General features: G+C 35.0%; 6 protein-coding genes across 8 annotated transcripts; 3 read left to right on the forward strand and 3 right to left on the reverse strand.

Moving 5' to 3' along the window:
* The first annotated feature begins 9,602 nt into the window (after positions 1 to 9,602).
* Positions 9,603 to 14,046, forward strand: LOC110716856 (pollen-specific protein SF21-like). Of its 2 annotated transcripts, none has more exons than XM_021895503.1 (11): positions 9,603 to 11,191; positions 11,495 to 11,594; positions 11,775 to 11,872; positions 12,017 to 12,105; positions 12,218 to 12,278; positions 12,364 to 12,450; positions 12,542 to 12,619; positions 12,695 to 12,751; positions 12,837 to 12,892; positions 13,001 to 13,136; positions 13,548 to 14,046. In XM_021895503.1, exons 1-11 carry the CDS (start codon positions 11,189 to 11,191, stop codon positions 13,767 to 13,769), a joined length of 987 nt encoding a protein of 328 aa, XP_021751195.1. In that variant the 5' UTR covers positions 9,603 to 11,188; the 3' UTR covers positions 13,770 to 14,046. The 2 variants fall into 2 exon arrangements, with proteins under 2 accessions (XP_021751195.1, XP_021751194.1); XM_021895502.1 differs by having other exon boundaries at positions 9,603 to 10,083.
* Positions 14,047 to 16,729: 2,683 nt separating this feature from the next.
* Positions 16,730 to 23,276, reverse strand: LOC110716923 (thiamine phosphate phosphatase-like protein). Its single transcript, XM_021895576.1, has 4 exons — positions 22,857 to 23,276; positions 22,449 to 22,570; positions 22,106 to 22,307; positions 16,730 to 17,260 (listed from the first exon to the last, which is right to left on the reverse strand). The coding sequence occupies exons 1-4, from the start codon at positions 22,992 to 22,994 to the stop codon at positions 16,910 to 16,912; spliced, it is 813 nt and encodes a 270-aa protein (XP_021751268.1). The 5' UTR covers positions 22,995 to 23,276; the 3' UTR covers positions 16,730 to 16,909.
* A 2,993-nt stretch (positions 23,277 to 26,269) lies between these two features.
* Positions 26,270 to 29,733, forward strand: LOC110716872. Its single transcript, XM_021895525.1, has 7 exons — positions 26,270 to 26,749; positions 26,879 to 26,989; positions 28,064 to 28,132; positions 28,388 to 28,519; positions 28,894 to 28,971; positions 29,056 to 29,190; positions 29,292 to 29,733. Exons 1-7 carry the CDS (start codon positions 26,540 to 26,542, stop codon positions 29,481 to 29,483), a joined length of 927 nt encoding a protein of 308 aa, XP_021751217.1. The 5' UTR covers positions 26,270 to 26,539; the 3' UTR covers positions 29,484 to 29,733.
* A 669-nt stretch (positions 29,734 to 30,402) lies between these two features.
* LOC110716945 (sister chromatid cohesion protein DCC1-like) lies at positions 30,403 to 34,716 on the reverse strand. The gene is made up of 4 exons (XM_021895594.1): positions 34,107 to 34,716; positions 31,985 to 32,329; positions 30,959 to 31,882; positions 30,403 to 30,878 (listed from the first exon to the last, which is right to left on the reverse strand). The coding sequence occupies exons 2-4, from the start codon at positions 32,131 to 32,133 to the stop codon at positions 30,776 to 30,778; spliced, it is 1,176 nt and encodes a 391-aa protein (XP_021751286.1). The 5' UTR covers positions 32,134 to 32,329; positions 34,107 to 34,716; the 3' UTR covers positions 30,403 to 30,775.
* A 558-nt stretch (positions 34,717 to 35,274) lies between these two features.
* Positions 35,275 to 39,698, reverse strand: LOC110716831 (probable protein arginine N-methyltransferase 1). Its single transcript, XM_021895476.1, has 9 exons — positions 39,418 to 39,698; positions 38,611 to 38,621; positions 38,217 to 38,372; positions 37,860 to 37,923; positions 37,620 to 37,759; positions 36,606 to 36,693; positions 36,302 to 36,417; positions 36,017 to 36,167; positions 35,275 to 35,871 (listed from the first exon to the last, which is right to left on the reverse strand). Exons 1-9 carry the CDS (start codon positions 39,590 to 39,592, stop codon positions 35,666 to 35,668), a joined length of 1,107 nt encoding a protein of 368 aa, XP_021751168.1. The 5' UTR covers positions 39,593 to 39,698; the 3' UTR covers positions 35,275 to 35,665.
* Positions 39,699 to 44,177: 4,479 nt separating this feature from the next.
* LOC110716828 (signal recognition particle receptor subunit beta-like) lies at positions 44,178 to 49,268 on the forward strand. 2 transcript variants are annotated; one of them, XM_021895472.1, is made up of 8 exons: positions 44,189 to 44,311; positions 44,708 to 44,725; positions 44,856 to 45,115; positions 46,774 to 46,856; positions 47,044 to 47,130; positions 47,915 to 48,063; positions 48,157 to 48,288; positions 48,772 to 49,268. In XM_021895472.1, exons 3-8 carry the CDS (start codon positions 44,872 to 44,874, stop codon positions 48,959 to 48,961), a joined length of 885 nt encoding a protein of 294 aa, XP_021751164.1. In that variant the 5' UTR covers positions 44,189 to 44,311; positions 44,708 to 44,725; positions 44,856 to 44,871; the 3' UTR covers positions 48,962 to 49,268. The 2 variants fall into 2 exon arrangements, with proteins under 2 accessions (XP_021751163.1, XP_021751164.1); XM_021895471.1 differs by lacking the exon at positions 44,708 to 44,725 and having other exon boundaries at positions 44,178 to 44,311.
* The last annotated feature ends 11,142 nt before the right edge of the window (positions 49,269 to 60,410 follow it).

Consider the following 60,410-nt stretch of genomic DNA (forward strand, 5'->3'; position numbering starts at 1 on the left):
TAGAGTTCTGCCACCTATATGTGATGCACAAAAACCTGAGCGCATATCCTCTAGAACTTTTTTCCCCCTTTCTGGGGTAACACACTAAGCATTTGAACTGTTGAACAAACCTCATCGATTTTACTACTAATTTTAGGATATATAGTTGACAACCTATGTTATACCCAAAGACTTTTTCGTTCAAACACACTACATATACTCCCTCCACCTCATAATAATAACAATACTTTTCTTTTTCATCCATTTTGTAATTAGTGAAACATTTCCTTTCATGGTAAGTACCTACTAATATTTTATTATTGCTCTCTTTAACCAATACCATCATCCCTCTCAAATTTGATCAGCATGAGGGATGGGATGATGACTGCCTTGGACTCGTTGAGGGTTGGATGACCCAAAATCAGATTAAAGGCGGCCAATTCCTCGACCACCAAGAACTTGACGACCATGTGCCATCCCTCCCCCTTTTCTCCTAGCCGGATGGGTAAGTCAATCTTCCCCACCGGATACACTACCCCCCCCCCCCCCCAAAGCCAACTAAGGGGTAAGAGGCCTTGTGCATGCTGCTAGGCTTGTACATGAGCTTTGCCAAGCACTGATAGCTTATAAGGTCAGACGAGCTCCCGGTATCAATAAGGATCCGGCCCACTCGTTGGTTAGCAACCTTGCATTCGATGACTATGTTAGGTTTTCAGCAATTCTACACAATAAAAATTACTTAAAGATGGTGGAATAAAACCTAAGCAGTGTATAAATAATGTTTAATTATACAACAATCAATACTAATCAAAGTATTACAAACCAAACACCAATGTCAAAGTAATTCATAAATTACAAAGAAAACACTAATATGAAAGATACTAAAACTTGCCTCTAATCCAAGCCAATGAAACCACCAAGAATATGAGAATACCAAGGACCACGTGAGTCTTCAATACCGGATACTTGTCTAAGGCGTGTAAACACTTTCCTAAAGTGATTATTTCCCCCACCACGATGCTTGGGTTGAAACTGGAAAATCACTTTGAGATACAATAGACAACACTACAATCTTTGCACTAAGATTGTAGCAAGATGATCAAATTCTCAAAGATTAACTTAATTGATAGAGTTTTCTATAAGAGATTGCAAGTTTCTTAGAGAAAATTGTGAAGAAGAGTGAAAACTTAGAGAGGAAAACAGAGAGAGCAAAAACCCAGAGAACATCAAAAATGCAATTCAACCACATTGAATCTAAGACTTGATGTTTCTTCAAGTGTTAGATTGGGTTTCACAAATTTGTGTTTTTGGACATAAACCCATTCCATTCAAAGCAAATATGATGGAATGCCTTGGCATTGCTTTAGTATAGCAATCCGCCAAATTCAATTTTGTAGGAACATAGTCAAGACTTATGACCCCATCATTGATAAGCTCTTTCACTAGGCTATGCCTAAGTGAAATATGCCGACACTTACCATTATACACTTGACTATATGCCTTTATTAAAGCCGAATTCGAATCATAATGGATTTCCCGGTGACATTGGCTTAGGCAATAAAGGCAACTCTAACATGAGATTCCTCAACCACTCAGCTTCCTTACTAGCTGAGGCAAGAGCAATAAACTCTGCTACCATAGTGGAATCGGCAATGCAAGTTTGTTTCTTGGAAGACCATGATATGACACCTCCCCAAACATGAACACCCAACCACTTACAAAAGAGTCATCCTCTTTGTAAGTGATCCAACTTGCATCTGAATATCCTTCTAAAACCGAAGGAAATCCACTATACGACAAACCATAATCCAACGTACCCTTAAGGTACCTCAAGACCTTCCAAACTGCAAACCAATGTTGTGCACCCGGGTTACTAGTAAATCTACTAAGTTTTCCCACAGCCAATGCAATATCTGGTCTTGTACTTGTCATGGCATACATCAAGGATCCAATTATCCTTGAATATTCGAATTGGGAAACCGTTTTCCCCGAATTCTTAACTAATTTAACATGAGGTTCCATGGGGGTATTTACAGGACACTTATCAAACATATTAAACTGTTTGATCATCTTCTCAATGTAATGAGATTGACTTAGAATAAGTCTTCCATTGTCCCTAATGATCTTGATACCCAAAATGACATCCGCCTCCCCCAAATCCTTCATCTGAAAAGATGAGGTTAAGAATTCCTTGGTCAATTCTACTTGTTGTAGACTTGTACCAAAGATAAGCATATCATCAACATATAGGCAAATGATGACACCATGACCTTTGTCATCAAATTTTCTATATAGACACTTATTAGCTTGATTCACTTTGAATCCAAAGGACAAAATCGTGTCATCAAATTTCTGATGCCACTACTTTGGTGCTTGTTTAAGTCCACACAATGACTTAACTAATTTACACGCCTTATTTTCTTGTCCTTCCAAAACAAACCCTTCGGGTTGTTTCATGTACACTTCTTCCTCTAGATCTCCATAAAGGAATGTCGTTTTGACATCCATTTGATGAATCACTAGTTTATATACCGAAGCCATTGCAATCAATAACCTTATGGAGGTAATTCTTGCAACCATTGCATAGGTATCAAAATAATCAACACAATGCTTTTGCCTAAAGCCTTGGATAACCAATCTGGCTTTAAATTTCACTATGGAGCCATCCGGCCTCCTTTTCCTAGTGAAAATCTACTTGCAACCAAGAGGTTTGCAACCGGGAGGTAAATCCTCTATGACCCAAGTATTATTTCCCATGATGGAATCCATCTCATCATTTATAGCTTCCTTTCAAAATGCACTATATTGGGAAGATATGGCCTCGCTATAAGTCTTTGGGTCACTATCCATATTGTAACAATATAGAGTAGTGGAACTAAGGACATCCCTAGACCCTTCAACTAAATAAATTATTAAGTCATCAAGAGGGTTCCTAGGTTTCCATTGTCTCTTACTTCTTCTAACATGAGGAGTCTAATCCTCCTTATTAGGAGAACATTCATTAGATTCAAGTTGATCATCAAAATCAACAATCTCCTTTCCTTTGGCACTAACCTGTAGATCCTTATGTCTACTCATTGATGAAAAACGGTTTTCATCAAAAATTGCATCTCTTGACTCAATAACCGAATGAATCGATATAAAGTCATTTTGTTCTATTACATAGAACCTATAGGTTTTTCTATGCTCAGCATAACCTATAAAAATGCAATCCAAGCCCTTTTCACCGAGCTTTCTTTTCTTGTTGCCAGGCACTCTTATGATTGCCCTACAACCCCAAACCTTGAGATACTTCAAGTTTGGCTTTATTTTGTACCAAATTTCATAAGGAGTAGATTCTTTTCCCTTAGTGGGAACCCAGTTAAGAATGTGACAAGCTGTCAACATTGCTTCACCCCAGAACCCTTCACTCAAACCAGAGTAAGATAACATGGAATTAACCATTTCTTCAAGAGTTCTGTTTTTCCTTTCAGCTACACCATTTGATTGTGGTGCATAACCAGTTGTGGTCTCATGAATTATACCCAAAGATTGGAAATAAGCAGAATCATAATATTCCCCTCCCTTATTAATTCTAATCTTCTAAATAAATGATTCTACTTGTAGTTCTACTTCTCTTTTATAAATATCAAACTTTGTCAAAGCTTCATCTTTGGAATGCAAAAGATACACATAACAAAACCTAGAAAAATCATCTATAAAAGTAATCATGTATCTTTTGTTCCCCAAAGAAGGAGTACTATGAAAATCACACAATTCACTATGGATCAGTTCTAAAATATTAGAACTTCTCTCAACTCTATTAAAAGGAGTTCTAGTGATCTTGTTCAACATATAAGTAGAACATTTATTAGAAGAAATATCACAAGGTGGAATTAATTCTAGTTTAGACATGAAATTCAACTTATTGAAATTGACATGACCTAATCTAGAATGCCATAAATAAAACAAATTCACACCATTGTCATTATCAACATTAAAACAAACATCATCCATCATTACAAACTTCTCTCTTAACGAGAGTTTAAACAATCCATAAGTTAAATAACAAAGTCCAACAAAAGTGCTACCTCTAGTAATAATACATTTATCTGCTTCAAACACTAGTTTATATCCAAGTCGATTCAGGGTAGGGCCTGATACAAGATTTCTAGAGATATCCGGAGCATATAATACATCTCTAAGAATGATACCATTGCCCGAACTGAACATTAGCTCAACTTGTCCTTTTCCTTGGACCATGATGGAAGAGTTGTTCCCCATATAGAGCTCTTCACCATCAACAACCTTGTGAAAGGTTTTGAACCAATGCTTCACCTTGCATACATGCCTTGAAGCCCCTGAATCCATCCACCATGAGTCATCATCCTGTACCATAAAAATGTTAGGATCCGTTGCATTTAAATCCATATCGGAATTAAATTCAACCTCATGTAAAGGATTACCATTGACAGTAGGGTCCTTGCTACTAGAAGCATGGCCATACTTGGATTTCTCCATTTTCTTCTTGAAAATGTAACAGTCCTTCTTAAGGTGTCCAGTTTTACCGCATTCCCAACAAGCAAACTTGTTGTTGTCCTTTTTCTTCTTGGACTTTCCTTTGGAAGAATTAACATTCTTCCTCTTTCCACTAGTTGAAGCACTAGATTTACCTTCTTCCACCACATTAATGGTGGAAGTTCTAGGATTCCCATCCTTAGCATTTTCCATGTCCCTAATCCCTTCTTCAACTTGAAGATGGGTAGCCAAATCAGACAATGATATGTCCTCGTTTTTGTGTTTCAGTTCATGTTTCACATCTTTCCAACTAGTAGGTAGCTTATCAATGATACTTGAAACAACAAATAGTTCATCAACACTAATTCCATGTTGTTTCAAATTACCATAAATACGTTGTATCTCATGAAATTGATCCACGATGGACCTACTATCAACAAATTTGAAATTATTAAAATTACTTGCAAGGAACTTCTTGCTAGAAGCATCCTCCGCCATATATTTGCTCTCCAAAGACTCCCATAATTCTTTAGCATCTCAACATGTTGATACACATAAAACAAATCATCCTCCATCCCATTGAGAATATGACCCCGACAAATAAAGTCATCATTATCCCACTTTGATTTCCCACGAACATCTTCCATGGTCTTATTCTCATGTTCTACAGGCCTAGGAGTACTAATGACATAGGCAACTTTCAACGAAGTAAGAAGAAATACATTTTCTTCTTCCAACGTCGAAATTCCACACCATCAAACTTCTTAAGTTTGACAATATTAGTGGTAAGTTCTTTCACACTAGACATGATTAAATAATCACTTTAGATTGTTAGGTTTTCAACAATTCTACACAATAAGAATTACTTAAAGATGGTGGAACAAAACCTAAGCAGTGTATAAATAATGTTTAATTATACAACTATCAATACTAATCAAAGTATTACAAACCAAACAACAATGTCAAAGTAATTCAGAAATTACAAAGAAAACACTAATATGAAAGATACTAAAACTTGTCTCTAATCCAAGCCAATGAAACCACCAAGAACATGAGAATACCAAGGACCACGTGATTCTTCAATACCGGATACTTGTCTAAGGCGTGTAAACACTTTCCTAAAGTGATTATTCCCCCACCACGGTGTTTGGGTTAAAACTGGAAAATCACTTTGAGATACAATAGACAACACTACAATCTTTGCACTAAGATTGTAACAAGATGATCAAATGCTCAAAGATTAACTTAATTGATAGAGTTTTCTATAAGAGATTGCAAGTTTCTTAGAGAAAATTGTGAAAAAGAGTGAAAACTTAGAGAGGAAAAACAGAGAGAGCAAAAAACCAGAGTAAGTTATTCTTTTAATTTCTCAATTAAAAGAACAAACGAAACCGCAACTGCCAGGCTCGCGGGCGCAACATCCAGGGCCGCAGGCGCGGCATCTAGTAGGAGCGGGCGCTCCTCATGAACCCGCGGGCGCGACACTTCAGCCTGCGGGCGCGGACAGGGAAATCGCAGATTTCACCCAACTTTCTGGAGATGCCTGGCCGCGCCCATGCCGCGGGCGCGGCTCAAAAGGCCGCGGGAGCGGCTTTCCGTGGCTTCCCAGTTGCGGCCTCTCCATTAAAGGAGAAGGCTTTCTTCTACCACACTCTAAATTCCTAACAGACTATAGGGTCATCGTGAGGCCGCCTGACCTTGCCCCGATCCTTCTTAGAGATGAGGACCTCTGGGAAGGTGTCTTTCGACACATGGCCCTCATCCACTGAGTTAACCAACTTTCTAATGTTGTTCTTAGTACCTCGGATGGTAGGACCCCCCCCCCCCCCGCGAAGCTGCCTGCTATGGTAAAGATCTGCTCTTCATCAGTGTCAGAGCTTATAACTGGCTTCTTGGACGGTTGTCCATTGTTTGTTTTGGGGTTACCCTTGGACTTCAGAATATAGGACTTCAAAGCCCCCTCATCAGCCAGACAGTCCAGTAGCTGCCTGAGGCTATAGCATCCATTGGTGTCATGCCCTATATCCTCATGGAAATGACAGTACTTGCTCTTGTCCCGGCTTTTGATGGGACTTTTCATGGCAGCTGGTTTTTCAATGGTCAACCGGTCTTTGATCTCCATGAGGATGGAGGAGCATTCCTTGTTGAACTCGTACTTGGGGACGTACGGCTTCAACTCTCTCTTTTTCTTCTAGGACGGCTGACCGGAATGGTCCGCCACCCAGACTTCTTTTCTTTTCTTGCTCTCTTCTTTTTTAGCCGGTTGAGCAGACCGACTGTCCTTTTTGTCAGACTTTTTAGGGTCCGACGGGTGCTTGATGTCACAGAGCTCCGTTGCTTGTATGTAGGCTTCAGCTTCCATCAATGCCTCTTGGAGGGTAGCAACCCTCTTTCTAACCAGGTTGAACTTAAAAGTCGACCCATCTTTCAGACCCTTGAAGAAGTTTGTGTAGGCAACTTCGTCAGATAACCCTTGAATCTGAATTCTCATTAGATTAAACCGCCTGACATAGGACCTTACCGCTTCTCTATATCCCTCCTGAATAGCTCCCAAGTCGAGACTTGTCTTTTTGGCAGGGATATTCATGAAGAAGTTGGACGCGAACAGATACGCAAGCGTCTTGAAGTTGTTGATGCATCCGGCTGGCAGATTGCCAAACCATCGTTGGGATATGCCCTTCAATGTTGCCGGGAAGCATCGACACCAGGCGGCATCATCTAACCCCTGTAAGTATATGAGGTTGGTGTTAGCCATTAGATGATATTCCGGGTTGGTGGTACCATCATAGGTACCAACCAACACGTTCTTAACTTTGGCCGGCTAAGCCGCCTCGATTATCTCCTTGGAGAACGCCGACGGCTGTTCCCCAAGGTTTAGCAGCCAGAGCTGTCAATCCATGGGCTGGACATTTTGTGCCGCCTGACCCCCAAAGAGTGAAGGCTGCATATATGGTGATCCATACGGCATGTATGGCTGTTGGGGCACATACGGAGCCAACAGGATAATCTGAGGGTCAGTGTGTGCGGACATGCCGCATGGCTGACTCTCTCAGTTTGTTTCTGAATACTTCATTGAAGTATTCCGGAAACTGTCTGGGTAAGTCCCCGTTGAGGCCGACTCAGACAATTGTTAACTTCTCTTCTCCTGGATAAACATTCGGGCATCTGAGTAAGTCTTTTTTTACCCATCCGGCTGAACTTGCCGGATGGCCTTCCTCTGCTCTGATTCAGGCAAACGAAGTTTGGACAGGTTGATCATGGGTCCGTCCGCCCCTTTTGGTTTAGGGTGAGGAGTAGGCACACGATCTTTCACATGCTTCTTCCCAGAGGGAGAAGGCTTCTTGGCCAACTGACCCTTATTGGTGCCAGTTGACTTATTTATTAGGTCCTTCATTTCCCCTTTGAAACTCGTCATGAATTTCATGAGTTTGTCTCTAGTTACGGGGGCAGCACCCTCCCCTGCCTGGGGTCGCCCAGCCGGCCTGACGGTTGGGCTATTAGGACCAGCTTTGTCTTCGCCCCGTTCCCTTGTTTCCTTGGAACGGGTGCGTCTCGTTCTGAATGACCCGTCTGGAGCCACATAAGTGTCGACCTCAAAGTCGTCACCACTATCTTGGTCCGTGTGGACCTCGGTTTCGTCCATAGGCCGTTTTCCCTCAACATGCGGTACAAACTCTGATGCCATCTAGGAAGTACTCTCCCCACAGACGGCGCCAAATGTTTCGGGGTTTTTGGAGTCCCTCGGGAGAGTTACAATTCCAAGAATGCGCGTCAACTGTCTGTACCTACAAAACCACGGAAACTCCAGTTAGGTGGAGTTTCGCCTTCGACGATCAAGTTAGAACGTTTCCGGATGTATAAAAGTGCGGAATGTAAAAGTTTTTCTCTCAGATTCCGAGAGAATTCTGCAATTAATATTGCTCGGGTTTTATGTGTACATTTATGAAAGTGTAATAAATGAAGATTTTCCTCTATTTATAGTGGAAGGGGATCAGTTCCCTTTTTAGGGTTAAAGTGCCACGTGTTAGTAGAGGATTGGATCCCCCAGGACCTCTCTAAGGCTAACACGTGTCAGCATGCTATAGGGCCACGTGGACAGGGTATTTTACCCTAAACAGGTTCTTATTAGATTTTGTATTAATATGTTTTTTTTACTCTCTCTGTTTTTTATCACCTTTGAGTTTTTTATTTCGTGTTTTCTTTTCTTTCTTTTTTTTTTATTTATAACTGTAGAAGAAATAAATGTTATTATGTAATATATTGTTGGAATAGTTACAATGTCTATTTTTATTTAATTTTTTTAAAAAATAATTTTTTACTAAATCTAATAAAAAATATCAATGATTAAAGTTGAACCTCATCAAATGTGCAAAACCAAATGATGCATTAAAAAAATGAAGGAGTAAGGCCATGTTCACTTTATTTTAAAAAATACTTCGTAACATTCAGTAAATATAATTTCAATTCAGTAAAAATAATTTCAGTTTCGTAAAAATAATTTCATTTCAATAAAAAACAGTAATTTTAAAGAAGAAATATAATAGAGAATCACTAAAATAATTTCAGTTTAGTAAAATTATTTTCAATTCAGTGAAAATAATTTAAGTTCGGCAAAAATAATTTCAGCTTGGTAAATAATTTCAATTGAGCAAAAATAAGGTAAAGTCAAGTTAGTAAACAGGGTTTAATATGCAATTTCTTAATTTTTTATTATGAAATTAAAGCTATATATGGCAACGAAAAATCGCACATAAATTGATAAAATAAACTTATTTTTCATGATGTGATATGAAATAAGTAATATGGTCCTTAAATAAGGTGAATTAAAACATGGCCAAAGTTAGATACTTATAGTATAAATATAATAAATTTGTAATAAAATAAACAAGGTATTACAGTTACAACAAACATTTAAAAAAATCGGATGTACAATAAAATTGTACATCTGCTATAAAGTTACCTTAAAATAATCAAAAGTTACCTGTAATGAGTGAAAGCTATCCCATTAACATAAGTTACTCTGATATAAATAAAAGTTATTTATGCTTGATAAAAAGTTACCTCAAATAAGTCTAAAATTACCCAAAATACAATAAAAGTTACAATACTACAGTATATGGGATGTATACAAATTTTTTTGTTACAATTACCGAAAAAAACACATTAAAAAAAATAATAAAAATAAAAAAGAGGTCTAGTATAAAAGGTTGGATGAAATAAGAGAAAATCACTTGTTATAACGAGGGAGAACTATTGAGAGAAAAATTACAAAAAGGCGTCGGTGGGAGATTAATCCGCAGGGATCTCCGGAGTTTTAAGAGAGAGAAAGTTGAACACTTAGAGAGAGAAAGTTGAACACTTTGTACATAATATAATCAATCTAAAAGCTTTTGAGGTCTGAATTTCTTCAAGGTCCTCAACAAATACAGGAGAGAGAAACTGGGCAAAGTTTTGGGGTGTCACCATTAGAAGCGGCTTTCAGAGCCCCCTAAAAAAAACAAATATATATATATATATAATATTGATTCAATTGGAATTAAAATGGGGGAATTTTGTGGCAGTGATTCAGTTTCTGTTGATATGGAAACTATTTATCTTGGTGGAAAGGTTTTAATTCTTTCTTAAATTTATTGATTTTTTTAGTACATATGTAATCTTGATTGTTTGTTTTTGTGGGGTTTATTTTTAAGTGGTATTGTTCTTGCATTTCTGGATTTATGTCTTTTCTGGGTTTTTAATTTTGTTTTAGGAATTGGGTTTTTTTGGATCTTGTGGAATTTTTTCTGGGTTTATTGAATTTCCCATTGCTAGGTTGTTTTTTATCCCCAAAATGCATTGAATTGGTTGATTGAAAAACCCTTAATTTGGAATTGTACAAACGATTGGCAATATGCTAGTTTAGGAGTTGCAATTTTGTGATTCTTCCCACCATTTTTGGAATTTTAATGTCTGATAATTGCTTTTTTTTTATTTATTTGAAATTCTTAATTTAGTCACGTATTTGTAATTGAATACCATTTGTGTTGTTTAACTAACTAGACTAGACTTCTACTTGATTTTTGCTAGGATAGCTCTTTTCCCTGAATTGCTGACTTTTCTTGTTTTATGTTATGTTGGGACAATTAATGAGGTTGGTAATTATTGAAATATATTACTATTAGTTTTGTTGCTGTAATTGTCACTCTAATTACATTTGGGAATCTCATTTTCGGGTTTCGATTTTCGGGTTTTGATTATCATTTGTCATATATAATTTGCACGCTTAAGCCTAACAGGACGTTTAATTGAGGACTAGGGAGTGATTGTATTGCGTGATGATACTCCGAGTACATAAGACAATAAACAGCTAATGCTCTTGAATTTACATTATTCTTTAATCTATACTATATGCTTTTGACTTTATAAACAACTATTCATATCAGTAAAAGTTTTTTTCCCTTAAAATTTAATGTCAGCTTTTATAGAATCTGTCATCATCACTTTTATTCTCTTCTTTTACTTTTAATTTCCCCAGCAAAGTAGCAACTTTATAATGTAATAGTTTGGTTAAAATTTGAAGTAAAGCATAATGTTTCTGAGTTTGATTCTTAGCCTCTTATAGAAGTGACTGAAAGAGTAGGGTGACATTATTCTATAGTATAAGACTGAAGTTGTATGTATAGATCTAGTTTTGTTTTTGGAAGTAGTCAGAGAATTAGTTGCATTGTTGCACATGGTAAGCCACTTTTGAGTGAAATTCCATCTGTTATTCCTGCTTTTGTTTTCTATCACATAACAAGAAGTTATGGATATTGCTTTAATTTAATTTTTTAATGAAAGTAATAACATGACAAATTATTTCTTTTGACTTTATCTAAGTGTCCATTTTTTGCTTTAATTTAGGTTGTGCATTATCTTATAGTGATTTTCTGGCAATTAGCTCTAATTTTCAAACTGAGATACCCATCTCATAGTTCATCCCTGTTTTGTGAGGCCTCTGTTGCTTTTAATGATGCAGTATGGTAATTTTCGATTGCAGGAATACCACGTACAAACAGGATGTGGCCCTGTGTCTGTCATTGTGTATGGAGACAGAGATAAGCCAGCATTGGTTACATATCCTGATTTGGCTTTGAATCGTAAGTATCGTAATGTGTTATTTATTTCTTACTTGCAAATCTTTGTAATGGAAGGATCATTGTCATGACGTGATTTGTGCTCCCTTTCTTCATCTTCTCCTCATCTTAATTTTTTAATATTGGTCTGTAACCTTACTGTCTTTGTTCTTATATGTGTAACGTCTTGTGACTATTGAACAGACATGTCTTGTTTCCAAGGATTATTCTTTTTTCCTGAGGCCGCTTCTTTGCTGCTCCACAACTTTTGCATTTACCATATCAGCCCTCCTGGACACGAGGTCTGTAAATCTTCATATATACTGTCTTCTGCTTTTTATCTGTCTTTTTTCTTCCTGTAATTGTGAGATGTTTTTCTTTAGACGACTTTGGTTATTCTATTATTCACATTTACCTTATGAAACTCTTGTCAAGAGTTCTTGCAGTTGGGAGCTGCTGCTTTATGTCCAGATAAACCTGTGCCATCAGCTGAAGATTTAGCTGATCAAATTCTTGAGGTTCTCAACTTTTTTGGGTAAGCTAGGGCTATGTGTGTGTCAACTGATTTTTGTTCTCTGGTGCTGTTGCTTGTAATTGTTCACTTTGCTCTATGTAAGTTAATTCTGACAACAGTTGTTCTTGTCCAGGCTTGGTGCAGTGATGTGCATGGGCGTAACAGCAGGAGCTTACATACTTACCCTATTTGCTGTATGTTGTTTGCATATACTATTAAGGTTTTTGAATAATTTCTTAAGTTAATCTGTCTGGTTAACAAAGGTTATTGGTGTTGCAGCTGAAGTACAAAGATCGTGTTCTTGGTTTGATACTTGTTTCACCTTTGTGCAAAGGACCTTCATGGACTGAATGGTTGTATAATAAGGTTCTTTTTCTCCTCTTGTCATACATTATATCTTTCACAAAGTAATTAATGTTCTATACTGTATAAACTGATTCAATTTATCAATTTACAGGTTTTGTCGAATTTGCTTTACTTCTATGGGATATGTGGCTTGGTGAAGGAATGTCTGCTAAAGCGCTACTTCAGTAAGGTAGTACTTGATTGTTTCTAGTCCACGCTAGCAGTTACCTTTGTGGTAGTTTGTTTTGAACTTTTCCATATGCAGGAAGTTCGTGGAAATGCAGAACTCCCCGAATCAGACATAGTTCAAGCATGTCGAAGGGTCAGTGCTCTTTCTCTGGTGCTTTTGTTCTTTCTTTTTTTTTTTTTTAGGCCATGACATGTGTACTGGCTCCTTGTCTTTTCAGTTGCTAGATGAGAGGCAGAGCATTAATGTTTTACGGTTTCTTGAAACAATGAATGGGTAAGTTCTATTGCAAATGTTGCTTGTCAAGCTTCTCTCGTATTATGAATTACTCTTCTTTCGACATTTCTTATTTTTTGTTTTTTCCGTTTTTGTATAAACAAGCAGGAGACCTGACATTAGTGAAGGATTGAAAAAACTAAAATGTCGGACGCTGATTTTTGTTGGGGATGAATCATCTTTTCATGCGGAGGCTCTTCACATGATTTCAAAACTAGACAAAAGATGCAGTGCATTGGTTGAGGTATGTACATGGAACTAGCTCACTTGAAACTCATTTGCCTTGTGGTTTTTTTTCAAGATTATCTCATTTTGGTAGATTGTATATAGAACGCCCAAACTTTTTCAATTCAGAAACCATTTAGGCCAATTTAAATCAGACATTTGTGACAATAATGAAACTAAAAGTTATAAGTTCGCAAGGGAGAAGGGGGGAGAGGGTGCTACACATGCAGTTCTAGGAATCTAAGTTGGGGTATGGTGAAACTTGTGTCGCTTTTAGAGGACATGGGTGCTTTCTAATCAAGAACTTGATGCAAAGGGATGACTTTTGACCGTCTTATCATGTGAACAAATCATATAGGAATGATTTTATCCTGTTAGTCAAACGAAGTACACAATGGTAGAGTTGCTTACACAGGGTTGATTTTTGAAGGTACAAGCTTGTGGATCAATGGTAACAGAGGAGCAGCCTCATGCAATGCTGATACCATTGGAGTACTTCCTCATGGGATACGGATTCTACCGGCCATCTCAGCTAAGTGGAAGCCCGAGAAGTCCTCTCAGCCCATCATGCATCTCTCCAGAGTTGCTTTCTCCAGAAAGCATGGGATTGAAGCTGAAACCAATAAAGACTCGCATTTCCTTGCAGTCATAGCAATGGGTGATATTCGGGGTGTATGTCCCTGCATTTCCCACTCTTTCTGTTGTAATTTTTTCATTATTTTTTGAATCACGAATGAGGGTCGTAGTTGGAAGATTGTAGATATGTAGGATTGTTTTGATAGAAAGGAACATATGTATAGGGAGGGATTATTCATTCATTTGTAGTCATTCATAAACGAACGGACAATGGTTATTTGCTTGTAAATCTTTAGAACTCCTTTTATGATGGCGAGAAATTAATAATGAAAGAGCATATTTATGAGTTTTTACTGCCTCTGGTGGGAGTGTTTATACTTTCTTCATCCACAAAACCCTTGTATTTCTTTCCAAACACTTTCAATTTTGTTTTTCCTTTCAATTTTAATCTGCATAAATAGTTTGTTACTTCCCGGTTGACAAAAAAAAAAACTCAGGAAGAATACCTTGGGAAGTAGAGTACAGAGTATTGCATATATCAGAAAGTTGTTCATCCAATCTCCTTATGTAGTGTTGAGGAAATCAACTTGCACCACCAATAAGAAAAATTTTCGACATATTTTCGACATACTTTTTATGTTCAATCAAACGATAACAAGCAGACAATTCGGCAAACAAAAATCTGAAGCTTATCTGGAATTGTAGATGAAGTGTAATGAAAGTAAAACTAAGGTATGCGTGAATATTTTGGGCAACAGTTCACATGAAAGGCAATGAGCAGTGTATATGTGCGGTGGCACTGTTGTCTGTTTTTGGGAAAGCCGTGATTGGTGCTTAAGCAAATTTTCTTTTGTGGCCGAATTATATTTGGTGGGCACCAATCATTGTTGTCTTTTGGTGGGTCCATTTTTTTGGCTGAGCTGGCATCATGTTTGTATTTGCTGTTCTTTTCTTCCTTATCTTTAAATTTATGCATTTCCCTACCCTTTTTTTATCTTCTAATTTGAAAAAATTAATTTATGATAACAATGTCCAAATAAATTGTTACTTGTTAGGTTGTTTGAATTGAGTAGGGATATAATTTGCAACTCTGTCAAAGTTTATTTTAAGTTATTAACATTTGCAATTCTGAAATGCGTAAGAGGTCATATTGTCATATGCACTTCTTTTTTGAAAAAAAAAAAGTTTGGTGTTTTAATTTTAAATTTATTAAGATGGGAAGCTAATTTATTTCAATGCGTCGTGTGACTTGCTTAACAATTTATTGGAGGGTGTTTATGTTGCATAAGAACGGGTATTGATACGGATACGGATACGGATACGGATATGGGTACGAAATGGATGCGGGAAAACGTCTATCTTAAAATAAGGGACACGGGTACGGAATGTGAAAATTCATAAAATATATTTAAAAAAGAGAATCTGGTTAGATATTTGTCATTTTGCCCTCTCATTAGATCATATTGTATCATATTAACAATGAGCTATATATGAAGGCACCCATATTATTTAACAATTACCTTATTTATCTTACTTTACTTAAAAATTCTCATTAAAAAATTAGTTGAACAACCCATATCATAGTAGGATACGGTACGAGACGTATCGTCGTGTGTTCCACAAGTGTCGGTGTCTGACATAATATCCGACACGAACACGACAGTTGGATGAAGTGTCCATGTATCCTAGGTTATTGTATTATCGTGCAAAGAAATCTCCATAATTAAGATAATTACGGAAGGAACATATTTTATCAATTATTACACTTCTGGCTATCCATAATATTTTACCTTGGTTCTTTCTATGATGCCTTCAAGTCATTTTATTACCCTTCTACAGAGTAACTTGTTTAGCAATCTTGGAAAGTAAATGTGTATATATGTGAAATATTTCATGTCAACACTCAATACCCATAGTAATATGAGTCTATTCCCGTTACCTCACTTTTTACTTAACTTTTTACAATTATCTATTACATTTGATTGTTAAATAGCAACGGAAACTTTTGAAGAAAATACATATTTTTGGAGATGAAATTCCATTATGAACACGTGTTCATCTAATAAGTTTGTACACATTCATGTTATTATTACCACTCCTCATATGAATAAAAAAAATAATAATAATAAAATAAAAAAATTATTATCACGATTTATGATTTTTTTTTAAGGTAAGGAGAAGGATTCTGACTGTACATGATTTTTTTTTTTGTCAGGTATTTGCGGGTCAGATGTTTTGAGAGTAGGGAGAAGGGTAAGGGATCCCCACCCTCAAAGTGTCTTTAATGGGGATTGAACCCTCAATCTCAAGGTTAAAAGGTGTAATATTTATGATTGATTACCAAAGTAATGTATATGTATTAAGTTTTCCTAGCATTTTTATATTAGAATAGTTTAATGTACTTCTTCAATTCCTATTTGATATATTTACACAATCATTTGGATGGTAAAAGAGGAAGTGGGCTGTAGTGTGACCGTTGAATACTCAAAGGTGGCGGGAGTTCGGTGCCTATTATGCAACTACGCATGATTACATGAATATAATAATGTAAATCCATGTGTTAGATTCCACCTCTCTTTTCCTTCCTTTATGGATTAATGCTTTCTAGAATTTTTTTTTTTTAACAAGCTTTTCTAGGTTTTTGATGTTATTTGTAAATTCAGTATTTAATGAGAAATACATCATCCGTCAAATGAGCCCTATAACATTTGATCCCATTTATACCATAGGGAAAGTTAAGGAGTGATATCACTATCTCACCACCTCAATCCCGAGGTATTATTATGAGATTATAATAATCAATGCAATGCCTTTTCTATGCTCATGGGAATATATTAGTTCTGTGCATATTACGTGCTAGTTTGGTTAGATGCGGAAAATAACTACGATGCCCATAAAATTTTACTTCTGAGGAATTTTAAAATTTACTTAGTTGAACATAGGAATCGCTAATAATTAAGTTCTAATAAGTAAGCACCCAAATTTATAGTCTACAATTGAAATCAATTGTTATAATCTTAAAGGTTGACATACATATAAATGAAAATAAGTGTACCTGTAGAGCTGCACCAAATAAACATTACACCATAAGACGTATAACATGTGTTTTCCTTTCAAGTTTTGCTGTGATGTAAAGTCTATCAGTTCAATGATGATTCAGCAAATACTTTACATTTGATGATTTACATAAAAATGATTGTTAAAATCCAAGGAGGGTCATAGACTATGACATAATTCAATGGTTGCAGCAGTCTTACCCTGGACTTTGCTCGTTAAATCGGACTCAGTAGAAGCATATAAAGAAGGGTTTCCATCAACTGTACTTATAAGATGAAGTAACGTAGATTCAAGCTCTTCTCCATTGCTCCAGTCATGGACACTGGCCTTGACGAGGGAAGGGTCGCTATTGATACGCTCCCACAAAGGAAAATTCTTTCGCGGCATGACATGATCAGTTTCTCTGATTTTCAAACTTGGGCAGTAATCACCTCCACCATCACCAATATAGATGGTAGTACTCTTCCCGTTTTCTCCAGCAGAAGCTTGTATACGCTCAAGAATCAGTCCCTGTCAGAAATTCCAAAAATTGATTAGATGAGTAACATATATATATGTGGCGAATTAACAGTAATTTAATTTTTTTTTTTTTTTGGGAATACCAATGAAAGTCACCATTGATAAAAACAACAGACATGCTATCAATGTAATTCGATAGCCATATTATTACATGACAAGAACAAGTAAAACACCAACCCATCCACAAAAATCATCCAGCATCCAGTCTGTACATGGGTCTGTCTATAAAATAAAGCCAACTTCGGAAACCCAAAATAATGGAGACAATGGTTTAATTTCCTCAAATGCCATCATCAACTATTGCAGGTCCAAAGAAGCAACCAGATTTCAAACAATTGTCTTCGCTTATACCAATGAAACCCAGTGTTTGCAAGCACCAATTGAATAAATAAATTTGAGATCTCTATTTAAACTCCGTTCGCAATAATATAAACTCTTGGGATTTCTATACGGTAACTGCAAGCTGGATATTAATCTATTGGAGATATAAAGACAATTGTATAGAGCATTTTCCTACAAATCGAAACATACTATAATGTTTGTAGTAGGCTACTTAGCAGTGATAAAGAGTGATAGACTTGGACATCGAAAATTTGGAAGATCACCCCAACAAAATTGCCGAAAATGGGCTCTTATGATGAATGCTGATTTTAGTTTGACTAAAATCTGAAAATCCGGAATGCTCCAGACTCCAGTTAACATAGGAAAGTTGGAAATGAATAGACCACCTGGGAAAAGTTTCCTTAATCCTAGATTTGACAAGGTAGGTGAGGTCCCTAGAATAGGAAAATGGTATTTATATTCCTAATCTCGGGATTTAGAAGAAACTTGAAACTGAAAATTTATACAGTAAGTAATAGCAGAAGGATGCATGACAATAACCTCAGGCAGAAAAACTGATGCCGTTCAACAGTGTTAAGGAAGAAAATGAAGGGTAATTTGCTTTGGGGGAAGGGAGGGATTAAAGAAAAGGAAAGGGTATGCAAACCCCTATTTCCCAGGAAACATTGTAGAATGTTTGGCTGTAAATAATTCAAACAATTGTCCTCTTCCTAACTTTTACTTCTACTACTCTTCTCTCTTCTCCTCCAAACAACACTTACTAACCACATGACTTAGTGCTTCCATCTCAGGCAACCAACTCTTCCCCCCTGTACCACCTCCGGCAGGAGCCTAAGCTATAGCCACCACATCCACTGTCTCCCTCACAACCACTGCCCCACCGCCACCATTGCAGTTCATAACTACCCGACACTCTCAACCACCCAAAAAATCCAACATTACCAAGTAACACCTCACAATCAGCTACCAAGATAACTTGGTAGTGATAGAACTCTTCCCAACCACCCAACATGAGACTATGAGAGGGACATCATGTTCAATGCTCATTCAATGTTCAGTCAAAACACGTTTGTTAAGTTAATAAACAAGTTTGAATAAAAAAATCTTAGGCTTGTTAAATAAATGAGCAAACCTCGACTTGATAATGTTCATGAACTTGTTTTAGTTCGTTTGTAAGTTCTTCATGTCCGATAATAAATCGATTAAATCTTCTTCAAGATTAAAAAAAGTCTCTTATTAAAAGCTACTTCAATATCTTTGTATATAATTTACTCACACATGTTTTTAAATTTACATTTCATCATATGTAGGCGTGAAAATTTAGCTATTCAGATTGACAAAATCTTGGGATAATATTAAAAGGATGCATGGAAACTTGAAAGAATTCATTTTTTATAGGTCACTCAAGGCTTATTTTACTTAAGCCTTCAAGAGGTTGAACTTGATATGTAAACAAGCAATGTTCGTAAACAAAGCTCAAATAAGCCAAACTCGTAACGATCCAAGCTCGAACAAGAATTTTAAAAGCATGTTCAAGGTAAAACACACTAGAGTCGGCTTGGCTCAGATCATTTGCAGCCAAATACGGTGATCAAAATCGACCCCCAAAATTGGAGAGTTGTGGGTTAATTTGATACTTCTCAAGGTAAGGGTTCACGACAACAATAAAATATGGCGGTGCTTGAGTACTATAGTTGATACGAGATGATGATGACCTCAATGAATACCATATGAAGTTGAGAAAGAGAATATTCCCATTGAGGTTTTCGTTGTAGAATGTAGCAAGAGAGTTAAGAATAGGTCAAAGGAATTCTAAGAAGAGAAAGATATGATCTTGTGTATAGAATAAAATGGTTGAGGAAGTCTACAAAATAAGAGAATTGGTATTCATCCCTTATGTGAGCCAAGCAAAATTATAAAGCACCCATTCTTGATTCCTTTGCCCGAATTTCTCTTTCTTGATTCCTTTCCTCACTTTGATATTGTCAGGTTTGGTAAAAATAATTGGCTTCTAGCTTTTGTATGTGCTCAAACAGCAAATCATGTTTGGACAATGATTTTTCACTTGGATAAAAAGCCAGCATTTTCGCCAAAAATGAAAAGCTACTCTTATATTATGTGAACTTTTTTCTAGTTACCTTTCTATCCCTACTATATAAAATATATCAGTGTCTTTTAAGGTCATTTTGTACAGTCAACAACCAAACAATTGATTGTACCAACATAGTTAGAAACAATCAATAACAATAGTTGGTCATACTAGCTAAGTGAAATGACCAACAATGGATTACCAAATAAGGCCATGATGTTATGCATTTTAGGCTAAACATGAAAAATAAAAAAATAAAAAGGGGGGGGGGGGGACGGGGGGTGTGAAATTAATTTTTTTGAGTCATGGCAAGCATTTGTTATGGACCCATGATGGCGTAAATTTGATGTCTTATCTTAAGGTTTAATGACACTAGTAGTAGTTCTTTGGCATCAAAATCCTCAACATTCATACTTTCTTGCTTAAACTATAGACTTCTAGAGTAACTAGTTTAGCATGTTTACAGCTCTGGAGCTGAAGCTATGATATTTGGCAAAATTTCACTGGGTTGTAACTAATTTGGAAACAATGGTACTATTATGTCCAAAGCCTAAAGCTCAATGTGACAAATCCCAGAATCACTTAAGAGGCTGACAAAAATCATCTTTTGGGAAGAACAAGAAAAACATTCTCCTCCATCCTACCACAAACTAACTGCTATGTGGTGCTTGTTGAGTTCTAGTGACTCCTTTACAAGCACCTCTAAACAGGGATGAAGCTATTGAGGGGCTAGCAAGGACCACCATCCCTCATATGATATTATAAATGCATATGTACAAGGTACTCCCCAGAGACCTATAATACATTTAGTGATGTGATGAGTAATTTCAGATCCTGTTAGATAGTATATGCTCACCACAAAACAGTGTCTCACTGAGGCTAAAGATAATAAAACATACGCAGGATGAATGAAATTTTACAATACCTCTCAAAGGAAATTTCTACTTCTTACCCACATAAAAGGTTTCCCCGGAAATTCATATCATATTTGTGTAAGCAGTACGTCGTGACTTGCCATTACCTAATCAGAATGGTCACCTTCTGCTAACAGAACACTCAAAACCTTATTGTACCTTTCCCTGCTCTTCCACGCTGCACCATTCTTCTGCTTAGTCACCTCTCATAACATCATCACAGTCTAGCCATTCTTACCCCTGCCTTTTCCCATATCACATTTTTCTCACCAAAGCTTATAAACAGAGGAATATCAATCTAACTCTTTGTAAGGACTCAGAAATCTTTTTTTGGGAGGTTAAATGGGTTTATGAAAAATACATATGGCTTAACTAATTCTCATAGAAATACTTCTCACCATCATCACACTCCTTTACCTGAAGTGCTTCCTAGATTGAAATACTGATCAAAAGGAAAACTACATCAGCTACTGTAAAAGTTACAAATCTATAAATTAAAGTTGTTCAAAGCGATGGTCATTACTCATTAGTGAAAGACCTGAAGTGCATCCTAGATGAACGACTCTTCATTTTGTCTTTTGTACCCGGGTTGGACACTCAGCACTCTAACAAAGGTATGGAATCTTTACCAAATACTTCAATGTTCACCCAGACACATTAGTTATCTTGAACCAAGTAGTTGTGGTAGAAGAAAATTTGGAAAGAGAAGGAAAAGAGGAGTGTGTGGGATATGTTCTCACAAATGGGTTTGAGATAAGTTTTAAACAAGAATTAACAATCAACTTAGCTTGAAGTGTGAGTATAATAACTCATGCAAAATGTCTTTTATAAACAGGAAAATGTTCAATTTATACCGTGATCCCACTTCTGTGTACAATTTAGGACATTAAACCTCATGTCTGAAACTTTAAGCCTTGACATGTTTGACACCCGCACCCGACACGCAAACCAGTGTATGAGTAACAAGCCTAAACTATAAAAGTGGATAAAAATATGAATAAAGTAATGCTCTCCAGTCACTAGAACACTATTGGAGTAGAGAAGGTATCTGTTGGTTTAACATATCAATAATATCATGAAGTACAAGCTACAACTTGAAAAACATAATACCAATCAAGAGCAAAGAGAAACAACCAAACTTTAAACATAATTATATCCTTCTTCATATCTAAAATATTGGAAGTGGTATTCTTAAGTTCAGTAACTACTCAATTTCCTACCAATGGCCTTAGTAAAGTCACATAGGTATTAATTTATCAACTAGTGGGGCATTGTTAAGAAATTTGGAAATAGGAAACATATTTGTTTTGCTATAAAAATTCAATAGTTTCCCTGAGTACTACATTCAGTTTGTGCAGAAAAATTATTCCAAGCATTCCAATGATAATTAATCCCTTATGCAAATAAGCTTTGTAATGTAATTGTCCTCGCATTTAAAATCCCTACAAGAATCTACAATATATCAACTTAAGTCACATAAGCATCACATACCTTGCACATGTGGGAAGGGCAAAGAGTACAACCATGAGGATGCAACTTAAAATCATGATACGGCATAATCCTAAGCCTTCCTTCATCGTCAACAAAAGTTGGATTCGTTATCATTTCTTTGAAGAACCCTAACAATTGATATTGTTCCAGTATTGTCTTGATATAAAATTGATTCGCATCACTTACAATCCACAATTCACACCTATAGCCACAAATATTATAACCATAAGCTTCACATTATACTTAAAAATCCAATAGTTACCAATCAAATTAGAAACCGAAAACCCCACTTCATTATTTATACGGGGGCATTATGATCGATTATATGATATTAGTATTCTACCCCATAGAATGAGCAGATTTAATTGCTGATATAATCTTCGGATGTAATGGCATTTGCTTTAAACAATCTCCAATATCTTCAACTGTTTTCCCTTGAAAATGAAGCTCCTCCATCATCCTATTCTGTATAAATTTCGATACTACAAACCTTAATCATTTGTAAACTAACGAAATCAATGATTCTCCACTGTAAAAAGTTATTTGCAAGCAAAGAAATCACAAAATTCTCATACATATATACTCTTATTTTTTTCTTTAAAATTACACGTGGCCAGATGAGTCAATAATGTAGACGGGATTCGATCACGAATCTATTTAGACATCGTCGATATACAATTGGTGATATAAATATACTTATTAATACAAATTTATATGAATGAAGAGAAGAAATAATGAAAAGGGGACTGACCATGAGAGAGTTCCATGGCAAAGTGGAATAGAGCTGATTGAATAAAGGAGAGAGACCCAAGTGGGTAATCACCCAACGATCGCTATCTCCATCGATAATTGTTCGATCGAAGTCGAAAACCACCACTTTTTTTGACATTTTTGTAGTGAGATTAGATGAATCGCCGATGATTCAAGTTGGAAAGTTGAACTTCTGACTTCTGATAGGGGATGATTGCCTGTTTGGTGGATGCAGTTGAACTTTTGAGGGCCTGAGGGGGGTGTTCAATTTTATTTTATTTTTTTAAACAGTATTTTGTATTACGTATCACTTTTACGGTGAAAGTGGGGTTGGTTTAAAAATAAAAAATAAAAATAAAATAAAAAACTAAAAAAGCAATATAAGCCCATATTCACTTCACCATTAAAATACTATCAGCTAGGGGTAAGCAAAAATCCCGGATACCGGGAATTGGAACCAGAATCGATAAGGAATCGGCGGGTCCGAAATCAAAATTGGACCAGTAGTTCTAATTTTGGGTAATATATTAAGTAACTGGTTGCAACCGGTTCCAATTTCAATTCTCAATTTTTTGAATTCGGAACCGGTTGGGTACCCGATTATCCAATATAGACTAAATATATTTTTTTTTTAAAAAGCACAAAAATATGTTGAAGGCATCTAGTTAGTAAAATAAAAAAAATTATTATCAATACCTAAAATACATAAAATAGCTTAATGCATATATACATATAAGTACTAAACGCTATAAATGAAAATAAACCAAAATAAGTATTATAATTTGTATTAAATCTTAACAATTAAATATATAAGCGAAATCGGTAGCCGACAGTTCCAATTCTAAACCCTAAATTTTAGGACCGGTTAAACCAATTTCAATTCCGGTTCCGAATTTTAGGACCTGGTCCCAACAAATTCCGGGTCCTGATCCTAAAATTTTGTCCGAGTACCCGGTTTGCTTACCCCGACTATCAGCTCAGTAAAAATTAGAAACTTCAAAGAAGAAATATAATAGAGAATCAATAAAAATATTTTCTATTCAATATAACTAATTTCGATTCAATAAAAATAATTTAAATTTAGCAAAAATAATTTCAGTTCATTAAAAATAAAGTGAAGTGAACAGGTTTGAAGTGGGAGAAGTGAAAATATGGAAAATATTTAAATATGATATAAGGGAACCACTAGTGGAGAGAAAAAAAAAAGTAAAATATTGTTAATAGTTTTTAAAAAGGAAATGGAACAAGTAATTAAATACGGCCATAAAAGGAATGTGGAGAAAGTAATAAAATGTGGAGCAAGTAATAAAATATGGAGCGAGTACATGTATTTGACTTCCTCTATTGCATAATACTACATCCGTTTTTTTATTTGATGCATATTCTTTTTTGGGGAGTTTTTTCGTAGTTTAGGCATATTCTTTTTTGAGAAGTTTTTTTTAGTTGACCCCACTACAACTTGATTAAATAAGCTACGACCCACTTGCTTTAATATTCTATATTCTCTCTTTAAGGTGTGTGCCTAAATTGAACGTGTCATTTAAAAGAAGAGAAGGTATTGGGTGCGGCAAGCCGCACCAAACAATCCGTGCGTCAAGTATATATGATATGCAGTATTTGATATAGGATATGTATTGTTTGATAGAGGATGTGTACAACTTGTTGGAGGATATGTGTTATTTGATAGAGGATACGTACAGTTTGTTGCAGGATATATATTGTTTGTTATAGGATATGTAGTATTTGATAGAGTATATGTACAATTTATCTTTGATAGAGGATACTTACAGTTTGTTAGAGGATATGTGTTAGTTGATAAAGGATACGTACAGTTTGTTGATGGTTGATATGTAGTATTTGATGGTTGATATGTAGTATTTGATGGTTGATATGTAGTATTTGATAGAGGATATATACAATTTGTTGGAAAATTTGTTTTACTTAATAGAGGATATGTAAAGTTTGTTGGAGGATATATATCATTTGATAGAAGATATGTACAATATGTTGGCTTACCTGTTGTTTTTGTTTGCTGATTTCATCCTTTTGTTGGTTGATATGTTCAATCTGTTAGCTGATATCTATCTTTTGTTGGCTGATATGTTTCTTTTGTTGGCTGATATACATAATATCACATCTTCTTACAGAGGATATCATCCAACTTATAGACAATATCATCCAACTTATAGATGATATCATCCAACTTATTATAGATGATATAATCTAGACAATAGAATTTATTTTATAAAAATAATTAAAAGGTCAACAATGGAGGAACCACCATTGAAGGTCCCGTACTAAGCTCATGGATATAACATAACATGCTCATTTTTCAACCAAAATACATGCATTTGTTATTAAAACGCTCACAATTCGACATACAATCACATAGGACAATCAAATTCAACAATTATACATCACACAAGAAAGCCCCAAATCGATATTTTTTTCGCGTTTTTCGAAATATCCGAGAATTTCAAGCAATTATCAAGCCAATTCAAGCATAAATCATGGACAAATTTAATCAACAATCAACAAGTTTCTCGCCGTCAACGATACCACCGCCAATAACAACGCCTTCGATGGGAGCGATCATTGGTATAAAGCAAAAACCCGCTAGACTGACGAAACATTTGGTCAGGCTAGACTGATGCAATAGTTTGTGTTAATAGAAATGGAGGAAGTAATTAACAATTTAAATCAATTAGTATCATACAATATGTTTTTAAATAGATACTAATGTGATGTTTAATAATTATCAATTTTTAAATAATTTTAATTAATGTTTAATTAGTTTTGGTATATAAATTAATGGTTAAACTTATGCACTGGCTATGTGCAAAGTTTGACTCTGTCATTTATTATGAAATAGAACAAATTTTTTTTTGAAATACTTGTAATGTATTTTCTCCGTTTTTTTTAATAACAATGTTTAGAATTTTGCATTATTTACATATACCTTTGATCGTATCCTGTGATTTATGTATTGCAAAAAAATATATACTTTGTAGTCATGTTTAAAGGTTATTCCGTTGTTATATACACCCAGATACACGGTGAGAGTGAGGAATAGCTCAAGTGGTTATAGCTCCTCTCCCAGTTCCAGGTGATCCTGGGATCGATTCTCATCACTCACCTTGGTAGCTCTCTTTAACGCACAAAAAAAAAAAAAAAAAAAAAAAAAAAGTTAAAAGGGCCTTGAAACATAAAGGGGTTGTTTGGCAATCGGTTGTTGGCTTGTTTGACTAGCTGGAAGTATTAACTGTATGGATTGGCTTTTTAAGTTAGTTGTTTAAGTCAGCTGTTTACAAAAGTGTTTGGTGAAATTATTAATGGTTGTTAGATGTTTATTAGTGATAAACTGGGCCAACAAGCCAATAACTTTTGGCGGAAAAGCCAATAAAAAAGCCAACTATCAAACATATATTTTTGACTATTTGACCAAACTAAAAAATCAAAAGCTAGGCAAAAAACCAATTGCCAAATACCCCAAAATAAATCTTAATAATTCTTGTTCTTACGTGGCCTATACCAACCAATCAGATACTCCCCAACACGTAAATAAACAAACACAATAAATTTACCAGACTTCACCTCGCACTTCTAGACTTCTAGTCTCCTCCCACGCAAACAAACACTCACACTCACCCACAAAATAAAACAGAGATCGAGCAAATAAAATTCATGGCAAAACAAAGCTTAATAGCACTAAATTTAGCAGTGCTAATAATTTTAATATCCTGTGCACAAATTTCAGACTGTTTGAAAAAACCAGAAACATCTGCTAGAAAAGAAGACATTCCATTCATCAAATGTCAAGTTTGTCAAAAACTTGCTTCAGAACTGTATTCTCAGGTTCAGATGAAGAAAGATGCTCAGATCTCACCTAAAAAGGTTGTAACTTTGTGTTTTTAATTTTCCGGGTGTTATATATTTTGACTAATTTTGTGAAATTTTTGTTGGGTTTTTGAAAAAAATTAATATTATTGATGTTTGTGTTGTTGGGGTTTTATTTGATTTCAGATTACAGAGTTTGAGGTTATTGAGATTGTTGAGAATGTATGTAATTTGAAGAAGGAAGAAGCTGATTGGATTTTGAAAATCGACATTGTTGAAAAGGGTGATCAATTGGAGGTAAATTTCTATTTTTTTTATTATTTATTTTTTGCTTGAATTTGTTTATCTTGATTATTTTGAAGTTTAATTTTATTAATTCTTACTGTTATTGGTGAAATCGTGTATGAAGCGAATTAAAAATTTAATCTTGTGATTTTTTTATGAAAGATTGTGTTATATATTACTTGATGATTGACAGATTGAGTGTTTTCTGTCTTAGGGAGTTCTTGGATTATTATTGACTTTATAATGTAATCTTATGATTTTTACTGAATGGCATTTGTCTTGGGGAGTTCTTGGATTCGGTTTGCAATCTTTTCAATTGTTGATGTGTGATTGTTTAATCAAGTAATGTGAGGAGTAAGTAACTTAGGAATGAAGTTTGTCCTGCTTTTACTTAGAGGTGTAGTTGTCGAATCATGGAGTCGTAAATCTTTGCATCGGCGTATCTTCTGATTTCCGAGTTTCTCATTTTAGAGATGTTTTTATCTTTCTGACAGCACAAGCTCATGACTCACGATGTTCCTAGAGTATATATACTTTGCTTTTCATTTTACCTTAAGTGCCTGTGTCGAATTATCGAACATTTGACATGGATAGAGTATATGGATACTGAATACTCCATGATGGACCAAAGAAATAATTTTTGTTTGAATAGGTGAGTCTAGCACTTGGATACGTAACAAAGTCTGTCACCGTCACACCTCACACCAATACCTAAGTCTGAGTGATAGGCTATAGAAGTACAAGGAAATACTTCAATCTAACAGCATTGATAAGACCTTATTTTTCAAATGCATTGTTTTTGTTGCAAGGATAGCTGGAATAAAAAATGTTTGTATTAGTAAAAAGCTTTACTATTTACTGTTTTAATCTCTGTGAAAAAGAACTTTGGGTTGCTGTTTAACCAGTTCCATATATTATATCTGAAGATTAATTTCTGCATGCAGTTCTTATTTTTTTTCATTTATCCTCTGATATTGTACTGATTGAATTACCAAATCAGACTATTGTTTCTTAAAACTTCATTTTCATTTGTCAAAATCTTTTCTATTGTTAATATTTTTTCTAAAATGTTCTTGTTGGTTTCAGCTGGTTGATCAAGATGTTGAAGGACAATGCAACTCAAAATGCAAGACAATTGAACGGGCATGTCAAGAGGTTAGTTTGTGTCTCAAATCATATTTACTCCTTAGGTTTTTGAGTTTTCCTTGTAAGCTCTCAATGCTCTGCTTCCATCTCCATTGAGATTTGAGAGATTATTCTAATTAGTAGTTATAAGATGATGAGCAAAATTGCTTATGTCATACTTTGGTGTTGGTATCAATTCAGGTTGGAGGTTTATGATTTTGCAATGTCAGCAAGTCTTGTTTTTTCAGGTTAATGAAATTTTCTATAATTTCTTGTTTGATGCAGATTATCGGGTTTTCTGACACTGATATAGCCGAATATATATATGCTCGGAAACCACAGCTTGATTCTTTAGTAAATTATCTGTGCAAGGACCTCACTAAAGCATGCAGTAAAAGGCCACCTCCTGTGCCAAAGGTAATATATACAAACTATGGCTATGTCCTCTATGCTCGATTGGTTCTTTCAATATTATTTCATTTCAAGTTTGTGAAAATTTAGAAAGATATTTATTTGAAGCGTGTTTAGTTGTATACTGATTGTAGTTCATTTCCAAAATGGGAGGATTTTTATACTTCGTAGCTCATTATCAGTCCATAATTTAAAGCCTTCGTCGCCAATGATAAATTCTCAATCATAAGATAGCATCAAGTACCATAGAGAGCAACTAATATCATGACTGCACATATACTTGACGTTTATACAGTATATTCAATCACCATAGCAAAGATCTTCCAAGTCAAAAGCTTCTCTGTGTGACTGATGGTGAATCTTTATTAACTTTTGTACAGGATAGGGTTCCAGGGGAACCATTTCTCCCAAAACCAGAAAAAGAAGCTGAAATGGAAAAAATGATGAGATCCATGCAGGTAAGCCATCCTTTACCATTTACTCCTTCCATTTTTCTTCTAACTCTCGCAAGACCAATAATTTTCTGCATTATACTATTATAGGGTCTACCAGGAGCACCTGGGATGAAAATGTACTCCAGGGAAGAATTGATGAACATGCAAAACTTAGGCAATGAGAATGTTGACGAGGATGATGATGATGACGACGACGAAGAAGCGCAATTCCGATCCAATTTGGTATGTATATGGTTTTTTTATCAGGTTTTTGAATGTGTAACCTTTTTTTTTTTTTTTTAAATTATTCCTGTTGTATTGATGTTTAAGTCTGCTGAACCCAGGGAAAAGCTTTCAAGGAGAAGGGGAAGAAAAAAGGTGACTGGAAGGAAAAAGTCCTGAAACACGTAACTAATACTGGGAAGACACTTAAAACACACGCAAACCGAGTCTCTCACCGGCTAAGAAAATGGTGGAAATCAAAAACAAGTGTGGCATCTAAGAAGAAATCGACAGGCAATAAGGCAGAACTTTAGGACAATTAGGAGTCAGCCAACAGAAACAAGTTGCAAGAGTTTCTCTTTTATATGGATTTTGTATAATGCTTTTCTTTTTTTCTTTTTTTTTTTCCTTTTCTTTGTATTATCAGAGGCATTTGCAAACAAGGGTATTAATTTAGAAAATTAGATTTTTTGGAGATTCAACCTTTGCTCAGTGTGTGTTATAAAATTACTGAACAAAATGTGATGAGGAATGATAAAAGCTTATGAAAGTAGGTTAGATCAACTTGTATTGCTATGCGGAAACGTTAATAATATATACTAGTGAGAGTGCTAAACATGATAGAACTCCTATACACCTAAAATATAATTTTACCAAAAATATATCCACAATATCTATGAAAGCCCTCCCACTTCATTTCTCAAGTGTAAACATACAATTAACTAAAATGGCATTTCAGATGAATTTTCTTTTTCCTCATTTTTTGTAATCAACCAAAAGTTACTTTCTTTCCTATGTCCCTATCATGTATCTAGCATGAGTACACAGTATTGCATTTCCTACAAATATTCACTTCCCCCGTTATTTGTACTAAATATCATACACATGTCTGCAAATTGTGCATCTAGCAAGGATACTCTAAGGGAAATGTGGAGTTAAATTAGTATCACTCTAAAAAATTATATACTTCGAATATATCAAGTACTCCCTCCGTTCTTTTATTTTTGCCCCATTGCCATTTTTTGGGTCAAACTTTGAAAACTTTGACTATAAATTACCGTTAATCTATAAATGATAATATAGTCATGAGTGATCTTGTTAGATTCGTTTTGTTATATATTTTATTAATATCACGTTTTTATAATTTTCACGTGTATGGACATAAAGATATAGACGTTTTAAGACGCATCTTGAAAACCGTGTATAGTCAAATGGGGCAATAAAATAGGGACAGAGGGAGTATGATTCAATATATCTAGAAATTGTCTCTCTTTGTTATTTTTTAAAAAAAGGTTTTTCTTTTAAGAAAAAGGTTTTTTTTTCCTTAGAAATTTCAATAATAATTTTTATTTGATAGGATATGGTATTTTACAAACTAATTTAAGCAAAAGGGAAAGTGTTTAATGCATAATGCCAAAACTTCCAGCGATGTCAATTTACTGATTTATCCATGATAAATTCAACATGTCATAAACACAGATTTAACCAAGTACACTTCAGAAACACATCTTTATAATTGCTCAGTAAGTTAATGAGTATACATCATTCAATGGTAGAATATTGAACGTCAAACATTGATAAACCGACGTCTTGTGTAGTTGTGTCACTACCTTGCACTAAATATAGGTTCTACATCAGGTCTTGGTTGTGATCTTCTGGTGTATTTGAGCAGCAAACCCTCTGAAGAAAGACCTGGCACCTTCAAATCCCTACAAAGTTACAAAAAACAATTTAAGAGAAAGCAGAAAAGCAGAAACATTAAACCAGTAACTGCAGCAAAATGAATCACCTTATATAAGGTTCGAGATCCTTCCATTCCCATTTTGGTCTCTCTTTGAAGAGAATTGAGAAACGCTCTGCAGGAGTTGAGGGCAAAGAAGAAACACTAAAAGGATGAATCCAAATTTCCACCCCAATCCTCTCTGTTAAAACTTCACATTCCAACATCTCAAAACTTGCCTGCATTCCATTAGGAATTTTATTCTTCCATTCCTCCAAAAACTTGTCCTTCTTCACTTTTCCATTCTTCATAATTCTTTTGGCAAAATGTACACAAACCTGTTTCTCATTTAATTTCCACAAAGATACACCGTCCTCATTATCCACTGTATTTCCGTACACTTTCAAACAGTGGTTGGAAAGTTTGGGTGGAAACCCATCTGACTCCATTATACTGACCACCTCAGTTTCTGGTAGTGCATCTAGGGACCAATCGTTTAACACTGCATTATGCAAAAGCATGTTCAAGACTGAATCCATGCAATTCTCATCTATAATTCTCCAATAGCCATTGATTTCCAAAGCATTAAGAGCTTCTAAGCCTGATCTCAGTTCGATATCACTTGCTTGAATCTGTCCAATGAGATCATTCCATCTATATACAGAGTTCTGTTCCTCACTCACCAAAAAAGTTTCCATTTCTGACATCTCCTCAATCGTAAAAGGTTTTTGTGCCAGAAGCAATTTCAATTTGTCCAATCTGGGAGCAACCTCAACAAGCTCCAAGTTACCAGAAGCCACCTTCAGCACAAATGCTGAAGCAGGTTGGTCCAAGATTTGTTCATCACAATCCATAGCATTTTTGGGAAAAGACGATGAGTTGGAAGGAGGGATGAGAAACACTGAATTGGAATTACCCACAAACTTGATTGCATAAGTCTTTGATTGGGTACAAAACACAGCATCTTCATCCGGTTCTCCCCTCAGAGAGACTCTATATATATTAAGTAAGCAACAGAGTGATTTATCAGAGAAAAACATCAGCACAAAGAGATGCAACTTTTAATCAATGGGAAGATTTCAAGGAAATCCTTACCTTTCGCTGAGAACATCAGGAAGAAGCTTTTCATCAAGTTCAAGGAGTAGTAGGTCTTCATGAGGACCAAAATCTGAATGATAAGCTACAGATATTGAAGACTTTGGCTGAAGATCTAAAATTGCTTCTGCATCACCACTTTTATCCATTCCAAGAAGCACTTGATGTCTTCAGTTGTTCTCACCCTTCTTAAAGATTAATCTCTACAACTATACAAGAGTTGCATGCAACTTAAGACGGCAGGAAGTTTGAATACACAGTAACACTTTCTCCTTTACTTTCTCATTTGAGTAATTGCGCAGTCAGGCATCACACCAGCTACAACCAATCGATTTGTGTTATTATCTGCACATTAATAGAGTTCTTTCTCAGAAATGTCAGGCATCTTACAAAAATCACAACAGTGCAGTTCAACAAACATTTGTAACACCCAAAAGGACAGTCAATAAAACAAAACAAAAAGTTTCAAACTAAAATTGAGCTATCAGAACCATTACCAGTCTTTCCTTACACATTATTTCAGTATCAGTTCAACAAAAGCTCTTACTACATTCTCTAAAGGGAGGCAGGAGGGACCACAGGAGGGACAGAAGTGGTAAGACGGTATACAACGAGCATAAAAGAACATGCAATGTCTAACATCACTTTTTCAACGTTCAAGGTGGTGCAGATATCAGTATTGAAGACATTTCTAAAGTTCTCCGCATTTCATTTTGCATAAATTGAGTGTTGATATCACATACAATGTGCTGCTCAATGAATCAAGGGGATCAAATGAATATAATATCTAACTTTGTGGAGCACCACAGCCAATTATTCTAAGCTTAACTAAACATTGACCTTCCCCCTTTTCTCTTCCTCGTATGTCCACCTTATTTATTAGACACATGCTACCTTTCATCCACACAAGCTCTTAAATTCTCCTTTAGCTCGGCTAAATCTACTACTCCCTCCATCCCATAATACTTGGGACGTTGTATAACCAAAAAACTAATCTAACAAATTTATACGAGCAACGTATTTTTGCTTTGTAGGCTTTCATTTTACCTTTGTCTACAAAATAGATGTGTCTTAAGTAAAACTATCTGATAAAATCTCGTCTATTTGGTTTTGAAGATCCTTTCAAAGCAATATATGAAGAGTTCAAGGATACACCACAAGCAATACCGCTCTACTAATTCGTTTCCATTTCTCTTAATATGTGCTTTCAATCCAAATGCATACATATGTTTTTATCCGGTACAGAAGCACTAATAGGCTGAATGAACTAATCAAAGAGCTGCAGAGACGGCTTATGCAACCATTACATGCCAGGAAGACTCATTGATGTTTCACGGTAGTAATGATACAGCCGCTTCAAAAAGTCAAGTTCAGCTGCTCAACTAACAGGTAAAATAGTAAAAATACGGAGTGAAACTTAACATAAAATCAATAAGTACAGAATCTTCATTAAGTCAAGTTCATCAGCCAAAAAATGGAAAATAAAACAGCAATCAATCACTACCGCAAAACAATCACATTGCCAAATAAGCCTGAAATTACGCAATAATCAAATAGCCATTAAATAACACAACCTGAGCCTCGAAACTAGTTGAATGATTACATAAATCAGAGTTAACACATAGAATGACAGTGGCTCGCGACTAAACAAATAATAACTTTACTCTTTCTTACAACTCTAATCTCAAGTCTAATAACCATTTAATATGAAAAAATAAAGCTAATTCATCAAATTATAATACAAAATGAATAGCCAAGTACAAATACAAGGAATTCAATTATTCCCAAAATCAGGTTTTTACAGTATAGTCAATTTCCCCACCAAATATATACTGATGACAGCACCCAAAAACTCAAAGAAAAAAATAGAACCCTAATTAGGATTGACATACTGTGAAACTGATAAAAGCGCCCAGAAATGAGAAAAAAATAATTGAAGATATAAAAATGACGAACAAAATCAACAAAACCTAATTAGCTTACTACACACCTCTAATTATAGCTTATAATGATGAATCAGATAGGAAAAAAAATTATAGAAGGGAATGAAAAAACCCTAAATAAAACCCTAAATCAACAAATGTTTAAAAAATAATTGGAGGGAAAAGAAAGAGGGTATGACCTGTAAGTGTATAACAATGGTAACAAATTCAGCTGACTGCAAAAGCGGAGAGAGTGTAGAGAAGAGTGGAGTGACGGTGGTTTTAGTGGATGTTGGCGGGAGTTTACCCAACTATAACTAAAAGAGCGGGTGAGAAGCTCTTTTTAAACTGAGGAGGAGTTCATGACTTGTATTCTTTTTTTTTTTTTTTTTTTTTTTTTTTTTTTTTTTGAGCAAAATCCTAGAGTATTTTGATTTGCTTCATATAGTTCGTATATCCTAAGACTAATTTATATCTAATCTTATCACCAGCAAGAGAAATGAAAAAAAAAAAAAAAAAAAAACTAATATATACTCTCTCTGTCCCAAAATAATTGATATAGTCACGTAAGGATTACCCATAAAGCATCACTAATAACATCAAGCAACAACGCAATACATAAAAAATTCAACGATTTTTTCATCATATATCCCTGAGTTTTTTGTTTATTCACCATATACCCTTAGATTTTTTCAAATACACCACATACCCCAAGAGTTTTCTGAAAAATACACTAAATACCCTTATTAACTAACAGATGCTAGCTCTAACATTCTTTAGGGTTAATTATGCCTTGAAACCACCCCAGATTCCTTCCCTCACTCTTGAAACCAATTACCCTACCTTCCCTTACCCACAAAACCACTCTAAATATGTTTCACGCCCAAAATAAATTATACGGACATGATTCTAGAGATTCAGGATGGTTTCATGAGTTAGGGAAGGAAGGGGGTGGTTTTGATGGTGAGAGAAGGTATCTAGGATGGTTTCATGTCATAATTAACCAAACTTTAATCATCTTATAGTTATTAAGGGTACATGATGTGTGTTTGTAAAAAATTCATAGATATACGGTGTATTTAAAAAATTCCAGTGGTATATGATAAATAAACTTAAAACTCGAGGGTACATAGTGAAAAATCCGTAATATCACCCACTACAAACCCAGGGAAACTAAAAGAAAACAAAGGGTTTTGAGGTCGTTGGCATTCGATTACAAGTATGGGAACCGGCATGCCCTTAAGCAGTTTTTTTAGAGAGGAGGCAGCTAGGCAGAGTAGTAGGGAGTTGCGTTCCCTTTTTTATCTAAAAAAATATTAACTGTTTAACACCGTTTTGAATCGTTCAGGTAATTAAAGTCAGTAAGTATACATTTACAAACGAAGCATTCTTTCAAGGTTGTGAGTGTGTGTGTGGATGGGAAGGGAGTTAGTACAATGATTGTTGCAAAATGAAAAGATTGACGGCATTCATTATCAAAGAATACATCAAATAACCAAAATTTTAGATAGTTATCTAATAATACAACATGACAATTTTTTTTCTCCACAGCTAAAATTCAAACTTCAGCTTAACAGGAAAAAGAGCAATGCACGCCATGTTGCAGCCTTTCAGCTCTTCTCCACACATTTGCATACCTCCCAATAAAATCAGCCAATTTTCTCTTGCTTTAAAAAGAAATATGGAAGTCTTATTGAGGTCTCAGGATCGTCCATAGGAATTTCTTTCAAACCTTCACAATAAAGACCATTCATTCCCACTATCGCATCTTGTAACACTGGGTCTTTGAGACAGCACAATTTTTGCCATTGAATGAATACTCGAGCATAATATCAATGTCACGAGGATTCTTCTTGTTCTGGGAAACAGACATACTTCCGACAATAAACTCTCCTTCACATATTGTAATCTTTTCCTCAAGGTACAACACTGTCTGCTTCCAGTGAGTATTTCGTGATCTTGGTCCTAAAAACATGGTTTCATAAAAGAAATTAACACTTACCCAACTTTCAAATATCATAGGGGTACAAACTTTAAATCAAAGATTCTAAACACAACAATGCAGTCTGAAAGAAACATGTGCGCTTAAGCTCTGATAAAGAAAACTGACCTGTCGAAAAGCCCATTAATTTATGGCACCTTGTAAATGACACATCAAAATATGCTACAAGAGCATGAATGTAATCATTACGCTGTGCTACAAGTTTAAACGGAGCAGTGAAGGAAGCATCACCAGGTGTCATCTTAGATATGTCCATTGTCTGCAAAAATACATGCAGCAATTCAGTAAAGAACTATAGTTAGGAGTCTCTCTTTCTCAAGACCTAAGAAAATGCATTTAATAAAGAAAATTTGAGTCAAAACTGAATTTCGGGGAGAAAAGAAAGTGACAGACCTTGAGCAGATGGCTATTTGTGACAATTTGATTTTGGTCGACTGTATCAACTAGTGGCTCAAGCATGGCTTGCTTTCTTATACAGCTCATATCAAAACCATAAACATCATTCCAAACTGAAGGCATCATTAGTACAAGTTAGAATAAGAAATGCATAAACATAAAACTAAAATAAGCATCAACTTACAGAGAAATTTTCAAGTAGCTATTTCAGCTACATAAAACAAATAGCACCAACTATAATTCAAGTAACCAATATGAACATGCCTAGGAAATAAACCAGCAAAGCACAGCAGATGCTTACACTCAATCTTGTCCTCTTTGTACTCTGCATCCTCAATGGCTGTCAAATAGAGAGAGGCTTTGTCTGGAAAGACAATGCCATTGTCAACCTACAAACATGAAACATGCTGTGAATTATCCATAGAACAGCGAATATTGAACAAAACATTCAGCTACAGAATATACCAACAGTAAAGCCACATTCAAGTTAGTCTGATATCATACAACACAACCAATCAACTCCTCATGGAAGGAGCTGAGAATTGACAAGTTTTGAAATGAACATTGAACATGCATTGTGTCAAATGCTATGAGAATTAAAATGCTACACAAGTTTCTCATTGATATATACCACATGAAAGGAAAGCATCAACTTGGACAATCTCAATAAAATCATAATTTGAACACAATTCAAAGATATTCATGAGCGTTCTCATCACAGAAATGGTTAGTTCAAGGAGAACAAGACTGGTGTGCGCTGAGAATTAAACGGATGGAAATATCTGCTCTCTGATAGATAGCAATTAAAAGACTCTGCATTTCAATTATTATAATGGCTTCAGGTTTAAACCCATCTGCACTCCTAAAATCATTTCTGACTACATATTTAACCAGTTGCTTCAATTTCATTCATATTGCATGGTCATTATTCTAATTCATAATGATCAGCAACACCATGACATTTAAGCCAACTCTCTAAGAAGTTTATTCAATACACGGAGTAATATTTAACCTGATAAATCTTATAACTTGTGGTAATATTTAGTGGCAACACAAACAATAGTAGTGCTATTCAGAAAGTACAAATTAATCTCCAGGATAAACATATGATGTTTATCTTGGGGCAAAATTGTAATATCTTAGGGGCTTGCTCTAGTGCTATTCAACCAACCACAAACCAAGCTTGGGAATAAAAGAAGAGAAAAATGCATTGTTCGATCCACTAAACTTTTGCACAATTACACGTTAAATAAAAGCAATCAAATGCAGACAGCAAAAGATCAGGGAAGTTTACAATAAATATAGAACCGCCTACCAGCCACTTATCACGTGCATAGAGAACTGTATTCAACATGTTTTCATACAAAAGAAAGTAGCCCATCCACTCTGACACAATTATATCCACTTTGACAGGAAGTTCAATTTCTTCAATTTTCCCTTTGAGAACAGTGATGACTGTAAAATCAAAAACAAGTTAGCATGCATTATGTAAATACGTAGTATAATAAAGCAAGGTAAAAATAACAAAACACAAGTGCTGCAGTAGTAACATCACCATTAGAGTATCCATTTGTTTCGACAATCTCCTTTGCCATGTCAGCCATGTCAGAGCACTCTACCTGAAATGGAGAACAAGAAACTTAAGATTTTTGTTGAAGAAACTTGCATCTAATCAGATCAGCCAATGATTGAAATAGAAAGCACTATAAAGGCATTGGGTATTTCTAATTCGTCTTAGTAGGAGTTATTTTTATTCCAATAAAACTAGATAAATAAAATGAAAAACTTCAAGTTTTTTTTCTGCATTACCCTATACCTTGATCTATCAAGATGTTAGAACATGGAACTAACTAGTAGGCAGCCCCTAGTAGTTTTTTAAACAAAGAGACATAGACTAGAAGGATCGACATACCGCATAGACATGCTTAGCCCCAGCTTTGGCACAAAAAAGAGACAAGATACCGGTGCCGGCTCCCACGTCAAGAACCACTTTGTCTTTAATAAGAAAGTCATTTTTGTAAATAACATTTTGATATGTCTTGGTCCTCACCACATCCTTCAGCATTTCCTGTAAGGAAAAAAAAAAAGTTAGTCAAAAACTTCCAAAACGCATTAGATAACATAGGTACATCAAAATTTGTTCAAGCAGGATAAAAGAAACATGCAATGGTGCTTCTTTGCAATTTCAATATAAGCATTGGGATCCAGCTAAATAGCATATACAAGTATATTAAAAAATATATATATATATATATATATATACTGCTGGTAAACAAGGACTTGGCATTGGAATGGATCAGACTTACTTCATGAATTCCTGCACAGACAAAACAAATCAGAGGAATATGTTAAGTAAAAAGGCAAACATCATATCATAAAAAAATGAAAATGAAAATGATATTGGATATATGAATATACGTAGTATAACAGTGCAAGATGCTAAATAAGTAAAATGTAGTAACAACTAATTGGAAAAACCAAGAGAACAAGAAAATTTGGCCTCATACGACTCGAAATTAGATGTTTTAAATTTTAATGCATCCACTTTTTTAATCTAATCTTGTCAGAGGTATCTCAAACTAAAGGCAAAATATCACCAAAAACAATAACAAGCAGACCTTCTATAGTTCTATATAAAGTTAAGCATATACAATTTGAACATAAAACAGTCACAATAAAGTCCAGTTCAAATTTTACTCCAGCATAAAATTTTTAGACCTAAGAAGAGAGCACATACTGTGGAAACATCAAATTATATATTGACGTAGGCTCGCGATTAACCGAACACTTAAACTTATATGAGAACATCAATATGTTTATTAGTTTCAGCTTCCATTTCAACATACCATATATTCAATACATTCCACTTCCCATCAAACACATATACAGAAGCCCCATCAAAAATTCAACCAAAAACACAAACCCATCTAAACCCTAATTTGACAACACTCAAATCATAATTAATCAACACAAACGCACAAACCGCCAAGACCCACCAACAAAAAACAACAGAAAATCAAATTTAAATTTATGAACACAGAGATTTTTTAAAAAAAAGAACAAAAAAGTTGAAATCATTTAATTAAACAAGAAGAAAGGAAGAAAATTTATACCAAAGTGGGAGTAAGAATCAAAGTAATAATCAGCACTTGTCCTCTCATTGGGAAGATTAGAACTTGCTCCAGCTTCATCAATGGCTAATCCATCAACATTCATGCTATCTGGGTTTTCAAAATTGCCATTGTTAGTTGAAGTTGAGTGTATTTTGAAGTTCTTGTTATGCCCCATTATAATTGTTTTTAGTGTATGGAAAGGGTTTTAGGGGCTCTGTATAAAATTGCAGAATTATTAGGGTTTTGGGGTTGAAGTACAGCTAAGTTTAAAGAGTCGAAAGTGGTTTATATAGTACCTGTATGACATAAATATCTCAGTCAAACAGTGAAACACATCATAGGCCCTAGACAAGAGCTATTGTGTAATTGAACTTAGGTTTATATTTCTCCCATGTTTTTTTAAGTGTTTAGATTTTGGAGTACTCTTCCTTTTTTGGTAAAAGGCACTGTGTATATTTTTAATTTAATTATTATTTCGTGTATCTCTTTTCACTAATGATCCCCGCCTAGTTTATTACTACTTTTTTTTTATTATTATTATTATTAGGTTAGAATTAGTGTGATGCATGGTTTATATAAAATTTATTTTTTTAATTTGTATATTTAAAAAAATGGATGAATATAAATAAGTATTATGCAACTTGTACAAAAATATTTGTAATTTTATTATTTTATATTCTCATCAAAATTATGATATAATACCGGTTCAATGCTGCCTAATACACATTTCAATGTAGCAGACCATTTATTAGTGTGCTATTTATAATTGTTTCATTTTTTAGGATAAATTGATAGGTTTTAGTTATAACGTAGAAGCTTTAATATTCAATTTTCAAAATTGTTAAATATGGTAGCTCTCTAAAAATAAAATAAAATAAAATAAAATAAATGACATCATCCTTGCATTTAGGCGAGAAAAAAATTATTATGAGAGTGACATGTGGACACTACGACACCAGCAACGTTTTGTTTTAATAATAGTTAATAGATGTAGAAGTTTCTAATATTCAATTTTCAAAATTGTTAAATATGGTATCTCTCTAAAATTAAAAAAAAAATAAAAATTAAAAATGACATCATCCTTGCATTTAGGCGGGAAAAAAATTATTATGAGAGTGAGATGTAGACACTACGACATCAGCAATATTTTGTTTTAGTAATAGTTAATAGATTTCTTTTTTCACATTTATTATTTTTTTTTAATAAACTAACTTTTATGGAGTACTAGTAAGTGGTTGGCTAGTTGGCCACACTCATAAGTTACTCAATTAGTGTTATAGGGGTTACTCAGTTAGAGTTATAGGGGTTAGGTCCCGTTCACTTCACCTTATTTTTGGTGGACTAAAATTATTTTTTTGAGCAGATTTTAATTTTACTGAACTAAAATTATTTTTTGCTGAATTGAAATTATTTTTACTGATTTTCTATTATATTTCTTCTTTATAGTTACTGAATTTTATGAACTAAATTTATTTTTACTGAACTGAAATTATTTTTACTAAACTGAACTTATTGTTACTGAATTGAAATTAATTTTACTGAACTAAAATTATTTTTACTTAATATTATTTTTTAAGGTGAAGTGAACAAGGCCTTACTCAGGGCTTGATCTCTTTATTTTATCAAAATAAGTTTCAGGTTTATTAAGTTTAGATAAGTTCAGATTAGTTACAATAACGTCCAATAAATTTAATAAGTTCTAATAAGTTAAATAAGGTCTAATAAGTTCCGATAAGTTAAATAAGGTCTAACAAGTTCCGATAAGTTAAATAAGGTCTAACAAGTTAAATAAGGTCTAATAAATTTCAATAAGTTCTAAAATGTTCAATCAGGTATAATAAGTTCAACAAGATCTAATAAGGTCTAATAAGTTCAGTTAAGGGTGTGTTCTATTCACCTGATTTTCACTTATCTAAACTTATCTAATTATTTTATCTAAAATTACCTGAACTTATCTTAACTTATTAGCCCTTATGAAAACTTATTTAGTTGTAATTTGTACTTGGGTAATCCTAATCAAAAGTTATCTGAACTTATCTATACTAATTTATTAAAAGACGTTCCTAAAAATGTCTACGTGTCACGTAGACCCCCCCTCACTACGCGTCTATGCCTTGTCACCCACTCAACTACTCACTACGCCATGTGGCTCTCCCTTTCATTTATTTTTCATTGCATGCAATGCACTTATTAAAAAAAAAAAAAAAAAAAAAAGTTCCTAACAAGATTTGAACACACCTCTAATTCTAGAACTAAGTGTCTTACCACCAAGTTATGTGATTTTTTATGTAATCATTTGAAAACAAAATATTAATATGTAGCAAATGACACTATATATGAACAACAAATTTAATTATAAGAAAATTGAGTCAATTACAACGTATATTAATGATCAATTCCATGTAATAACTCGGGGCATCGCCCGGGCCCAAAAAATAGTTACTTAATAAAAAATAAAAAATAAAAGTGTTTGGCTTTATAGTAGCTGGGATATCTTTTAGTGGAGGCAGCTATTATTAAAAGCTAATAATATTAGCTTCTGAAAATTAAAAGTACGTAGCTGTTAAAATTTATTATATACTTTTAGGGAAAAAATATTAATTTTTATATGTTAACAGCTAGTCAACAACTACTTACTGAACACTCGTATTTATATTATTTTTATCTTATAACTAACGGCTACTTACACAGCTAACCGCTCGTTATACCTTAAATAAAGTGAAAATTAGGGGAATAGAACATGCCTTAAGTTCAGATAAGTTCAAGTCCAATAAGGTGAGAGAACACGCCCTTAGGGCCTGTTCTATTCACCTTATTTTCACTAATTTTAGGTCTAATAAGTAGTGATAAGTTCAGTTAAGCAAAGATAAGTTTAGTTGAGCAAAAATAAGTAATGATATGGGTTACCCAAGTCCAAATTACAACTTAATAAGTTCATACAAGTTCAGTTAAGTTCAGATAAGTGAAAATCAGGTGAGTAGAACACACCCTTAGTTAATAATAGAGGGGTTACTTTGTCAGTGTATGTAGGGGTTACTTTATTATTTAAAGGTTACTCAATAAGTATAATATAATAAGGGGTTACTCTATAAATATAACAGGAGTTACTCAATCAGTGTTATAGAGATTGCTCTGTTTTTTTATAAGCGATCACACGGTGGCCAACCGCATTGTAAACGTGCTGATATTTGTTTTAAAAAATTTTAATAGTTTAACTACCCCACTTACTTCTTATTTTATTTAAATCAATTAAATTGCTTAAAATTGTGTGTTGGTCAAAGTGTAACACTTCATAAAAAAAAAAGGGAGAGCACTTTTCTTTCTTTTTTTTAAGAAAAATTGTCCTAATCTGACTAGTATACCTACCAATGCATATTTTTAATTAATGTATTAATTATAAAAAGTTGATCTTCGAATAACTAGGGATTCCAGCGCGTGCGATGCGAGCGGTATGGTGAGCCCATTAAGAAAATTATTTCCGGTGGCTTTATGTCTTAATCCTGTTTGCATGATATTTTATTATAGCTATTTGCACATTGGCGATGGATGTATTGGATGCTGTGTAGCTGTGCAATGTTCGAAGCTTTAGTAGAGCTACTTTGATTTAGCGGGGGAACGATAAAAATATCGAGTTCTAGAATTATAAATGTCTAAATTTTAAGTACTTATTGAGACAAAATTGAATAAATTAAACAAGACATCACACGTTTAAAAATAAAACAACATCACACAATTATATACTCCATAATTTTTGTACTCCATATATAATAAAACTAATTTAGAATACTTTGTATTAAATAGTATTTAAATTCCAAATAGGAAAATAAAAAAGAAATGGAGTAAACGATGGCTTTAAATACTGAAATAAACACAACTTTTTATTTACAAATAATTAATCAATTTAGGGAATCAAGAGACAATTTTATGGCTTTTGAAATTAAACCGGGGCAAATATGTAAAAGAACATTTTTACGGATATAAAAACCCATGCACTATTTATAAGAGTTTTGTTAAACTTTTTATAAGGTAGGTAGGGATAGGGATACACTCCGTGCATTGAGAAGATTCTAACAAGTTTATAAATATTACCAAAATAGCAACCATTGACATCATTCCTTCTTCAAATTGTACACATGCCAAGTTGTGATAAAAAAAAAATTCCGCCTAAATCAATTGCTAGCATCATATTCTTAACCTTCTTTTAACCTTAGATTATTACTAGGTTAAAATCCCGTGCAATGCATGGTTGTTAAATATTATTGACAATAATATAACAAAATATAAAGTATATAAAAGATATTCAGAAATATTTCATTTAGATATATATGGAATATGATTGTCAAAGTGGAAAGAAAATATCATAAGGTATAAATACTTTACTTGAAGATTTTGCAAAAAAAAAAAAAAAAAAAAAAAAAAAGAGAAGCGAAAAAGGCGGGAAATTTTTTTACAAGGTAATGACAAGTTTTGCTTTTAGTATAGGTTAATAGATAGATAGATATTATATATTATAAATTATTTATTACTCTAATACTAAATTGTTTTTTTTTTTGTCATTAATTTGTCTAGGAAATTCAATACTTTTATTTATTAATATAATTTTTTGTAAAAGCTATTATTATAAATGACTATTGTGTTATACTTCGTATTTCTCTAGAAAGATTTATAATTGGATGACCGTATAAAAACCCGCCCATTTATTTATTGGACGGATCTGACCCATTTAAAACTAGAGCGGGTCAGGGCTTTTAATGGGGCTCCAACCCATTGAATTGCTCTAATTGTCAATAAGAAAAAATAATTCTCCTGCTCCACTCTCTCTCTCAGTTCTCTGGTGAAGCGCGACTCAACGTTCTCCATTGAAGCGCTCTTGACGTTCTCAGCAGCTTCTGAGGTGAGTTGTTATTTCTTTTTGTAATCATCATTTCAATTTTATAATCTAGGGTTTATCATTTCAATTTCACAATCTAGGATTTATCTTTCATCTAATTTAATTTAATTGTCAGTGCAGTAAGCTTAGGGTTCGAAATTCTCAACTATTGGTTCTAATTACTAAGATTATAAATGACCGGAACCAGCGAATTATGTTGCTAGAAAAGTAAATTATGAGCCTAATTTGATAATTGAGTCAAATATCCCTAAAATAATTGTGAGTTTTCGAGCCTTTATATCAGAATTGAATCAAATGTCCCTAAAATTATGTGACTTTTTTAGCAAATTATCAAATATCCCTAAAATTATGTGATTTTTTGAGCCTTATTTGATAATTGGATCAAATTTGGTTGCTCAGGGACAGGCCTGGATGCAGGTAGTGGGCTATTTTGTTTTTAATTAATCAGAATTCTACCATTTTATTGTTACGGGTTGCATATTTGGTTGGATTTCGAAGTGTAACTCCGTTACGCATAATTTTATCCATTTTCCCTATCATTGTGTAGTTGGTTGGATTTCGAAATGGACGAATGGAAGGCCAAATTGTCCGATGTGGAGCAATGGAAGGCCAAATTGTCCGATGTGTTTGAACAGGGGAAAAGTTTACTGCAGGAAAGTCTTGTCCAAACACAGGAAAGTCTTATTCAAGCGAAGAAGAAATTTGATGAGACACCAGACATAAAGCAGAAGATTAAAGAGACACCGGAACTTCAACTGTATATTGCGGCTGCTGTTGTTGTCCTAACAATATTTTTGTCATTGCTATGTAAGTTCTCAACTCAAAATGTATATGTATTGTCATATTTTATTATGTATTTAGCTTGTTATGCTTCTGGCTCTTAACATATATAAAGACTAAATGACTGGTAGGACAATTGTATGATATGATTTGAGTTCTTCCATATTATCTAGTTGGTTTATTGTAGCTGTAAGTTCGCAGACTGTTATTTTTAACGTAAAACATTAATCTTTCCAAGGAATTTCAAAGGATTAGGTAGAAGGATGGTCGCTAGATGCTATAACGCCTTTTATTCAATTTAGAGGCTGGATGGTGCATCTCTTTTCTTCGAATATTTATTTGAGTTTGGAACTGGCCACTGTGTGCACTGCCGTGTGTTGCTTCTAATGGACCTACATGATGATGTGCATCTCACTTGCCTAACTAGATTACTGTAATTTTTTTTTATTTCAGCTTTGGATTTTTGGTGATGGCCTGATCTTGTACGGTTGTACCTATAGCTTGAATGTAATGCCACGGATACATCAGGGGAGTCGTGAGGCATATGATTATCACAAATCATTGTGGTGCTGTTGTGATGAACTATGGAGTGTTGCTCTCTTTCTTTCACTGAAAATGAGACTGTGTGTGGGAAGGGGGGGGGGTTCTTGGAGTTACTGGTTGATGGGCATGCAAATCAGTAATTTCTGAGAGTATGCTGGTGTGTCAGTAACTCAGTACTACAGTGAAGTATATTTGAGAAAGGTCTACTGTGAAAATTTTTCTCCCTGCCCGCCCCCCCCCCCAGAGATGCGGGAGATTGTAGCCAGCTTGGTGCATGGAATTCACTTCTTAGTTTTTGCAAGATACACCTTGCTCCAATTTTCCTCCCTTTGCTACCATTACTAAACAGAAAGAGTTCTGAATTTGGACAATAGTGAAATTGTGGTTTTGCATCCCGTGTATAATCCACCCCCCCTCCCCCCAAATTTTTCCTAAGTGTTATATATCAGTAAAATGTAAAGTGGTGGGAAGATCTTTCTTTCTTTTTGTGATGTCTGAACTTCAAGGCTTGAGAAAAAAAGTGATCCCTATGCAAAGACCTAGGAGGCCAAGGTTGTGAATGTCTCTTATTATTCTATAATATGATATTTTTTTTCTATCTCTAATTAATACGAAGTAATTAAGAAGTTGTTCTTTGAAAGTTTCCTTCTGATAATACATATATTAATGAGGATTTGTACATGTTCCCAGCCCTATGTGATTTCTTTTCTGGGAGGCTTGTGCAACTTTGAGAATGCCTGCATATTCTGACTAATGAAGGCATGCCATATTGTCATTTTCATACCCTGAGTTAGTGAAGGATTTTTGTACATGGATGAACTTTAGGACTACCTCCATTTTCATTTAACTTTGATACAACTGTTTTCTTGTGTGTTATGAACTTATGAACAATGTCCCTCTGCAGCTCTGCTTTGCACACCTCTCCTGTGCAGAGTGGTTCTTAGAGAAGAGTGAAAATTCTTGAAGTTACTTTTTTAACATGAGTGCACATGTAATTCTAGGTTTTGTGTTACATGAAAGGTTTTTGATCTGGACTTTATTGTTTGTTGCATCCATAGCGTCTAACTTTGTTTCCACTTTAATTTATGTGTGGGAGAAAACAAATGATGGCTGTTTATTTTCATTTTTTTTGTTTATGTCAGTACGTCTGTTCAAGCGTAAGAAGCCTAACACTATTGTGCTTGCTGGACTGACTGGGAGTGGCAAAACTGTTCTTTTCTACCAGGTGAGCAATCCTCTTGTTGCTTTCATCATTAAAGCTGGCAGCAGGCCTCTTTTCACTCTAGTTTCTTTGCCCATTATGCCGGACAAGTTTGTGTACTACCCATTCTATTTGACTTGCTGCCTCATTGTTGGTCAATTTATTCTCAATGCTTATGTGAATGATGATCTTGTCTTCTCTTGTTTGCCAGCTTCGAGATGGTTCTTCACATCAAGGGACTGTGACATCAATGGACCCAAATGAGGGTACTTTTGTGCTGCATTCTGAGGTCATTAAGGTACTATACTACTATGATGATTTGATTTTCACATTAAACAGAAGGATGTCGTTTCCCTTGGATGCACTTGAAGTTTCTGTTATATATATATTTGTTCCAGTGTCAAGGTTCTATAGCTTTTTATGTAACTGATTTTGTTTTTATAATTTTGGGCAATTAATATTGTTTAATAATCTTGCAGTTCAATTAAAAATCAATTTGTTTAATAATTTTCGAGTTTAAATTTTATCTTTCCACTTGTATCCTCTTTGCCTTGTCATATAATATGGTCATGATTCCAGATGAGATTTGGATAGGAGGTGAGATAATGTACTATGTGTGTGCTGAAAGAGTTATGTGAGACAACCCCTTTGCTTGCAAGGCTTGATTTAGATTTCTACATTGCCCAACAGTTTATATACATGTCTCAAGTTTTGAACTATTAAATTATACTGGCTTAGAATAAAACCACTAGAGCCTTATGGTATTTATCATTTGAACACATGGTTGTGGAGATGTCAGCTACAGTCTTTGCCTCTTTGGGGCTATTCTGTGAGTTTATAATCCCTTGCTATTATAGACATATGTTTCTTCCCTGAGTAGGTAGTGGAAAGAAGAAGGGTAAGCATTGGCTTTACATGGTTGCTATATTGACAATATTAAAGTACTTTTACATTGTTCTTCAACGATATTAATATGTGCTATTTGTTCTGCTACACTGCCAACCTCAAGTTTCTGTTTATCCAAGAAAAGGAACTTGTGAGTGAAAAGTGATTAAATATTCTACTATTTCTTACATGGACAGAAGGGCAAAATCAAACCTGTGCATTTAGTTGATGTTCCTGGTCACTCACGGCTTCGGCCTAAGCTTGATGAGTTTGTGCCCCAGGCTGCTGGGGTTGTTTTTGTTGTTGATTCTTTGGAGTTCCTGCCTAACTGCCGAGCAGCTGCTGAGTAATTGCTTTTATACACCATTCTCTTTGCTTCCCCTTCCTTTCTCTTTGAAATGATTTCTGAATTCTGACTTCTTATCTATTTTGTTCTTAGGTACTTGTATGATATCTTAACCAAGGCTAGTGTTGTAAAGAAGAGAATTCCTGTATTGATTGTTTGCAACAAAACTGAGAAAGTAACTGCACATTCAAAAGATTTTATTCGCAAGCAACTGGAGAAAGAAATGTGAGACTTCATTTTTTTATGTCTTATGTTGTAAAATCTCATTTTTTTTCCCTTTCCCTCTAGACAGCAATAGGATGAATTTATTCAAAAGGTGCTAAATAGATGGCTTACTACTTTGTAGAATTACATCTACCAATCACCCTCTGAGCCGTGACGCTCTTTTAACATGTTTGCTATGAAATTAAAACTGATGTTACAAAATCTAACTCGTAGTTGCTCCATGATGCTTCTACTCAAGTCACCCTGAAATCATTAATTGTTTTTACAATATATTTTTTTTTTTCTCCCTAGATTGAAACATCCCATCACTTAATTTGAAAGCAGAAATTCTCTTAGTGTTGTATTTGGCCACCTCTCCTTGTCTTTTCCTGAAGTCTAGAGGGTTATCCTCAAGTGTTGTTTGTATTCTGTCTTATTTTTTTGCCTTCAGAAAAAGATAAGCATTGGATACTTAAAATTAATCATGCTTTCTCTAACTCTCAGTGACAAATTGCGAACTTCGAGAACGGTGATATCAGATGCCGATATTTCAAGTGAATTCACTCTTGGAGAATCTGGGCAACCATTTGCGTTTTCTCAGTGCCATAATAAAGTGACCCTTGCTGAAGCCTCAGGCCTCACAGGTGATATCTCACAGGTTGAGGAGTTCATCAGAGAGCATGTAAAACCTTGATTACATTTTCTTATGATTGAAGATATACTTTTTCATTGCTTTTTCTTAATTTTGGGGTTACCATCTTTTGGCAAGTAAATTGTGTACAACTTGTGAAAGACCCACCTGAGCATTAGAAATATTGTGGCTATGAATTTGTGAACTTGTGAAAGATGAAACCCTGAGCTATTAACATTAGAAGAATGTAGGAACTTAATTGTCTCATTTGTTCCACTTATCCTTTTTTCTGGTCTATTTCTCTAACTTAAAGGTTATCGAGTCAGAGAGCTGCTGCTTCGAAGCAGTAATGTTGGATCTACTATTCTACAGTGGTTGCTTTTTAACATGCTTTAGCTGTTATGAGCATATAACTTCGGGAATTTGTCATTGCACCAGCAGTGTTTCATGATTTGCTATTTAAATTTCAACTTTAAATACATAGTACTACGTATATTTTTCATGAGTGGTTAGCAAGGAACCACTCAGGAAGAAGTTCCTATACCTTCTGAACAACAGAATTATCTGTTTCGTTGTTGCCAGTTGCATGACATTAAATAGGGCTGTGCTAAACTTTTTAATTCGTACGGAGTATATTTCAATGAGCAGAGTTAAACAAACAAATAATTGTGACACATCACTTGAACAAAAGCCTGAGAAATTATGTACAGTATGAATAACCCAAAATGAACTAACGCTTTGTCAAAAAAAGAAAAAAAAAAAAAGAACTAACGCTTTCAAAGCTTAAATACGTTCAGAATATACTGTGATGCCTCGCTAGCTGAAGAGGGGTGGACGGGGTTAGGGGTGATAAAGGCGAGGTGTTGTTTGCTGCTTCTAGGAGAGTACGAAGCTACTGGGACCCCCCCCCCCCTTTTTTTTTTTTTTTGGGATTTTTTGAAACAAAGCTACTGGGAAACTGTGATAGCAGAAGGTAAAGCTATGGCGATGGCAGCACGCTTGGCTAAACGTTTTGGCCTATCGAAAGTCATCTTTGAAACGGACAACATTTCTATTGCTTCTCGACTGTCAAAGGCTTCTATTCACCTCATGGAGCTTGATTCGGTCCTTGAGGACATCCTCTTTCTTTGCTCGTCTTTTGTTGTAGTTCATTGGTCTCATGTTAAGAGGGAAGAGAACTTTGTAGCTCATCACCTCGCTAGATTAGTGCCTTTAGGTGTAGAATAAGTTTGGGTTAATCATTGTCCTTCTGTGGTTAATCCTATGTTGTAACGGATGCTTTGTTAATTAATAATTGCACTAATCGACTTTTTCTTAAAAAAAAAACAAAAAAAAAAAAAAAACAGAGTAACAAATCTTTTCACTATGGAGACTCCTCTGTTTTTGATTAAGTGTTCTATTTTGACTAATTCACTTATTAATGTAAAATTTTGACTATAATATCTTTAATTATTAATAGGAAGTAGGAAATGATTATATACAATCTTATGCAGTATAAAACACAAACAATGGTCAAAGTGATGCAAGTGAGTTGTTAAACTCAAATTGGGTCACTCAAAATAAAAATGGAGAGAGCACTCCATTTGCATTAAGTGTGATTTGTGAATGTTTCTTAGCTAGTTGAAGAAGAAAAAAGAAGAAGAAAGAGAGTAGCCAAAGTGTGAATGCTTCCTAACTAGTTGAAGAAAGAAGAAAAAGGAAGAAGAGATTAGCCACCCTTGACATCATGTCAAGCACTTTTCCTCGAATAAAAGAAAGAAGAGATTAGCCACCCTTGACGACGGGACTGCAAATGTGCTACTTTATTTCTGGGATAGAGGCCTTGATGTGTGTGTTGATTTGACGGGGTCTTCTCCTTTAACAAAATCTGGGTTGTCTGACTTCGTACCTGGTCGTGTTGTGTCGGTTGCAGCTCAGCGGAATCGGGACAAATTAAATATGGGGCGCGTTGTAGGGCTATTGGCTATGGTTTTCTTCCTTTCTCCTTTTCTTCATTGGGGGAGTTAGCGAAAGGAGGCTGTTGTGTTGCTGAAGCGGGTTTAGGCGAGGCGTTCGTTAGGACTCAGGATATTGGTGCTCGTGCAGCTACTCACATCTTCAGTAGGATCGGTTCGCTATAGCTAGAGCCCTAGAGGGGTGAGGGCCCGGATTGTATCTCGGCTCCCCACTAATTTCTTGTAATTTGGTTGACTTTGTAGGTTTTTGTTATATTTCATAATAATAATAATAATAATAATAATAATAATAAATAAATAAATAAATAAATAAATAAATAAATAAATGGAAATTTTAACAGGAATAATCCAACATTTGCCTCGTTCTCCCAAAATAATCCAACCATTCGATTAACCCTGAATAATCCTAAGTTTACCTATTATTCTCTCCTAATAAACCTATTTTACCTGCAATCGGTTGAATAAGTCAACATTAGGATTTTTTTTTTTCCCACCCTTTTTTCCCCTCCTATTCTCTCCTCCTTCTTCCTCCTTAGATCCAAGACCTAACATCAATGGAGGATCGGATGGATTGGACTATCATGAGAGCCCTTGGATTAATAACCTATTTTAAGTTATGGAGGAAGACAATGGAAGGTAGAGGAGAGAGAAAGAAGCAGAAAGGGGAAAAAAGAGGAAGAGGTGGATTTCTTTATTTTTTTTTATTTTTATTTTGTGAGTAAAAAAATTAACCAATAAATACTTGACACGTGGATTGGTAACCGGTGATAACGGGTGGGATGACCTGTTGGGGTTTTCTAGGAGAAAATAATAGATAAACATAAGATTATTTAGGGTTAATCGGAAGGTTGGATTATTTTGGGAAAACGGGGCAAATGTTGGATTATTTCTGTTAAATTTTCCTAAATAAATAAATAAATTAATAATTAATATTATAAAAGTGGGACCATGTAAGGAGAGAGAGAAAAACAATCTATTATATAATTTCAGAGTTAATTTTACAACACTTCACAACAATCCTCCAAATCCCCAATACTAAAATTCTATGCATTTCATTTTTTTTTACCAAGAAAAAAAAAAACAATAACTACCCATCCCGCTATTTTTCCTTTTTTAATTTTTTTTACAAGGGACTAATAACTACCAACATTTCACTTTATCATGTTTTCTTTCGTAAATCGTGCTAATGCACCGATATATATCACTCCGTACTACATATGAAATGATATTATTTTCTGTGGTTAATTTTTTTGTATAGTATTTTTATTTTATGAATTATTAAATTAAGGTAGTTGATGAATAATTTAAGAAAATAACAATGTTGGATCATTTTTTTTTGTAAAGATAATAAATAGTGGAAGTTACTTTATTTGAAGAATTAGGGGGTTGTTATAAAATAAGGAATAAGGGAAGAGAGAGAATATTAGAGAAAATTTTTCTACTATTTCATTAGACCATGCCATATATATACATGATGAGAATAATGTAACCTATATGGACAATAAAGAGTCCATTCACATGGGGGTTACAATGTGGAGTAAAGGCATATGGGGGTTACAAGGAGGTTACAAAGAGAGTCATAATATTGAGGGAGTTACAAGGCATGATGGGCATAATGGCATACACAATTATTATGTTTTGTAACACTCCCCCTTGGATGCCCATTGTCTAAGATAGATTTAATGCACATATATGCTGCCTCATTAAAAACCTTTCCAGAAAAACCCCGTGGGAAAATCATGGATAAAGGAAAAAGAGTGCAGCGCGCAGTACTCCCCCTCGTGATTGTATCACTAAAGATCTTTAAGATGATGCAATCCAATACGATGAACTAGCTTTTTAAATGTTGCAGTTGGAAGAGCCTTAGTTTATAAGTTTTCTAAGTTCTCACTTGAACGAATCTGCATAAACATTTATATCTCCATTCTTCTGAAGATCATGAGTAAAGAAAAATTTGGGTGAGATGTGCTTTGTTATATCACCTTTGATGTATCCTTCCTTAAGTGAGCAATACAAGCTGCATTATCCTCATATAGAGTCGTTAGTGCTTCTTTTCCGGATGATAAACCACAAACTTCTTTAATATGTTAAATTATCGACCTTAACCATACACATTCACGACTAGCCTCGTGAATAGCTAAAATCTAAGAATGATTGGAAGAGGTAGTTGCAATGGTTTGTTTCATGGAACGCCAAGAAACGGCAGTACCACCATATGTGAACACATATCCAGTTTGTGATAGAGCATTATGTGGATTAGATAGATAACCTGCATTTGCAAAACCAATCAAAATTTCTTTGGACAATTTAGGAAAGAATAAACCCATATCCTTCGTACCTTGAAGGTAATGAAGTGTATGGTTAATCCCATTCCAATGCCTTCAGGTTGGACATGAACTAAACCTTGCTAACAAATTGACTGAAAATGATATGTCGGGTCGTGTATGACATGCAAGGTACATTAGTGCTCCAATTTCACTTAAGTATGGCACTTCAGGACCAAGAATTTCTTCATCATTTTCCCGAGGTCGGAAAAGATCCTTCTCTACATCAAGTGACCTTACAACCATAGGGCTGCTCAATGGATGTGCTTTATCCATAGAAAATCTCTTAAGAACCTTATCTATGTATGTTGATTGATGTACGAGGATTCCATTATCAAGGTGCTCTATTTGTAACCCCAAGCAAAATTTTTTCTTTCCAAGATCTTTCATTTCAAACTCTTTCTTTAAGCAATCGATAGTCACCGAAATCTCTTCAAGAGTTCCAATGATATCAAATCATCAACATACACTGCAATTATAACAAATCCTAATCCACATTTCTTTATAAAAATACATGGCCGATAGGGTCATTCTTATAACCTTCTTTTAACAAATACTAACTTAGACGGTTATACCACATATGCCCAAACTGCTTCAATCCATAAAGAGATTTGTTCAATTTAATACAGAAATATTCTCTGGATTAGATTTTGCTAGCTTAAATCCTTCTGGGAGCTTCATATTAATGTTATTATCCAGTGGGCCATATAAATAAGTTGTGACTACATCCATCAAACGTAAGTCAAGTCCTTTTATTGCCAAACTAATAAAAAAATCTAAAAGTAGTTGTATCCACCACAGGAGAGTATGTCTCCTCATAATCAATACCGGGTCTTTGTGAGAATCCTTGTGCAACTAATCATGCCTTATATCTTACAACTTCACCAATTTCATTTCTCTTTCGCACAAATTAAAGACCCATTTATATCCCATTGGCTTTACACCTTCAGGTGTATGGACTACAGGCTCAAATACTTCTCTTTTTCCAAGAGATTTTAATTCTGCTTTAATTGCTTCTTTCGTTTGGCCAATCATTTCTTTGTCTACATTCTTCAATGGATTTTGGTTTACGATCCTCATTATTATCCATAACATCTAATGCCACATTGCATGCAAAAACACTACTAGAAAATAGCCAATCAACGACGGAAAAAATCCGTCGGAAAACCCTGAAATTCCGTCGGAAGGCACCGTCGCATTACCTTTTGTAGGAATTTCGCAATATTCCGAGGGAATTTCCGTCGGAAAGGTCCATTTCGACGGAATAGGTTCTGTCGGAGTCAAGTTTCACTTAATTTGGAAGTTCGTCGCAAGTTTCCGACGGAACACTTTTCGTCGGTATGGGTTATCTTCCGACGGAAAAATCCGTCGGAAACTGCCTATCTTCCGACGGAAAATTCCGTCGGAAACAGCCTATCTTCCGACGGAAAATTCCGTCGGAAAGTGCTTTAATAAAACAAAAAAAAATGGGGTTTCCACCACCCCCACCACCCCCAGCGCCACCACACCAGGGTTACCCATACCCTGCCCCCTCTACGCACCCATACCCTCTGCCGAAACCACCCAAACCACCCACCAAACGCACACCACCCACCACATGTCACCACCCACCGAACGTACACCACCCGCCACACGCAACCACCCTCCCCGAAAACACCCAAGCCACCCAAACCACCATCAAAACCACCTAAATCGTTCGAAATTAACCACAAATCCCAAATCCCCACCACCACCACCCACCTCGCCATTCCCAACCCTCCCAAACCACCACCGTCACCACCCAAACCGTCCGAAACCTACCACAAAAACTAATCGGAAATCGAATTTCACCAATTTAAAAAAAAAACAAAAAAAATTAAAATCACGAAACCTTACCTCAAATTTGAAATAGGTTCGAACTTCACCTCAAACTTGGTTAATAAGGCCAAATTTGACCAAAAAAATCTAGATTTAGAGTTTTCTTGGTCGAAATTGACCTTAAAAACCTTTAAAAATGACAATGGCGGACGTTGACGAGATCAGAGGCAGGATGAGAGAGATTACGGGGAGAAGAAGGAGGAAGGAGAAGTGGAGGAAGGAGGAGAGAGATTACGGGGAGAAGAAGGAGGAAGGAGAAGAGGAGAAGGAGAAGGGGAAGAGATCAGAGGAGGAAGGAGGAGAGAGATTATGGGGAGAAGAAGGAGGAAGGAGAAGAAGAGGAGAGGAGAGAGAAAGGGAAAAGAGGCAGAAGAGAGGAGAGAGAAAAGAGAAATGAAAGGGGAGGGGGATTAGGGTTTCCGGGTATTTAAGTTTTTTTTTATTTTTTATTTTTTTAATATATATATATATATATATATATAAATATATAAGATTCCGACGGAAATTCCATCGGAAAATAATAATCCGTTGGAATATTTGGGATTTCCGAGGGAATATTCCGTCGGAAATTTTCGACGGATTTTAATTCCGTTGGAAATTTAACTTCCGTCGGAAGCCTATAGTTCCGAGGGAATTAATTTCCGTCGCAAGAATTCCGACGGATTTTTCGTCGTAACGTACCTTTTACGATGGAATATTCTGACAGACCCTAATTCTGCCGGAAAGTTCAAATTATTGACGGAATTTAGGTCTGTCGGAACGATTCCGTCGGAAAACGACCTATTTCTAGTAGTGAAACATCATCGGCGTCGATTTGACTTTGGTTCCACGTAATTCCAGACATGATATAATTTTTTGAAATTTCTTTAATATCAGGCACCTGAATTTCTTCTTGCATCATGTCTAAAGTCTCTTCTGGAGTTCCTTTGGAAATTGTTTCTTCAATTTGACCATCATCAATCATTGCTCCTTTTCTTTCCTGAGGATTCTTATCTTTGGAACCTATTGGCCTTCCACATTTCTGACATGGTTTAGACTTATTAGCAAATTTGTTTTGTCCTTCCGGGACACCTATTTGAAATGGAACATTTACAGCTAAAATATGTGACTTAGTCACTCTTTTTGGGTCAACAAACGAGTCTGACAATTGATTTGCTAAACTTAGTAAATGAATTATCTTTTGAACAATTTACATTGTTTAGTTCGAGGATCAAGATAAGATAATGATAATTCATTCCATTTAATTTCCTTTTCTAGCTATCTTTTTTCTCCCCCCTAATGTTGGGAAAAGTGTCTCTTTAAAATGACAATATGCAAACGAGCCGTATATAAATCCCCCGTTACTAGGCTCAAGAAATTTAATTATTGATATATAGGGATTCAAATCCAACATATATACCCAACCTCCTTTGAGGACCCATCTTAGAGCGTTGTAGTGGAGCTATTGGGTTATAAACCGCATCCATACCTTTTTAAAAGTATGAGTAAACTCTTATGAATAGTGTTGAGACTATTATGCCCCTAAAAATGTTTATTTACATATTTACCCCTTTTAAAAGTATGACCACAATTTTATGAATAGTGTTGAGACGATTATGTCCTTAAAATGTTTATTTACATATTTACCCTCATTAATGTTAAAGGTATTTACACTTTTTTTTATATGAACTCTCAAAAATAGCATATGGAAAGTTATAACCCTAAAATATTTGTTTACTTCTCTAATTAACACTACTAACAACTAAAGTTATAACATAACATCAAACTGAAAGAACTTCCGGACATGACTAGCAATTACGTGCGCATTGCTCACGTTAGCCTTCCTGGTTGGCCTGGTATCCAAAAATTCTTAGATGGGAAATATTTGGTTTTTGACCATAAACCAATTGTAATGAGGAAAACTTGTGATAACTTGTTGGCCTGATGCAAATTAGTGTTGCTGCATGTAATATAGCATGCCCCCATGCAGAAATTGGGAGGTTGGATTTCATAAGCAATGGTCTGGCAATTAATTAAAGACGTTTAATTAATGACTCTGCCATACCATTTTGTGTATGAACATGTGCTACAGGTGTTCAACATTTATCCAATAGACATGCAATAATCATTGAAAGCTTGAGAAGTAAATTCACCTGCATTATCAAGACGAATAGTCTTAATAGGTGTATCCGGAAAATGTGCCCATAATTTAATCAATTGGGAGAGTAATCTCGTAAACCCTAGGTTGTGAGTTGATAACAAGGACACATATTACCACCTAGTCAATTCATTGATTAAAACCATAAAATATCTAAATGGTCTACATGGGGGATGTATAGGCCCACAAATATCTCCTTGTATACGTTCTAGAAAACTAATTGATTCAAAATTTATTTTAGCTAGCCTTCTGAGCAAGCAGCACATGGAACATTATTAAGAAGAATTTTCTGGCTCTTCAAGAATATCCACATGAATTCTCAATTATTTTTCGCATCATTATTGAACCGGGATGGCCTAACTGGTCATGCCAAACAACAAATTAAAGTTATTAGTAAACTTCTGGTTTACTATGTCTATAGCATTGATTTTTGTGTAGTACATAAATTATACGATAAGAGGCAATAAAAGTAGGGAGCCGCCAACAAGTTTTTTAAGGAACTTGCAAACCGTTCACGATCATAAATTAATGGCAACCACAATAAGGGACAACGAAAGGCAACAACGATTGACCCATGAAGGTTACACCCCATTCATAATCCATGAGATTACTAACTCCATATGGTTCGGAACCACGAAAGAGGATTGGGGATGATGGTACGAAGTGAGTCACGGAAGTCGACTTCGCCCGTATTGGCCTCTACTCGATTCTTATTGTGAAAAGTATCCCTGCAATCTCAAAGACATGCAAAAAAAGATTCAATTTGCTCCAAACTAAATTAGGCTAAATTAATTAGTTAAATATTAATGCACACATAATTCTAAAATATTAGTGATCACTTCAATTAACCAAAGGATTAAAAAGGAATCTAAATTGGTCGTCCAAATTATCTTATTAGTCGTGATTTGCAATTACATATTACCTTTAAACGTGCAATATGGTGATCAATAATACAATAGAACAAACAATGATATTGGAAACGATTTAACTATAATAACATCGTTAGTCAAATCAGAGCATAATAATAAAGCTTTGGGTTAGTATGTATAGACATATGTACAGGAAACAAGTTAACACAAAAGGGTTAGTTTGATCACAAACAAGATATGCACAAGTAGTCAAGTAGTCACAACATGATGCATGAGTTAGCAACCTTACCATGGCTCTAATTCTCTAAGGTAACGAATTATGGTGTCCAAGAGGGTCCATGGTTAAGAGTCCGGATGCATCGCGCGGAAGCCTTACCTTAGAAGGATTGGCGCAATGGACGAGACCCCGCGAGTTAAACTTAACTCCATGGTTTGGTGAATTCACAAACTCGGATGCACCCATTATTGCACGAAGCGTTTTTAGGGTGGACGGAGCGTGAATTCCCAAGGGCTAAAACCACATGTAAAACACATATGGATTTAGAAAGGTCGAAAAAACTTAATCAGGAAGTAAAATCGTTGAGACGGTGCTAGAATCGGGCATAACGCGAAGACAGAAAGTTGGCGCAAAATCACAAGACACTGTCGTTGGTCGACAGGGACTAACGTCTGGCGACAGCCTTGTCCTGTCGTGGCATTGGTCACTGACGCCGCGCGACAGGTCTAACGCTCTATGGAAGTTTCTGTTTTCGATGTTTTTTCCGATTTTATGCAGCGTCTTTTCGACTTAGTTGTGAAAAATATTTACGGCCTTTCCTATGTGTATGCCCTATGTTTTGACGCATTACGAATGGTCTTTCCAATGCATACCTTTTTATTCTTATGCCACAATGTCAATCAAAATTACGCGCATGAATATCAAGAATCTTTCAATCTCATCCACTCATTCTAATTAATTGCCAAACAAATTGGGAATTAATTTAGAAATCCTCCTCGATGGAGTCGCCAAATTTTTGTAGGGATTTTTCACTTCGCCCTACATGTGGATCATTTTTTTTAAGCATGGCGGCGCTCCAAGGAAAAGAAGTTAGAGAAAAAGAGTCGACAACAAGTTTAGGAACTTGTAAACCGTTCACGATTGTGAAGGTTACACCCCATTCACAATCACAGAGATTGCTAACTCCATAGTGGTCGGGAACCATGACTGGATGTTCGGGGATGATGGTACGAATTTGACTTAAGAGAAGTCAAACCCACCCTAAATAGGCCTCTACTTGATTGTTATTGATATTCATGCACGCTTTTTGATCAACATACATACATCAAATTAATCCTAAACCTGTTTAATCTATGTTGGTTGATTATTAATGCACAATCAAATCTAATATTGGTGATCACTTGAATTAAAATCATATTAAGCCTAAATCAAATTATTAATCATCTTATTAGGCGTGATTCAAGTACAAGTTCCCTTTAAACCTACACAATTATCATCATAAGAACATCATCAAAATATCGTTAGTAGTAAGATCCTAGGCATGATATTAAATGGATTAATAACAATCCTAACATGTCACTAATAACAATCTCAAAGCGTTGTCGTAAGCATGATACTAAAAATCATAACAACATTCTAAACATGATTTCTACTCCAAAATCAAAGAATATTAATAAGGGTGATTGAATTACTCACTTTGATGCCTTAACCTTCTTGCTATTAAAACAATACACACGTTAGTAAACTTCAAGAAAGTTAAGTCAATAAAGTAAATAAATCAAATATGAATTGAAATATGAATTTGGGACCAAAACCTCAAAACTATCAACCTTTCATGTCAAAGTCGAAGGCAACGACGAATATGTATTGGAGTATTCGAATCTCGCAAAGGAAGTATTGTGACTGATTTAGGAGAGTATCAAGGTTGTGTTTAGGCTAAGGCTAAGAACATGGGTGTTTTGAATGATGATTAATGATAGTTGTGGCTAGGTAATTGATGGTTATTGTCCATAACCTGGAACGGGAAAACGACCTCTATTTATAAGAAAAAAAGAGAGTCTGGACTATTAGAAAAAATCAGAAGTCGAAAGGAAATAAAACACCTTTTGACGCAGCGCGACAGGGTTGTCACACCACGTTGGCTTCTGTCGCGCTGCGACACTGCTGAAGTGGCGCGTCAGTTCTGGTGTTGCGCGATGGTTTTAAAGGATATTCAAGTTGTACGTAGTTTGATTTCTAATGGAATTATGATGGTGAAATATATCCGAACATCTTTGAATTTGAACGGGATAAGGATTATCAAAAGAGAAGTTTTATTCAATCTCGAACTCGTAATCTTTATCTTTTCGGAAAGGATAAATTAGAACCTTTTA

This window comes from Chenopodium quinoa, unplaced genomic scaffold, assembly GCF_001683475.1.
Source record: "Chenopodium quinoa cultivar QQ74 unplaced genomic scaffold, ASM168347v1, whole genome shotgun sequence".
In the NCBI taxonomy this organism is placed as follows: domain Eukaryota; kingdom Viridiplantae; phylum Streptophyta; class Magnoliopsida; order Caryophyllales; family Amaranthaceae; genus Chenopodium; species Chenopodium quinoa.

Bases quoted from the DNA above. Each gene is read 5' to 3' on its own strand.
- LOC110716856 (XM_021895502.1), top strand. From the start codon at position 10,018: ATGGGGGAATTTTGTGGCAGTGATTCAGTTTCTGTTGATATGGAAACT. The intron at 12,279-12,363 runs GTATGTTGTTTG...TTGGTGTTGCAG, and splicing joins ACATACTTACCCTATTTGCT to CTGAAGTACAAAGATCGTGT. The intron at 13,137-13,547 runs GTATGTACATGG...TGATTTTTGAAG, and splicing joins GATGCAGTGCATTGGTTGAG to GTACAAGCTTGTGGATCAAT.
- LOC110716945 (XM_021895594.1), bottom strand. From the start codon at position 32,133: ATGGATAAAAGTGGTGATGCAGAAGCAATTTTAGATCTTCAGCCAAAG. The intron at 31,883-31,984 runs GTAAGGATTTCC...TAATATATATAG, and splicing joins CCTGATGTTCTCAGCGAAAG to AGTCTCTCTGAGGGGAGAAC. The intron at 30,879-30,958 runs GTGATTCATTTT...GTAACTTTGTAG, and splicing joins GATCTCGAACCTTATATAAG to GGATTTGAAGGTGCCAGGTC.
- LOC110716923 (XM_021895576.1), bottom strand. From the start codon at position 22,994: ATGTCAAAAAAAGTGGTGGTTTTCGACTTCGATCGAACAATTATCGAT. The intron at 22,308-22,448 runs GTAGAATACTAA...TTGTGGCTATAG, and splicing joins AAATCTGCTCATTCTATGGG to GTGTGAATTGTGGATTGTAA. The intron at 17,261-22,105 runs GTATGTGATGCT...AATTTCTGACAG, and splicing joins GCCCTTCCCACATGTGCAAG to GGACTGATTCTTGAGCGTAT.
- LOC110716831 (XM_021895476.1), bottom strand. From the start codon at position 39,592: ATGGGGCATAACAAGAACTTCAAAATACACTCAACTTCAACTAACAAT. The intron at 37,924-38,216 runs GTATGTCGATCC...TCTCCATTTCAG, and splicing joins GGGCTAAGCATGTCTATGCG to GTAGAGTGCTCTGACATGGC. The intron at 35,872-36,016 runs GTCAGTTTTCTT...CCATGTTTTTAG, and splicing joins ATTAATGGGCTTTTCGACAG to GACCAAGATCACGAAATACT.
- LOC110716828 (XM_021895471.1), top strand. From the start codon at position 44,872: ATGGACGAATGGAAGGCCAAATTGTCCGATGTGGAGCAATGGAAGGCC. The intron at 47,131-47,914 runs GTACTATACTAC...TTACATGGACAG, and splicing joins TGCATTCTGAGGTCATTAAG to AAGGGCAAAATCAAACCTGT. The intron at 48,064-48,156 runs GTAATTGCTTTT...TTTTGTTCTTAG, and splicing joins AACTGCCGAGCAGCTGCTGA to GTACTTGTATGATATCTTAA.
- LOC110716872 (XM_021895525.1), top strand. From the start codon at position 26,540: ATGGCAAAACAAAGCTTAATAGCACTAAATTTAGCAGTGCTAATAATT. The intron at 28,972-29,055 runs GTAAGCCATCCT...ATACTATTATAG, and splicing joins AAATGATGAGATCCATGCAG to GGTCTACCAGGAGCACCTGG. The intron at 29,191-29,291 runs GTATGTATATGG...TGCTGAACCCAG, and splicing joins CGCAATTCCGATCCAATTTG to GGAAAAGCTTTCAAGGAGAA.